The sequence below is a fragment of the Quercus suber genome, unplaced genomic scaffold (assembly GCF_002906115.3).
Source record: "Quercus suber isolate HL8 unplaced genomic scaffold, Cork oak 2.0 scaffold_30, whole genome shotgun sequence".
Taxonomy (NCBI): Eukaryota; Viridiplantae; Streptophyta; class Magnoliopsida; order Fagales; family Fagaceae; genus Quercus; species Quercus suber.
This window is the reverse complement of record NW_027069495.1, coordinates 313,492-384,271: the sequence shown is the minus strand read 5'-3', so window position 1 is coordinate 384,271 and position 70,780 is coordinate 313,492. Positions and strand designations below refer to the sequence as shown.

General features: G+C 35.3%; 2 protein-coding genes, 1 long non-coding RNA gene and 1 pseudogene across 5 annotated transcripts; 1 reads left to right on the top strand and 3 right to left on the bottom strand.

The window, feature by feature from the left end:
• Window positions 1-17,607: 17,607 nt before the first annotated feature.
• Window positions 17,608-22,456, bottom strand: LOC111999331 (protein EDS1). The gene is made up of 3 exons (XM_024031459.2): window positions 22,048-22,456; window positions 18,779-19,570; window positions 17,608-18,554 (listed from the first exon to the last, which is right to left on the bottom strand). Exons 1-3 carry the CDS (start codon window positions 22,378-22,380, stop codon window positions 17,832-17,834), a joined length of 1,848 nt encoding a protein of 615 aa, XP_023887227.1. The 5' UTR covers window positions 22,381-22,456; the 3' UTR covers window positions 17,608-17,831.
• Window positions 22,457-24,895: 2,439 nt separating this feature from the next.
• LOC111999305 (uncharacterized) lies at window positions 24,896-26,970 on the top strand. 3 transcript variants are annotated; one of them, XR_002881583.2, is made up of 4 exons: window positions 24,901-24,994; window positions 25,094-25,138; window positions 26,095-26,243; window positions 26,385-26,970. It is a non-coding gene; the product is annotated as an uncharacterized LOC111999305 (long non-coding RNA). The 3 variants fall into 3 exon arrangements; XR_010627734.1 differs by having other exon boundaries at window positions 24,896-24,994; window positions 26,095-26,970; XR_010627735.1 differs by having other exon boundaries at window positions 24,928-25,003; window positions 26,095-26,970.
• A 6,632-nt stretch (window positions 26,971-33,602) lies between these two features.
• Window positions 33,603-34,342, bottom strand: LOC111999303 (uncharacterized; the record flags this gene model as incomplete). The annotated part of the gene is made up of 1 exon (XM_024031429.2): window positions 33,603-34,342. A coding segment is annotated over one exon (498 nt), but the record flags the coding sequence as incomplete, so codon positions are not given.
• An 18,054-nt stretch (window positions 34,343-52,396) lies between these two features.
• On the bottom strand, window positions 52,397-55,424 carry LOC111999302 (protein EDS1L-like; annotated as a pseudogene).
• Window positions 55,425-70,780: the final 15,356 nt, after the last annotated feature.

Genomic DNA, 70,780 nt, shown 5'->3' with positions numbered 1-70,780 from the left:
AACCTTGATAAATAGCTTATCTATCGAGAAGTTGTCGAGCATTAGACTTCAGCAGCCTTTTAAACCTCGATAGATACTAGCTGTCGAGATTTAAAATCCAGCACTTCTTCACTTGTTTCTTGGACAGACTTGCATGGTTTTAACACTTGAACTTGAAACCTTGTTCCTTAAAGCATTAAACACATCCTAGATCTACCCAATTATAAGTGCGTTTTGTCAAAGGATTAGCCAATTCTATATTTACATATGTTCCTAACATTGATTCACATATGTCCTAACATTTGTCATGTGTGTTATAACATATCATTCAACATCATATAAAAAGGGTATATAATGGTTCTTAGAGTCTAGAAGACTAGACTCTGTCTGGGCGGAATGGGTGCCTAACACCTTCCCATTCTGTAACCTAGCCCCCAAACTTAGGATTTTGGATAGGTGGACTAGTATTTTGTCTTTAATTTTGCTAGAATGTAACTAGGACTAAAGTTTGTATTTTTTTTGCATAGATTGTAACTAGGACCAGAGCTTTGTAAGGTTAATCTACCAAATTGTACTTTTTTTATTCAATCAATGACATTTAAAGTATTTTGAATAAGTATTTGTAAATATTTTTTCTTTTTCTTTTTTTGTATAAAAGAATAAGTGATGACTCTACACCACTTACCCAAAAAGAGAGGTGCCCAAAGCACCCAAATCGCTTTTTTGAGAGCACCCTTAATTTCTCAGTCTCTCACAGATTTTTTTTTTTTTTTTTTGGGGGAAAAGTATTGATTGTTTTTACACCTAATTTTACTTAATTATATACTTTGGACTAGCATAAGAAATAAGAAATATACAAGTGCTAGTTGTGTATTCCTAGCCGCTTAATAATGTATGAATAATGCTGAAGATATAAACTATTTTATGTTAGGACATATATGTTTTAACTTGTTTAAGAACATATGTCACTTAGTTATGTAAATTGGCTAATCTTTTGACAAAACGCACTATGCCTGTAATTAGGTAGTTCTAGGTGTTTTTAATACTTCAAGAAACAATGTTTTAAAGTCAAGTGTTGAAGTCATCAAGTCTGTCCAAGAGAAAGCAAGCTGAAGTGCAAAGCTTTTAAAGCTCAACACCTTCTCGACAGCTACCTCGACACCTGTTATCTGTCGAGATTTAAAAAGTTAAATTTCCAATCTGATTTTCTTGGGATCCGTGAATATGTTTTTGGGCCATCTTTTCTTCTAACCATAAACATATAAAAGGATTATTTTAAGAGCCGTCTTGGGTGACACAAGTTGCATTATCATTGAGCAATCTCTGTTCAAGCAAATTGTGATCAACAGACGAAGTTCTTGACCTAGTTCATCTTTCATCAAGAAGTTGCTGTGTATTTGCACCATAGGGTTTTATAACCAAGCATCTTCCTGCTATTCATCATAAAGGATGATCTGAAGAACTTTGCAGCCAACCATTCTTTCTCAGTTGGTGTTCTGAAGTCGTGTACTTGGATCCGCGCATTGGTTAGTCACGTACTTGGGAGGCGTGCATCAAAGGTGGAGACTGTCACTACAGATCAAGTCCAATTGGGTATTGGGGTAAGGGTTCAACTTTCTTCCTCAGTTGGTGTTCTGAAGTCGCGTACTTGGATCCGCGCATTGGTTAGTCACGTACTTGGGAGCCGTGCATCAAAGGTGGAGACTGTCACTACAGATCAAGTCCAATTGGGTATTGAGGTAAGGGTTCAACTGTAGGTTGGTAAGGTACTTGGGATTCCTTTACTTGTAACCGCTTGATTTGATAATAGTGGAGTTTCGGGAGTGGTGACCTGAAAATCACCCGGTGGGGTTTTTGCCATTAGGGTTTTCCCCATTCGTAAACAAATCACCGTGTTATTTATTTTCTGCTGCATATTTAGTTGATTGGTGATTTGTTTGTGCTTCCATAAAATTGCACGATTAATTGATTGATTAATTACTTGGCTAAATTAATTAATTAGGGTTAATCACAAGGGGTCATTCAGATTGTGACTTATCAAAAGTGAATAAATAATCCCCAATTAAAATGATAATCACAATGATAAGAAACACCTTGTAAAGAAAAAGGAGGAAATAAATAGATAAGTCATGAGTTATCTAAAGAAAGAAAAAGATCAGCTTGTTATGCCCAATTATGTCACAGGACTAAGACCAAGGAGGGAACCATTTTCGTCCATGTGAATAATCTCCTAGGGAAAATCCTGCCGTTGAAATTAATCACTTTGAGGGAAAATGGACCTGAATGGCTTGCGCCTAAAAGGATCCTTTGCTTTCGATAGAGAGCAGGACTTTTAAAGGGAGAGAGGGGATCAACCTATTGGTGCATGCCTGCCGTTCTAACTCTCTGTTTTCTTCCCTTATTTTTCTAATTTTTCCTTTTCTCTTTCTTTTTTCTCTTCTTTTCTCAATACTTGTTTCTGTTTCGTTATTCTTTTCTAGAGGTTCCTATTACCATGTTCCTCTCCCTTTGCTGTGCACGGCAAGGGCCTTTTATATAATGCCTGCTGTGACCTGATTTTACTATTTTAGCCTTTAACTACCTTTGTCTGGTCTTGGTGTCCTTGCCGACCACCCACCAGTCTGTTAATCACCCATCTACCACCATTTACTTGTGCTAGCTGTGCCACCAGACAATGAAGGCTATTTTTTTTGTTTGTTTGCCGTGGCACTCTTACATGCTATAGCATGGGTGCTCTCTCTCTCTTCCTATCCCTCATGGCATGCACCTAGTGGTTCCAACTCATCCTTACTTCTTTTGGACGGTATGTCATTCTAGCAGGACATTTCTCCTCAAAGAGCCTGAGCAGGAACCCCAGAATAGATTTTCCCCTTTCTCCATTGCCAGACCATATCCTCTTACCTCTGACCCAAGACCCACCACCTTTTGTATTGGTTGGGTGCAGGTTGGTGAAGTCTGGGCCTTGTGCGTGCTCAACTTCTGCATGTGTCCAAAACTTGCCCGTTGCGTTTGCCATAGCCTGGAGGCTCCTCTGCAAATTTTGCCGTTCTATCCTTGACTTCTTATGGTTTGAGCTACTTTCTGATTCCTCATTCTCTATGGCCCATTCCCTTTAGGGGTTGGGTTTTGCTTGATTGTGCTCCTTCAGTCTGTTCTTTTGCTCTTTTTTGCAGTTCTTTGCATTTCCTGCCGCACCGCTCTTGCTATTCCTGTTGTGATGTTATTTGACCTAAGCCTGCAGGGCCTCTTTGGACTTGCTCCTTATTCTTCTCTCAACGATTTAGTATGGTTATTGGGTTTTTTGATTATATTGCTTGCAGGCTCTTGTGTCCCATTTATTTCCTTTTAGGCATCGTTGGCCCATTTACTTTCCTTAGGCATCCTCAGCCCTTTCTAATTCTGTGTTCCCATAAGTTTTTACTAACTCCTCTGGGCTTTCCTGGCCTAATTACTATATCCTTCATCCTTGGGGCTCATGGACTTTCCATCAACCTCTTACTTTCTTGCATTACTTCAGGTCTGCTGTGGCCTATTCTCACTTTTCTACATCACATATTGCCCATGGGTTTGCTACTTCTCTCTTTCTGGGCTCCTTTAGGCCCGTTTGTTTCCTCAAGGCCCATTTGTTTATTTTATGGCCATATGATCCATTATTCCTGCCGCTTGGGCTTAATGACTTTTCTATCCAATTACTAACTCATTTCTGCCCATGTTGTTGGGTTTCATCCTCCTACTGGGCTTCTCAAAATGAGCATCAACAATGTGTTGTATGAATGAATAGAAGATGTGATGTAAGGTGTAATGTTAAAATAGAAAAACTGGGTTTTATTGTGTTAAATTGGCATTTGGCATAACAGTTGATGCTAGTGCTCAAGAGTGTTAGGGATAGCATAGCAATTACATTAACTATCAATTGACTTGCAAGTCAAAGCATGGTTTTGAAACCTAGACTGGACCGTATGGTCTGACTGAGAAAACCTTGAATCGGCCATTTTTACGATCTGTTTAACATAAAGAACCATTCCATGCAAAAAAAGTAGTGAACCATATGGACCGCAGTTTAACCGCCTGGTTCTGTGAACTGTGACCGGTTCAGGCGGTTCACACGGGTCCTTTGTTTCAAGCCTTAAACGTCACCGTTTTGGACTCTCTTTCTTGTTTTTTTTTCCTATACGGCTTCGTTTGGACTTTGGAATTGGATCACTCTCTCAAACAAGAAACCCTCGCCTCACTCTCTCACTCTCTAAGCACTCTACCTTTCTCTCACTCTCATTACATCTCTCATCTTTGCCTCTCTCCTTTGTCGCCGTCGGCCACCACATCCTTATCCCAAACCGCAGCTCGCCTCACTCTCTGAGCTCTCTACCTCTCTCCCTTGTCGCTGTCGGCCACCACAGACCTTAACCCAGATCGTAGCTCGCCTTACTCTCATCTCTGCCTCTCTCCCTTGTTGCTGTCGACCACCACACTCTCATCTATGAAAGTTTATAAGGTAAAATAATCTGTGAACATCAATCTTTTACTTGTGAAAGTTGTGATTTATTATTATTATTTTTTTTTTCTCGTTGAATCTGTGAACATCAAAAGTACATAAGTTTGGTAATATAAAAATGTTATAGATTCACAAAATTTGCCTTTGCATTGAGTCTAAGATATTTGGGATACTTGCTACTAATGGTCATCAATTCATTTCCGTAGGCTTGCATTGAGTGTAATTTACAAGATCAATTATATTATGTGATAATTGCATGGTGAGAGTATATATATGTTTGTGTTTGTGAATATATATAGCTATATGTGGACTGTCAACTGTGTATTTGGATATTTGGGGTGATGGGTCTGTTGTAAAAAATTGGTGAATTTCAGAAATTGTATGAAGTTGTGAATTTGTGATTCTTTGACTCTATGACTCTATGACTTTGTGTATATTAGTTTATTAATTTGACTCTGTGTATGAAGTTGTGATTCTTTGACTATTTGTATTTCAAAAATTGATGGGTCTATGAGTGTTTGACTGGTTGTTTATGTTGATTAATATTATTTTATATTGTGTTATGAAAATCAGATGAATGGTGGAAGTTGTGGGCGGCTGATGCTCCAAACTTGCAAAAATTGGCAATTAGAATCCTTAGTCAAACTTCCACCTCTTCTGGATGTGAGCGTAATTGGAGTTTATTTGAACAAATACATTCTAAGAGGAGAAATAGGTTGGAGCATTAAAGGCTCAATGATCTTGTGTTTGTTCATCATAACTTGTGATTGAGACAGAGGTAATTGATGATGCCATAAAATACCACCTTAAAAATTGTCCTTATGGCTCGTCTACGAAAAAAAGAAAGAAGAAAGATGGGCACAGCCAAGTTGCCTTGTCCGTCCTTTGGGACGGACGAACATGGCCTCGTCCGTCCTAAAGGACGGACGAGGAAAGCATGGCCATGCTAAGGCACGTCCACCCCTAGTTAGGGATGGACGAGCCAAGCATTCATGACTTAACCAATAAATCAAAACCTCCTTTGCTCACAAATGAGACACCGGTTCAGATGAAGCAACTTCTACGGAAGTTATGGAAGTTACCTCCGATTTTGTTGAACTCCTCGACAATAGGAATGGTTATCAGAGCAAATAACCGTTCCATACACTATATAAACACGATTTTGCGTAGAGGTATGGGGGATTCTGACTTTTTTGACAGGAATTTAGACCCCTTAAACACACAGATTGCGTAGCCTAGATTAATTAGCAAGTTGTTACTTAGTCAAATTAAGCAATTCTAGGTTAAAACAATCCAAACAATCATATCAAGAATATAAAGCAGCGGAAAATAAATAACACAAGATATGATCACCCAGGAAACCACACGGTAAAAACCTGGGGAGGATTTGACCCACCGATCCTCAAGGCTAACCTGAATTCACTATGAAAGAATTGAAGTTCGTACAAAAGGACTACAAGCTCCCTGCTCGACTTCCTAATGCTACCCACCAGTAGAACTTCCTGACACGACCACGCGCAGGCTCCGAATCCACGGACTACTTCTTTCTTGAATTCCTCAATCAGCTACAAGCTCCCCGCTTGCTTTTCTTTTAAGTTCCAATGGTTGCAACAGTAATGATCTTCAAGATGTTGAAATCATCTCCACCATGAAAACCCTAAGTTTTGTGTAAAGGAAAGCTCCTCAAAGATCTCACACGAGATTCACACAAAACAGCAATGTATGAGCAACAATACAATATGGACAACCTTCAAAAACGTGGCTAGGGTTTTATTTATATACCTAGGGTAAAAACATAAAACCCTAAACGTTTAATGAAGTAGGGCTGAGTTGGAAATTCTGCAGAAAATTCAACCTGTGCGATTTTCGATCGATCGAGTCTATTCTTCGATCGATCGAGCCAGGCCGAGAGTCCCAAGTACTTCTGCAGCCACTCGATTCCAACTTTACAATATTAAACCAACTTTGAGCAAGTCTAAATAAGACTAAATACAATGTTTTGATCATGGTTTGCCAACATTACAAATTAGAGTTCTAAATACATAAAATCCTAAGACCTTAGAACCTAACAAACTCCCCCTTTGGCAATCCGTGACAAAACCCTAATTAACAGCTCAAAGTTTTACAAATAAAAAGCCCTTTACAAAGATAATGCTCATAAAATTCAATTCAGCCTAACTACTATCCATAGTTGCAAGTGTAGACAGCAGCTTAGTTGAATCAACCTGTATAATCCTGAAATACTCAACAAACGCATAAACGCATGTGTGACAGTAAAGAGTAAAACAACAGGTATAACATTCTTGTAAGATCCACACAACACAAAATAAAGACATATAAAAATGAACAAGTCATAAATATAAATCAATACGCAGTGAATCATAAAGCAACAAGAATCAATAAAAAATATCATGTATATCAATCAATGTTACTCCCCCTAACATGAATATCCCCAAAAATGATATACAAAGTGAAGCACATAGATACAATCTAAAAATTCCACAAGCTCCTCTAAAACAAAAAAAATCTCCCCCTAACAACAAAAACTCTACTACAAGTCAAAACTCCACTCCCCCTTTTTGTGACGGAATGCCAAAGGGCAATCACAAGTCGCCATCAAAAGGAGGTGGTGAGGGTGAATGAAGACGCGCAAGATCAGCTCGGAGAGCACGCATCTCATCCAGCAAGTCCACCAAAATCTGACCATGAGCCTGCTGAACAGTCATGACAGTCTCCAAAGTACGACGAACATCAAAGTCGGCCGAAGGAGGTGGAGGAACATCAGCAGCAGCATCATCATCACCAACAGGAATAGGAATATCCTCACCAGCCATACCTGCAGAAGAAGAAGGAGGAGGTGCACTACTAGAGGGCTCAGATCTAGGGTGTTTAGAACCAGCTCGAAGATGAGCGGCCCTCTGTCTAAGAAAAGACGCACCTAAAGGTCCTATCACATGGACGGGCTCAGAGGAAGGAAAGTCATCAAGACCAAGAAAGAGAAGAATCCTATGAATGAAAATAGGATGAACAAGAGCATGAGCAGTAGATGAACTCCTATAAACTTCGTTCAAAGAACGAAGAAAAAGATGGGGAAAACTAATAGGAGCATCAGTAACAAGAGCGTACAGAAAAACACACCTCTCAAGAGGAATGGTGTGAACATGGGAAATAGGCCAGATCGAATGACAAGCTATCCGAAAGAACAGATAGTGCAACCCAGAGAGCTCAGCAGAAGTGATCCGAGGATCAGAACCCCACTGGACAGTAGTACCAGTGACGTATGACAAAACATCGCTAATCTCGGGAGACTCATCATAAGGATAGACAGGATGCTGGACCAAAGGTACCCCTAGAGCATCAGCCACTACCCGAGGAGTAATGGTGTACTCTACGCCTCGTATCCAACTCTTAACTAGAGTGTTGGAATCATAGACGCGGATAGAGATGTTCGAATAGAACTCTCTAATCAAGGCAGAAGGTGGAGGAGGATCAGAAACATCCACCAAGGGTAACCAACCCCGACGCTCAAAATTTGCCCTAATGGCAGGATCAAGCTCATCTAATAGCACAGAACGCTCAGCCCAAATCTTTCTCTTAACGGTCAGTTTCTCAAAAGTCTCTTGGTTTTCCTCACTCGGAAACCTCTCACTATCAAAGGATGGAGGGGGTGAAGGAGAAGGTGAGGGAACACTCCTACGGGCTCTAGTTTTCCTAGGCATAGTGCTAAGGAAAGGACAGAGACACAAAGAGAAAAACACAAAGAAACAAGAGAAAACAAAACCAAGGGCAGACTGCAAATTAGCACAATAAATAATATAGAACAAAAATCTATATGATGCATGAACAATAAAATGTTGTGATGCATGATCTAAATGCAGTGACAAATTAAGTTTAATTGAGAGTAATTGGACAAAATTGGCTTGAACAAGGAATTTCTATCAAAAATCCCAAAAATTTGAAAAACCACTTGAAAATTTTGCAACAAATTGATGAATTGAGCATTACAAAACACAGCACATAGATTATAATGCTTAATTACACCAACACAACAAGCCAATTTCATCAAATTCTACCCAATTTAACAAAAGCCCCAATTCGGATCAAGAACAAACCCTAGAATTTTCAATTTTTCACAAAACACAAAATTGATCAAATTAACCACCAAGGATCATTAATATAATGTGTCCCCACAAAAACCCAATGATCAATTTCATAAAATAAGGTTTGAATCAACAGAAAATCCAAAAAGAATCAAGTCCGAAAATTACCCTTAAATGCATGGATTTATGCATGAAATAATGAAAATAACATCAAAAGGAAGGGCAAAAGAGTCTTACCGGCTTGAGGAAAGAGAGATTTTGCAAAAACAACGGAGGAAAACGACAAAAATCCTGAGGTGTGGAGCCTTGCCAACGCGGAGAGAGAGAAAAGTTTGAAAAAAATTTTGAATAGAACCTTTGAAAAAGTCAGAACTGAACTTTTAAAAAGCTTTTCCACGATATTCGATCGATCGAAAATTACATTCGATCGATCGAAAAGCACAGTCATTTTAAGACAAATGAGAGCACTTTTTCGATTGATCGAAAAATAGGTTGGATCGATCGAAATGGGCAGAGGCTCACTAAATTTTGGAAAAATCACAGTTTTTGAAAGACACAAGCCGAATTTTGAAAATAACTCCTCAAAGCATTAAATTGAAGAAACAAAATGCATGAGTATGAGATGGAATGCTTTTTCAAAAACCCAAAATTTTGAACCCAATATTCTTAAACAAATTGCAATCAAACTCCCATTGAATTTTCTCAAGCAACAAATATGTTGTGCATAAATCTCAAGATATTTTCAAACTTGGTTGGTCAGACCAAAAACACACACTAGCATGTACAGTGTTTAACAAAGAGTAACTTGTGTCGTGTGTGATACTAGCAAAAACTTGAGATACATGTGAGGTGATATGTGAATAGCAATCAATCACAAAGTCTACAAAATTCATCACATAGAATTCAAAAGAGACTATCACCTAAAGAGTTACATCCTATAACTCCCACATCTCCTAGAACAAAAGCTTGCAATCATGTAAGTTTCTTGTATTTTTGCCTCTTATTTGCATGAGATGGCATTCAGCCTAATAGTACACACCGGTTTGAATTAAGTGAATTGGCATCAAGCCTAATAGTACACACCAGTTTTAATTTATTTTGAGGCTACACCTTATGTTCTTTTTGTGCATGTGCTACACTTTCTCGAGCACAGAATCTTATGATATGCACTAAGGTGTTCATGATTGGCTAGTGAACAGTGGTGAGATGGTTATTTATGCCTTTCTCAAAAGGATCAAGTCCGACAGTCAAATAACATGTGACTTCAAGATTAAGACAAAGTGATAAACACCATAAACATCTTTCCCACACAACATGCACTACAAAGCTCAAACTAGTAAAGTGCAATAAAGTAAGCTCATCCAAGCTAAACAAGGTACATAAGACATGTTATGTGTAAATAAATTGACCAACCTTGTTTTTCAAAAATCAAGAACATTATGTTCAACATAAATTTTGCTTCCTTCTTTTCCTTTTTTTTTTTTTTTTTTTTTTTTTTTTTATTTAAAGGAAAACAAATAAATCCTAGAATGAAATGCATGAATGTAATGCAATGCAAGTCCTAGAACAAAGAAAACACAAAAAAAAAAAAAAAACAATGGTCACAAAAGAATAGAGCAATGAAGCACAAGGACCATGTCAGAAAGACTCAAGTATTTCGAGTCTTTTGCATCCAAAACTTTTTAGATGCACCATGAGCATTGGAGTTCTTATTCACATTTGAGTGATTCCCAACTCCATGATTGGAATAAAGGTTTAACACCTTTACCAATTCACCAATTAATGCCATAGGATCTTGTGCTTGAGGCACAGGCACTTTTGGTTTATTTGCTCTCTTATCAGCTTGAAGCTTGTAACAGTTAGGACGAATATGTCCAGACTTACCACAATAATGACAAACCCACGCAGGTTTACCATGCATCTTGTCCTTAGATTTGGTAGGCTCCTTAGGTTTAGATTCTCTTAAGTCTACCCTAGTCTTCTTAGGTGGTGAAACTTCTACAGGTTTAACTACCTCACTCACAGGTGGTTTGACAGTATCACTCACAACCTCACTCACAGAAGGTCCAGAAGAAGAAGAAGGAACAAAAGTAGTGGAATGTGGTCCAGTATCAAAGATGCTTTCAACATATCCTAACCCAGTTTTATCAGAAGGATACTTTTGAACATTCAGCATGTGATCAAGTTTAGAACTAGCAGATCTAGCAACAGATAAATCATGTTCCAAAGTTCTAACTTTATCAAGCAAAAGCATATTCTCAGATTTAACATTATTCAAAAGTTCATTTGCATCAAACAGTTTAACAAGCAAATTTCTCTTTTCAAGCTCAAGAGAATCAATTTTCTTTAGGCCAAGATCAACTTTCATAGCATCCTTTGCAGCAATTTTGCAAAGTTTGTTATAGGCCTCTTGAAGATCTGCATCTTCAGAGAGTTCCCCATCAGAAGGGTTCTCTTCAGCAGATATGCCTTCATTGACTATAGCAGTAGCCGTGAAAGCAATGAAGTTTCCATCCTCGTCACCACCGGACTCATCATCAGAAACCTCATTATCACTAAGGGTTACAGCCATAGCTTTACCCTTAGTCCTTAAGAATGTAGGACATTCAGATTTCACATGACCATACCCTTGACAGCCAAAACACTGAGGACCCAAAGAGTTATTAGAAGATTGACCAGAATTTTCTCTAGGTTTTTCAAAATTGTTAACCTTAGTGGGATCATTCTTCCTAAAATTTCTAGGTTCAGCAGTGTAAGTACCTCTTGCCTTTCTATTTGTATTCCTAAGAAAGTTCTTAAAGTTTTTGGCAAGATAGGCAATCTCTGTAGCAGAGAGCTCATCATCAAATCCACCACCATCAACATCATCAACTGACTTAAGAGCCATTGATTTGGATTTGTTCACTTTAGGTAGGTCAGACTCATAGGATTGAAGAGATCCTACAAGCTCATCAACAGGGATGGAGTCCACATCCTTGCTTTCAGTTATGGCAGTCACTTTGGGTCTAAAGTCTTCAGTTAAAGATCTAAGAATCTTCCTAACAATCTTAGGTTGATCATAGATTTCACCCAAATTAAAAGCAGAATTAACAATATCATTCAGTTTGGCATAAAATTCATCAAAGGATTCATCATCAGACATCCTAATGTTTTCAAACCTAGAAGTTAATTGCTGCAGTTTGTTTATCTTAACTGCCTTTGTGCCTTCATGCACAGTTTGGAGGATTTTCCAAGCAGTATGAGCAACCTCAACATTAGAGATTCTCTTAAATTCCTCCATAGAAACAGCATTAAAGATAGCATTCATAGCTTTGCTATTGAAGCTTGCTGCTTCTTTTTCAGAAGTTTGCCACTCACTCACAGGAGTAGCGGGCTTCTCCCATCCGTATTCAACGGAATTCCAAACCCTTTCATCAATGGATTTCAGGAATGCTTTCATCCTTACTTTCCAATAGGCATAGTTGTTCCCATCAAAATGAGGAGGAACAAACAGAGAGTGTCCATGCTCCATGACAACAGGGGTCAAGGATCAGCTCAGAGATTAAAAATCTCAAACAAAAAGAGCTACCAGCTCTGATACCACTTGAACGGTTTTAGACCCCTTAAACACACAGATTGCGTAGCCTAGATTAATTAGCCAAGTTGTTACTTAGTCAAATTAAGCAATTCTAGGTTAAAACAATCCAAACAATCATATCAAGATATAATGCAGCGGAAAATAAATAACACAAGATATGATCACCCAGGAAACCACACGGTAAAAACCTGGGGAGGATTTGACCCACCGATCCTCAAGGCTAACCTGAATTCACTATGAAAGAATTGAAGTTCGTACAAAAGGACTACAAGCTCCCCGCTCGACTTCCTAATGCTACCCACCAGTAGAACTTCCTGACACGACCACGCGCAGGCTCCGAATCCACGGACTACTTCTTTCTTGAATTCTTCAATCAGCTACAAGCTCCCCGCTTGCTTTTCTTTTAATCTTCAATGGCAGCAACCTTGTTGATCATCAAGATGTAGAAAATATCTCTACCTTGAAAACCCTAAGTTTATGTGAAGGAAAGCTCCTCTAAGATCTCACAAGAGATTCACATAAACAGCAAATATGAGCAACAAAGACTTAGAGAGGTTTGGGTACAAACCCTAAAAATAAAAGGAGGCACAAGAGGCACTCTAATCTCTCTCTCAGAAGCCCAAAAACGTTCTAGGGTTTTCCTTATATATAGAGTGTTTTACTTGAACCCCAAGACGTTTAAATAGAGTTTGGGCTGAACTGGAACTCTGCAGAAAAATAAATCTGTACGTGGTTCGATCGATCGAGTCTAATTTTCGATCGATCGAGCCTTACAGATTTAGTCCAATAAATCTGCACTCACTCGATTCCAGTTTTACAAATAAACATACTTTGAGCAAGCCTAAACAAGACTAAACAACCTGTTTTGATCATGGTTTGCCAACAATACAAATTAGAGTTCTAAATACATAAATTCCTAAATCTTTAGAACCTAACAATCTCCCCTTTGGCAATCCGTGACAAAACACAAACTAAAAGCTCAAAGTTTACAAAGTAAAAGCCCATTACAAAAATAATGCTCATAAACAATAAAAACAAGTTTAAAAAAAAAAAAAAAAGAGACGAGGAAGGAAAATGAATCAGTGCTCAAGACGAGGTAAGAGTATTACCTTAAAGAGATCATGAACACCAGAATGTTCAAAATCTTTAAGGGACATATCATAGCAAGCGTTTATGTCTTCGTCCGTCACAGCCTTCTTAAAGTGTTCCCAGGCCAAGTCCTCATTCTCAATGATATTGGAGGGGGCCGTTCTGGGAGGCTGAGACGGGGTTGACACAGTCCTGGACGGAGTGGCCTGGGATGGAGTGGTCTCTACTGGAGTGGACGAGTCCACATCAACTACCTGCACTGGCTGTTGAGACGAGGGAGGTTTGATCACTTGAGTCGAGCTGGGCTTGTCTTTTTTGCCTCGACGACTGGGGAGATTTCCCAAGTCCAAGTTCCTTGACAAAGTTTTCCTTTTCTCCCCAGTCGTAGGACGAGTTTGAACATCGCCCTCAGGACGATCCCCCTCAGTAGCCACATCTTTTCCCTTGTTTCCCTTCATTGTCGCCATTCCTTTAAAAAAAAAAAAAGGGAAAAAAGAGAGATAAAAACACCTTTAGAAATAAAACAAAACAAACAAAGTGCAAGGACGATAAGGACTAGAAACTTACTTCTCCTTACTGTAACCTCGTGAGCAATAGCTTCGTCGGATGGATTAGGACCCAAACCCCACTTGGCAAGGCGTCTAAGTGAGACCAAGGAGTGAAAGTCCCTATCCACGTGAAGACGAGCTCTATGAACGCGGTCACGGAAAAACTTACTTAAGGACAGACGTTCAACAGCTAAAATAAAACATACTCCTGTTAGTTGGCCGTTGATACTAAAAATAAATAAACAAATAAATATAAAGACAAAAATGAAAAGAAAAAGGGGAACAACTTACCTTCAGGATGAAGGTTTCCTAGGTCCCCAGTATAACGGCCAAACGAGTCCTGGCCAACGTCTACAGGGTTTCCAGCCCAAAAGCCGGAGACGAAGAAAAATTCCGTCTTCCATTTTCTGTCAGACAAGGCCAAGGACTTGATCAACCTACAATCTTTACCCCTGGCTGTAAATTGGTGGAAGCCAGGGGATTGGTGTATTTCTGAAGGTTTGTAGCAATAAAGGAACTCGTCCACAGTAAGAGGACGGTCCCTTCCAAATACTTCACTCCACAAAACTTGCATTGAGACGATTAGTCTTCATGCATTTGGGTTAAATTGACATATTCCTAAACCTAACCTAATTAACAACTCCCTAGTAAAGGCGTTCAAAGGGAATCTTAAACCCCCCAAGAGGTAAGCTTTATAGATGCCAATCCCGAAGTGAGGGTTGCAACACCATTCTCCTCGGACGGGTAACCTAGGGTTAAACTCGTCTGGGATTTGGTACCACTCCCTAAGGTTTTTCAGTCTCTGCTCATCTGTCTTGGAGGGGATATCTATTGCACAACTATATACAGTTACTTCCTCTTCATCTAAGGGACTAGGACGAGGGGCAGTGGACGAAGTACCAGCTTGAGACCTAGAGGCCTTCCTAAGCTGTTCCTGTAAAACTTCCATAGGAAGCCCAGGGACGCCAGAGACGTACTCCTCGTCCGTGGTGTTCCCCCTAGTACTGTCACTATTGCTACTGGAACTATCATAACTACTTTCGTCATTATATTCGTCTATAGCCTTGTCTATACTATAACTAGACGAGGAAAGTACAATGTCTACCATCTTAACAGGAAAAACTAAGGACGAGAAAAAGAGAAATACCTGGATCTAGGATGGAGGAAGGCTATAGACGCGAGAAGCTGCTAGACGAATATCTAAGACGAGGAAGGACAGGGAAAGGAATTTCAGAAATGAAGAGGGTACCGGAGGTATTCCACTATTTATAGGGAGCAAGCTCAGGCATCTGAAGCGACGTAACCCAATCATTAAAAGACACGTGGCACGCTCCTCGGGTAGATCAATCGACGAGATTTTTCCACCAACAAATTCTTGACACGTAGCACACCAAACTGCTACTAACACACATCTTATTTGTCTTGGGACGACCCAATGAACAAGGGGGCAACTGATGATGCCATAAAATACCACCTTAAAAATTGTCCATATGGCTCGTCTACGAAAAAAAGAAAGAAGAAAGATGGGCACAGCCAAGTTGCCTCGTCCGTCTTTTGGGACGGACTAACATGGTCTCGTCGTCCTAAAGGACGGACGAGGAAAGCATGGCCATGCTAAGGCACGTCCACCCCTAGTTAGGGATGGACGAGCCAAGCATTCATGACTTAACCAATAAATCAAAACCTCCTTTGCTCACAAATGAGACACCGGTTCAGATGAAGCAACTTTTACGGAAGTTATGGAAGTTACCTCCGATTTTGGTGAACTCCTCGACAATAGGAACGGTTATCAGAGCAAATAACCGTTCCATACACTATATAAACACGATTTTGCGTAGAGGTATGGGGGATTCTGACTTTTTCATTTTGAGAAGGGAATAAACACTTAGATATTTTTCCTCTCTATTCCAGCCTTCTAACTTCATCATCGGAGGGTCATAGGCCGGCCTCCACCGGTCTTTACTCTGATTGAGTTTGGTTTTACAGGATTCAATTCTCAAGATTGTTGAAGTCTGAAGATTTTCAACCCACTGATTTTCCAGAGTTATCAGTAACTAAATGCTATATCTTGTCATTGTATTAATTTATAGGAAGTCATTTATATAATGTAATTGTTAGTTACTAATTATGTTCAAATTCCAATAATGAGCATGACATTTTATGATGCAGGCTTTACAACAAAAAGGTTAATTTTGACCCCATTGATTATGCAAGTATTGACAAAACTGATTTTTGGGTATTTGTGAAAAGGAAGACCATATCTAGGATATGAAGAGTTAATTGGAGAATGCAATTTATGAAGAGGGTACGTATACAACAAGTGCAGAGCATTCTTCTAATATTGAAAGTTAGTTTATATGTAAACAATTTGATAAGCTATAGTGATTTTTCTTTTATTCTTTTCAAACTTGTGTAAACATGAAGTTGATTTTTATTTTTCTTTTGTTAAAACTTGTGTGTAGATGATATCAGTGAGGTTGAAGGAGTTGATTTGGGAACATTTGGACAAACAATAAGCCCTCCTCCTAGATTTCCAGGGAATGATGATGAGCATAATGACTTTCATGACATTGATGATTTATGATCATAATAATTCTGTTTGAACTTTGAAATTCGGTTTTGTATTTTAGAAATAATTTCTATGTCTTTTTGAAAGACATAGTGAGTAACTTGGAGTTTGAAGTTCTATTTTGTTTTTTAGAATTAGTTTTATGTTTTTTTGTAAGAAACAATGTGTAATGGATTACACATTATTACTGTGAAGTGGTCAGTTCTGTGAAAGCCATTGTTACTATGGAACCTACTATTGGTGGATTACTTTCAAACCTTGAGATAGACCGAGGTTAGATGATATAAAAGATTTGCTTGGTGAAACACTCGTCTTGGAGCTTGTTAGTTAAATCCTTGGTGAATTAGATTATTTTAGTTAATTTTTCTATTTTTTATTAATTTAATATTTTTATATATATTTAAAATAATTATTAAATTAATTATGATGTCATCACAGTTCGACCTTGGTTCAACCTCGGTTTGACTTCAAAAATCTTGAATTTCTCTTTTTTATGGTTTAATGAACGGTTTAGGTTTTAAAACCATGAGTCAAAGCTTGTGACGTTGGAATTAATTTAATGCAAGTAAGTTTCCATCTCATTGAATACGAGTTTTCATGCAATCATTTCCTTTCCATCTCATTGAATATTAATTAGCCTAAGCTAAAAGTATTGTTGCTTAATTGATACTTTTCCATGCACAAAATGTTCAAGGAGTTTAAGGGTGGAAAGGAAAATATGGTAGTATGAATGGTGAATTATCAGAGGATAGCTGTCCTCCTTTTGCTAAGGGTGGAGGTGCGATAATCAAAATTGGGATTAAGTAGGGTGGATTTTGGTTTTCATGCATGTTATATACGACCAAATAACAATTTTTATCTTCTGAAAATAATGACATCAAGTTCGTATATTTTTATGTTGTAATCTTATTATGTATTTATCGGACTGAATTAATTTACGCTCAAATACGAGTTTTATTCACATTTTAATATGGCATATAACTTTGTTGGCCGAACCCATTAGAGAGGGGTGCCTGAAGTTTGTTACCATTCTCAATTTCTTGTTTTATTTTTTGGATAAAATATAGTAGCATGGCCCACAAAATTTTCAGTGAATAAAAGAAACACATGGCACTTTTCAATATGTAGGAGGAATCACAAGAGCACTAAAGTATTACCAATCAATCAAATAGTGATGCCACCTTGAGGTTGGAATTAGATGGTGGTTCTGTTGAATAAGTTTTTTCCCAATTTAGTGTGCATGAAGTGATACTCATTACAAGAAACAGAATTTCTCTTTAGGGAATGATCAAACTTTATTGAAACAAGAATATGTCTCAAACAACCACAAACTCTTAGATTTAAAAAAAGAAAAAAAAAAAGAAAGAAAAAACAAAAAGAAAAAGAAAAAACACTCACACATACACCCATCTGAGCAATTGCAAACTTGAACACATAAAACTAAAGAAGATAACAGAAAGCTGTTGATAGTAGCCAATTAAGAAATCAACATGCTAGCTAGGCACTCGTGATCGTTAATGCAAGATGCGTGCGGTTCAGGTTGTTTTTTCCACCACACCACAAATGTGGATTTCTCCAGCAACACATCTTTACCCAACACTTTGTCATCGATCCATTTCTTTGCTTGTTTTTCTAGAGCCAAAACCTTATCCTTGAATGGTGCAAACCCTTCTTTGCCGCTAGTTTTAATGCGCAGCTCCTCTACGTCGGCCCAAAAGCATGATTCTCCATAAGATCCAGGAAGCTTCCCTTGAGCATGCTCAAACCATCTCTGTGTGAACTTGTAACGTTTTGGCCTGCCCTTTGCTGTATATGCTCCAGTGTCATCATTCTTCCCGTGTCTATAGAAGTTGGCAATATCTAAGGGCTCAACAAGGCGGCGGTACTCTGTTCCAAGATCTATCCACTCTGTCTCACCCTCAAATGCATCCGGGAGGTCATACCTTTTTAACATTTCAATAATTTCATCCCATATACCTGCTAACTCAAGTCTCTTCACATTAGCCTCGAAATCCTTGGTGGAATTTTGAATCTTGAAGGCATCATAATAACCTAGGCCTTGATTCTCACAACTCAATTGGTATTCTTGTAGGTATTTCATTGCTATATCTGCTTTCTTGAGATCGATGCTGTTCTTATTCCCAATCTTCCGCTTCTCTAGCTCTCCAGCGGCACGAAGACACAATCTAGCTCTTGTGCTCTAGAACCCGTCACACAAGAAATAAGCACAAAGATATAACTAAGAAAATTCTTTGGTGAGCAGTGCTCTAAATTCAACACATTTTCTAGCATTGAAATACATTTTTTTTTATTCTCTTTATATGGTCTATTGCAAGTAATGTTTAAAAAACAATTATTTTTTAAAAAGCTATTGAATTCAAGATTTTTAAATTTGTTGAAACAAGAAAAGGAAATAGAACTTACCAATTCAAGGTCATTCAAGGCTGAATTAATTGCAATATCACTACTTGTAGAGTCTGAAGATAATGGAAGCTGTTCCAGCTGTGGGTCCAAGTTAACCTCATTTAGCATTTGGAAGCTATCTTGCAACTCATTGTCATAGCTGAAATGTTGTAGAAGACTTCTCTGGGCAATAGCTGTGCGTTCTTCTTCACAATCACGGCACAACTGAGAGGAGTAAAACAATAGTTGCAAAACAGCATCTGGGTTACTCAAGATAACTAGTTTTCCATTGCCAGTGCAGAAGACATATGTTCCAAAGGGCTTGTAAGGGCTTAATGGAATGAAGTTTGACAGAGTTTCCAATAGCAAGTTTGTGTTTCCCATGAGATTGCAGGCAGCATGGCTTACCACAGATGATGCATTCTTCATTACATTCGTATAGAAATGCGAAGCCTCCGGGGGTGTGTTAGTGGATGCACGCGCACGGGTGGATTTTGGATTAAGAAACTGGAGAATTGGCTGAAATTCTTGTTTAATTGATGAGATAGGAGCAAGCAAGATCCGTGGGACAATGTCATATCTCATGACAAAATGAATGAAGTATGGAGCCCATTGCTCACGTCTAAGAGCATGGGAAAATATATGGTTACCGGTTAGAGGACATCCAAAAGTCAGACAAAGAGGTGAGGCTACTGAGGCATCTAATCTCCAGTATTTTTCCAAGAACCAAATTGTTGCAAGGATGGCAATTGAACCACCCGTGGAGTGTCCTGTGAACACTATTTGCTTCTTCTTATTCTTAGCCTTTTCCACCTGAATGATATAATCATATTCAGTCACATGGGTTTTTTTTTTTTTTTTTTAATTTTTTTATTTTTTAATTTTATTTTTTAATCTATATGATCTCTAAAGAGGATTCCTATTTTTAGACTGTACTTTTTTTGTGGTTCAAAAGTACCCCTAAACTTTAGGTTTAATAGGAAAAAAACTTGAGGATAACTTGGTAAAAATATATCTCTAACTCCTTTTAAAATGCCTACAAAATAGTACACTCTTTAACTAATTCATGTTTTCAAAACCAAAAAAAAAAAAAAAAAAAAACTTATCCATTTTTAAAAAAGAAAAGAAAATTATAACACTAGACTTTAATAATAATTAAAAAATAAAAAGCCTTTTGAAACTATCCATGTTCCTAGCCAAATAAGCTGAATCCTAACATATTTAGGGTCTGTTTGAGATCTGTTTATTTTGTTAAACTGAAAACCTTTTGCTGAAAATACTGTAATAAAGGTTTAAGTTAGTTGAAATAGTACATTGAGACCTATGAATAGTACCAAAAGTACGTAGCAAAATAAGCTAAATAGTAAAATAAATTGGCAAAAATAATTTTTACCAAACAAACACTTAGAGCTATTAAAAAGACAATCAAAGAAGGGTTTTACTAAAATGGCAAGACGCAATTGGCAAATCAATAAAAATAGTAGGCTACATATGCATGACCAAATATGGAACACAAGTATCTTTTTACTTAAAAAAATTGAGTACATTGGTATTCTCGAATGAGTTTGGTATTGTCTCGAATGGGTTTGGTAGCGATGTTTTATTTTGGGTGTTTGAGTTACAAGTCTCAAATTAAGATGTTTAAACATGTATTTTGAAAACTCATTTATATTAGTTTTTTAATTTTTTAAATAACGTTGTTAAATGGACTTTTTGTAAATAAGTTGAAAATTACAAGGCCCGACGAAACCAAACTATCTCTACCTTTTCTTTTTCTTTTTCTTTTTTTTTTTCTCCTGCGGGTTTGCCTCTTTGTCCTTCTCTTTTTTTTTTTCCTCTTCTTTTACTGTACAATCATTACTTTTAAAAAAACACACACATACTCCTTGAAAGAGAGAAAAAATCCTTTATGAAGCCTTCCAATATTACAAAATGGTATCTTATCACAACATTCCTTAACCAATGTGCCAGTACTAATTTTATTTTATTTTTTTGCAATAAACCCACCTTCTGTTAGTTTGAAATATTAAGTAATATAGAAAGAATAAACATTTAGTACTTTTGAGTTAATTTAAAATAAATTTATATAATGTATTTAATAAAAATCAAGGCTTGTATAAAACAATTTAAAAAATTTGAGTATATTCTTATAATTTTAATACTTCTTATTAATTTATTTTTTATTTTACTTTTTATGTACTTGTGGGGTTAGAGGCAAGAGTCAGGGTTCAAGTCTTCAGGAGAGAGCTTCACACACTATACACTTAGATTAGGCTAGAGTAGAATTTTATCTTGTATATATATATATATATAAACTTCATCTATTAACGACTATATATTAATTATTTTATTTATATCTTTTACTATTTATTTAAAATATACTTTACTTTTAGTCATGTATACTTCTATACTATTAATAACAAGATTTTATGTTTGGGTTTCAACTTTCAACATTTTGCGTATTAAAATTTCCTCACACAAAATTTTAAAATCCTATAAAATACCTTTATCTTTTAGCTAAATAATTTTAAATTAAAAAAATACAAATTGGTTAAAAGAGTAATCTATTGTTCCTAAGTTTTAGATTTTTTTCCTTTATTTTCTCCACTTAGCCTAAATCTTAAAACAGTTTCTATCTTATTTTTAAACATTATTCCACGTTACTTTACATCTTTCTTAAAGAAAAAAATACAAACAGTTATTATATATTACTTTTAAAAATTATAACACTAAACCAAAAATAACAAATAAATAAAAAAGAGTATTATTACACATGCTTTGCACATGTGATGAGTCTACTCTTAAATAACGAAGTACCTTAAACATAATAATGATTATATTATACTTCAACTCTAACATTAGACACAAAAATAAATTGACACCAAGCACGAAAAAATAAATTCTCACTTACATTCAAATTATGTGTGGTGTTTTTTTTTTTTTTTTTTTTTTTTTTTTTTTTTTTTTTACATATACTAATTAATATTTTTTAAATTAATCTGGCTTCAACCTTTTATCTTAATCTTTGCCCGAGACTAAAATCCTAGTTCTGTTACTGCTAACATGCAACCATTTTTCCAGACAAAGTAGATAATAACTATTATTTTTTTAATTTCTAAACATTTCATATATTCTATTTCCACCAAATTTTATACATTACAAATACATATATGGATTGGTGTAAACAACGTAAGCAAATTATAGAAGAATCAAAAGTAGGAACAAGCAAGTGGTCAGGAAATTAAAAAAAAAAAAAAAATTTATAAAGAGAGAGAAAGAGCAAAATGTACCTCATTTATGAAATCTTGGTTCCTCCAGATTTTGTCAACAAATCTTTGCAGAAAGGCTTTGTTGACCTTGGCATGTTCATCAATGCCTATACTTCTAAGAGAAGGAAACAATTCAAGATTGATCTTGGTTTCTCCAAAAAGTTCTCCATCATACCAGTCATTTTCAGACCAATATCCAGGAAAGCTAAAGATCACATATGATGAACCAGCAGTCTTCTCAAGAATATATGACTTTTGTGGAGACTTGTTGTGAGCTTTCACTGCAAGAGAGCAAGCCTTTTGGATTAGGTCTGTATCGATTTCTTTGTTTTCTCCAACCTTTAAACTAGCCATTCGTCTTGCTCTTTCTTAAGTTAGAGCTTGAAGCAAGGAAGTAGCTTGTTTATACTGCAAAATACAAATACCCTTTAGCTTTTATGCAGATTATAACGTGAATATTGTTAAAAGAATTATTGACCAAGACTTGCTTTATTTATTTATTTTTTTGGCTGATTAAACAATGTTATAGACCAAGACTGCCGAAGACTTTGCCGAAAGGGGGTTGGAGACTTGGTATGCTTAAAGCCTCAAATGAAAAGCCTCCAAAAATAAAAAATAAAAAATAAAAACCTCCAATGAAAAGCATCATGAGTGAAAACTGGGGCCAGGCAACTTCAAGGAAGTTTCTTCGGGCCAACACTTTGCCAAAAGGTAGTTGGAGACTTGGGGATATATAGTGAGCGTTTGGGCTGGGCGTCCGCGTCTGGCGTTGGCGTTTTGGTTCTCTTTTTCTTTTTTTTTTTTCTTTTTTTTTCTTTTTTCAGCCGCTTATGTTGACTTTCAGAGACAAAAGGTGCAGTTTATGAACGGTGTATGCACTGTTCACACACTGTTCATGTACTAAAAAAATATTAAAAGTGAGTCTCACCAGTACTATTTACAATTTAAAAATTATTTTGCTGTTTTCAGTTTTCAGTTTTCAATTTTTAGTTTCAGCAACAATAAGTTCAACTCAAACGAACCCATAATAAATACACGTTGCGTTGGTTTCCTGCGTTTTCCCCCTTTTTTTTTCTTTTTTTTTCTTTCTTTTTTTGTTTTTTGTATTACGCGTTTCAAGGAGGGACAATGACTACTGTTTATGAACAGTAACCACATTTTGCTGGCTTTTTAGTTATTTTTATTAGTTAATGGATTCATGCACTGTTTATGAAACTCACAAAATTTACTTTTTAGTAATTTTTTTTATTAAAAATGAATCTCACAATACTATTTATATATTTAAAAATTATTTTGTTACAGTATTTTAAATTTTAAATTTTAACAAAATAAGTTCTATGCAAAGTAACCCAGAAATATGCCTGAAGACTCCAATGAAAAGCCTCCAAAAATAAAAACCTCCAATGAAAAGCACCATGAGTGAAAACTGGGGCCAGGCACATTTCTTCAAGGAAGTTTCTTCTGTTTGCTCAAGGCTGATACCACGAGCTTTCTACTGGTCTAGGTAAGCATTTTTGTCCATTCATTTTCTTCTCTTGTTAAGTGAAGTGACTGTTGGGTAATTACGCGTTTGAAATACTCTAATTATATTTTTATTTTTTAGATTCCATCTACCTTGGAAAGATGTGACAATACTATTTTTAGATTCCATCTCCAGGTACTAATAGTACTCGGAGAGAGTAGGATTGGCCTACGTGACAACGACACATTGAGAAATGTCAATATTGTTTATTGTATTTGTAAGAAATGGCTTGTGTTTAGTGTATTAGAACATTCTTATCGGCTCTTTTATAAAAAAATGTCATTCTGATATATTAAAAGTTTACTTTATTATTTTACCACATCATTTTATAATATTTCATTCATAAGATGTTTTATTTTTCAATTCTATACATTAAAATAATATTTCTAACATATTAAAATAATATATTAACCCCTCCTATCATCATCATCATCAACAACAACAACAACAACAACCAACAACGGCACAACCAACACTGCCAACCACTGCCGCAACAACACCGACAGCTACCACTAGCACAAGCCCACATCCACCAACACTACCTTATAAAAAAAAAAACAAAAAAAAACAAAACCACCAAAATCAGCCCAACCAGCAAAATCAACCCACAACTACCGCCACCCACCAACAATAGCCCATCACAACCCATGAAAATCAACTCACAACCACTCGAATCACAACCTCCAAAACAGAAAAACAAAAACAAAAAAGCATAACCCACCACCAACCCAACGCATCCCACACACCCACCCATTGCCGCCGCTAACCCACCCACCCACCCACTGCCGACCCATCCTTTGGAACCCATCCATAGGCTGGCCCTCCCACCTTCAAATTCGCACATCAGAACCCACTACCACCGATTCGCCCATCACTAGCCAACCCACCCACCACTGAATCTGCCCATCGCAACCTACCACCATTGATTTGCCCCTCACCATCTCAACCCACCCACTGCTGAATTGGGTATCAAATCATTGGGAAAAAAAAAAAAAAAAAGATCGGCATAAAGTCGAGGAGGTGGTGCGGCAAGGCTGAGAGGAAGAGAGAAAAGCAACGAGAGTGAGAAAAAAGAGAGTGATTGAAGTGGGTTGGAGAGGTTTGATGTCTGAGACTTTGAGGTAGGGGAAATTCTTATCTAGTCCCGGACTACAAGGTCACCAAGCTGACCTTGTAGTCTAAGAACAAAACATGTAAGATGAAAATGCTGACATCATTTAAATAGTACAGCTCATCAACAATGGAAAATGCTAGTCTTCCCGTTCACTTTCTCATTAGCCAGCTGTTTTCAACAGTTCTTTCACCAGTTTCAAAAGTTTTAGGGCCCACCTTAATTTCAAATTTCAAATTTCAATCCACCTGCTTGTTTCTTATATTTCATTTCTCCTTTTCAACATAAATTGAAAATCACTTTCTTGTAACTCTCTCCCAGCTGACACAACCATGGTCTCACTGGTTTTTTCACCTTTTTGTAGCTTTTTTCATTTTTTGTTTATCACTGAAACTTAGAAATTCGTCTCTCATGTTTTGTGTTTAATTTTGTAGATCATTAGCATGCACGGGTTGAAGAAAATCCACAAGGTTCAAAAGGTGACAATGAAATCGCACTCTCTAATATCTCTTTCTCTCTCTCTCTCTCTCTCTCTCTCTTTTTCTAAGTTACTGAACTTATATATTAGTGTTAGCCTCTGTTTGATTGTTGAGAAATTAGATGTGAAATCAATTGTAAATGTCTTAATTAACCACTGTTTCCATTGCTATACAAATTTTTTTCTCCTTTCAAAAGCTCAAAAAGTGTTTTACATTCTTACTCAATTAAGTGTTATTTTACGTTTCTGTCTATAGTGCTTTGAATCATCAATGAAGTTCTTAGCCTCTGTTCAGTTCTAGAGAAAATAGAAGGAAAAACTTGATGCCAAATTTAAGTTGTAGCCAACATTTTCATGGAATCATAGGTGCTTAAAGGTGATTTTGGAAGGAGCGTTAGCCATGTGACCTTGAACACAACTTTTGGCTTGAACACATGACCCTCTGTTTGTAGTAGGTGGGAACAAGGGAAAAGCTTGGGGGTCGTTTCTTTCTATTCATGATGTATCCTTAGGAACAAGCTCAGCTAACTTTGCATTTTTAATTTTAGAGTGGTCATTTTCTGTTTTCAAATATTTCCTAAAAAAAAGGGAATATAGAGTAAAGGGGAATTAAAAATAGTAGAAAAGCCTCGTCACATTCCCAGTGAATAGGCTGTTCGGGAAACATTTTCTTGCAAATATGTTCTTGCAATATGTTTATTTTATATGTCAAGAGAGTAGGCTATAGTATATGAGAAGGACTAGGCATGTCCTTATCTTCCTGGAATTGTGTGCTTTAAATTGTTTGCAAATATCACGAACTTAGGTGAAGGATCTTTCCTTGAAATGGCTTTTAAGATTTTATATTACCTTTTACAATTCCTTGGTGTCACTATTGGTGTTATTACTTGTTAGTTTACTTAAATTGTTGGCCTGGATATCTTAATTTTTTCTTTAACTTTTTTTTTTTCCATGTAGATACTGTTCATTGGATCACATTCCATACTTGGGAGGGCAGTTGTTGGGAATGCTAATCTTGATATGATTTGGAAGCATGAAAGGCCATTGGTTTAAAGCTACGTGTATCTCTATTGGATCTAGCCGACTTTTGTTTTTTGCTTGGAGAGGTGTGTGTGCAAAAGAAGACTAAAAAAAAATTTGGAAACCAACTTTGGCATATTAACTACTGTTTTTTTTTTTTATTTTATTTATTTATATACAAGATAGAATTTTACTCTAGCTTAATCTAAGTGTATATGTGTGTGAAGCTCCCTCCTGGAGACTTGAACCCCGGCCCTTCCCCCCCACTCTACAAGCATATTAACTACTGTTGAAATGAAGAAACAAGTCCAGAGTACAAAACGCAAAAGAAGACTGAGTGAGACTGAAGAAGAAACGAGGTTGTTTTGTGTAAATGAGGACCTGATGACACTTATAGTGACATAACTGTGTTTTGCAATCTCTCTAGTAATTGTTTTAGTGAAACGCTTAGACATATTAGTTCTAATGTCTATTATGAATTAAGTCCACGTGTTAGCTTCTAATTAGTGGTTAGATTAAAATAGTTTTCCTGCTTAATCAAGGAAGTTAGTTAGTTTTGCTTATTTCTTTTCCAAATTTTGTATATAAGGGATTAGATTTTTTCTATCTATTCTTAGTTGCTTGTAATCACTTTTACTCATCAATAAGAAAACTAAGTTCTGTTTAGTTTTCTTCATCTTTAAAAGCTTTGAGTTTTTACAACTCCTGAATAACCAGAGTGTTATAGCAAATTCAATTTGTAAAAGAGGCTCTACCTCTCTCTTTGGGTTGTGGTTAATAAAATTAGAGAGGTGCTGTGGTTTGATTCTTTGATATATGTGAGTTGCAGCCTTCATATTTGTGAGATTTCTTCAATAGTGCTGTAGCTTTTGCATTTGGTTAGAATTTGTGAGATTTCTTTGGTAGTGCTGTAGCTTTTGTAGCTTTTGCATTTGGTTAGAATTTGCTTTGTAGATCTCTTTGATATATGTGGCTGAAACCTGGCATCAGAATTGCAAATCTTTGATATATGTAGATCTCTTTTGTAGTTTAAGATTTATATCAACTTGATGAATCTCCCTGAAAACTACAAATCTTGTATATAAAATGGCTTAGCATTAAGCTTCAAATTTTCTAACAGTTATTTACCTATTTTCACAAACAATTTTTGTGCATTTCCAAAAAAAAAAAAAAAAAATTAAACCAAATAAAGAACTACTACCAATCCCAAACCACAATACAAAAGGATTATATTAAACCCAAACCAGGTAACAGGTGAATCTTAGAAAACCAAAAAAATTTGTTAAATTCATGTGTTTCTAAGCTTCCCAACATTGTTTTCTATAATCTTAAAATCAAACCAAATTGTTGAACTTGTGAAATGAAAACAAAAACATAACACAAGGAACCAATAAACCTAGCAACCAAACATCGGCATCAGAGGACACAACCTAACAAAATCTCCACTAGCCAGTCCTTGGCCATTGACACACACACACACTCTACTGGTACTGGGCTTCATACCCATTATAAAAATCTAAAAAACATTCAAAAATAAATGAATCAGATTAAAAAAAAAAAAGCAATGAAAGAAATAGATAAAGGTATGTTAGAAGAAACAGAGATTTTCAAATTTGGTGGAGGTAAAGCAGAACATAAGAGAAAATGGAGAGAGAGAGAGAGAGAGAGAGAGAGAGAGAGAGCTGAAGAGAAGAGAAAAGGGAGAAAATGAAGAGAGAGGATTCTGAAATTTACATTTAAACCCAAATCTGACCCATCAATTACGTCCCCAAAATTTTGAATTTTTTTTTAAAAAATTTGTTTTCACCATTTTATAGGTTAACAAACGTTAGGATTATCAATGGTTATTGTGTTGATGTGGCAATTAGGATGATGTAATCTATTTTTTCTACCATGGCATTAGCTTATTGGCTAGGACTACAAGGTCAAAAAGCTGACCTTGTAGTACCGGACTAGCTAAAAATTTCCCCTGAGGTAGAATGAGAAAGAAGAGAAAAGAAGAAAGTGATGAGAGAAGAGAGAGAAAAGAGAATAAAAAAATATTAAACACTTATAGCATTTCTGTTCGTATTTGAGAGCGTACAGTTCGCTCATGCCAAATATTTTGGCATTTGCAACATCTAATGAGAGTGGCTTTTTGATGTTTGGTGTGTCAAATGCCAAATATTTGGCATTTGACACACCTGATGAGAATGCTTTTAGAGAATTAGCATTCCGTATTTAAAAAATATTTTATTTTATCATTTTAAAAGATACTTTATTTATTATACAATATCATTTTACAATACACTCAACATCCCAATTTTTATTTTATCATACAACACATTAAAATAATATATATACACAATAAAATAATATAAATCAATACCCAAATAAAATCCAAAACCCAATAAAATATTATTTTTTAAAAATATCATCTTGCTATAGTACCATTTTATTTATAAGATGGTACTAGAGCACAATTGTAAACTTTTTTACAATTACAATTCTGGGTAATGCACACTTTTATGGTTTTGACGCAATAAATTTACAATTGAGGGGTTTTACCATGCCCAATGTCAATGCTCTTAGTGCATTCAACATGTTGAGAAACAAAAATACATTTAAAATTGGACACATGTCCGCATTTTAATGTGTCCGGTACATGATACAATCCTAACCCTTATTTTTATACCTGTTTTCCCCCTAAAATTAGAAATTTCACTTGAAATAAATAATCCAACCTTAACAGCTAGAAATGGAAAGGTACCATCACTATTAGACCGTAGAAGATCGATTTTGGTGTAATAATTGCAACATCTACCCCCCGTAATGTCCTTTTAGGAGCTAGTGTTTAGAGCATTCACATTGGTCGTGTTAAAATATGTAAGATTGAAATTTATCAACCATCTTGTTAGCTTTATTCCGTGTTAATTTTCTTGTAATCTAACACTTAGTAACCCCGTATTTAGGTGGGATTCATGTAAGGGTAGTGTGTGAAGAGAGTGTGAAGAAAAGCTCAAGAATGTGCAAAGAAGCAAAATTTCGCGGCTAGGACTTGCGGCTGACTCGCGACTGGCAAGCCGCTAACTGCAGGCATGTGAGAAGCACACAGGGGAGCTTAAGGGTCGCGCCAGCTGTCGCACTACAGGACAAAAGTCCCAGGTTGGCCAGGCAGTTACCTCGCGACTTGAACTCGCGACTTGGACAAGCTGCGAGACCAAGTCACCAACCAGCCCTGTTTGGCAAAAATTGACTCTTCGTATTCCAAACACACACTACTATATATAGACCCTTATACCTACAAAATGAGAGAGTTTCCAGAGAGAATTTTGTGAGAAAAACCCTAGAGCAAAACAAGATTGCCTCATCCCCAATCTTCATCTAAGAGACTCTACAAATTCCTCTATTCTCTTCCTCTCCATTGATACATCCTTGAGAGGTCATTAATCAAATCCTTTTCTCACCACACCCATGTCTGTGAGAAGGTTCATTTGATGCTAAGGGAAGCAGTTTGGAAGGAACCAATATTCATTGGTTGATGCTATGGTCTAGTAGCGGAATCCGGTAAGCTAGAAAAGAAAAATGTTCGGCGCAACCTCGTTGGAGTAGGAAGCTTGGAGGGCTTAGGTACCCGGGTAGATTAGGCTTGGATGGTCTATTGCTGTTCATGTATCCCAACTACATTTTCTAGTGGATTATTGACCGCTTGGAGGGCAGCGAAGAGGTTTTATGCTGAGGACTTCGGTTTCCTCTTCGATAACATATCGTGTGTTGTCCGTGTGTTTGCATCTTCCTTCCCTTTATCTTTGCCTTATATTTACTACTGTGGATGTGTTTATATTTGGTTTAGATTAGTTATCAATTCTGTGTTTGGCTTATGTTCATGTTCCACACCTAAATTGTTTGATTATAAGCTTAAATTGATATTTTGTAATTTGGGGTCTAAACGTTCAAGGGTGTTTTATATGCATTTTGAACTTTCAAAATAGTCGAAAAGCTAGTTTTGGCACAAGAAATACCAAAAAGTATTTCAAATCGACAAATTCATTTTGTTTAGAGCATGAGCATTCACATTGTGTTTTTAGCATTCACATTGTGTTTAGAGCATTCACGTTGTAGCAAGTTGCTACTTGCTTTTATTTATTCAGCCTTTCACTCTCTCTTTTGTTACTAATGGGTGGATGTTTTATATTATTTTAGTGAGTGTTTATATTATTTCCATTAGTTGTCAAATCGTGAATCAATTTTTTATTTTTCTATATCATGTATCATATCGAATTGCGTATCGTAAAATACACAAACATCTAATAAAATTATAAAATAATTATAGATGTACATATATAAAGGGTATATTCATTATAAATTTGAAATACATTCAACTAATGACCAATTTAATCATTACTTATGTAATAAAATTTAACAAAACTAACTAAATAAATCAAATTAAGTTATATTAATAACATGCATGTTCAAATTAATTAAATTCAGAAGTGATAATACATGATATATGAACCAAAATAATAATATCTTTTCATCAGCTTGGCTAATTAGCTCTATCTAAATCAATGTTATCATCATGTTCAGCATCTTGCAAAATTTTTTCTTCATAGACATTTTATTCATTATTATCAACATTTACTATTTTTTCGTTTTTTTATTCTAATAATTTTTTCTTTATATTTTTTCTTGGCATTCTAGCTCTTTAGACTCATAATAATAATGATAAAAAAATAATTATATTTCCATTTAATACATTATTAATAGCATAGAAAATAAATTTGCACATATGAAAGTGAGTGTTATGAGTATACTCTAAATTTTGTAGGAGAAAGAGAAGAGAGAAAAAAAAAAAACTCAATTAAGTTTCCCAATAATTTTGTGTTAAAAAAGTCTAACAATTTTTTTGAATCAAATAAACCACAAATTCTAACCAAAAAAAAAAAAGAAAAACCAATTTTAAACACACATGTCTATGTATCATACGATACGTATGATTCACTAATATAATATGATTCATACGATACGCACCTATGTATCAAATGATTTATGAGCACCCTGCCCCAATTATGTAGATATTGTTTACTTTGGGACCCATACCCCTCATGGTTTTGTTCTCCCTCAAAGCACATAGCAGTGGGGAAAAGGCCTCTACACATTGAAGGGAGGTCATTCCTTATAAACACATTCTCATGTGCTTCCCTAGACGATGTGGAATTCCATGGAATGCAAGACTCCCATTTTTGGGTCACTACAATCCACCCCCCTTATGGGCATATGCATCCTTGCGTGTGGGGCCCTAGCCGGCTCTGATACCATTTGTAATGATTCCGCCCTAACTGTGTAGATATTGTCCGCTTTGGGACCTATACCCCTCACGGTTTTGTTTTCCTCCAAAGCACACAGCAGTGGTGAAAAAGGCCTCTACACATTGAAGGGATGTCATTCCTTATAAACACATTATTATGTGCTTCCCTAGGCGATGTGGGATTCCATGGAATGCAAGACCCCCCTTTTTGGGTCACTACAATAGAGCCAGGTTTCGATCTTGTGATACCCCAATTTGATTGATTGTGTGATGTATGTCAATGTGTGATGAGTCCTATATCGGGTATTTATTGGGTTAAACTGGACTTTATTAACAACTGTAGGGAGCCTCAATTTTGATTGGTCCTTTTGAGGTATAGCGCAGATATGACTAACGTTTTTCCTTGAGTCATTTCATATGGTATCAGAGCTGGCCCGGTAACTCCACATGGGCTTGGAGACACTACCCCACAAAGTGGGCCCTAACGAGGACGTTAGGGATTTAAGTGGGGGAGAGTGTGATGCCCTAATTTGATTGATTGTGTGATGTGTGTGGGTGTGTGATAAGTCCCACATCGGATATTTACTAGGTTAAACTGGACTTTATTAACAACTGTAAGGAGCCTCAATTGTGGTTGGTCTTTTTGAGATATAGCTCAGATGTGGCTAGCGCTTTTCCTTGAGTCGTTTCACTTACGATATGCTACTTTTTGTACATAATACGATACGTATCGTATGATACTAACAACTATGTTAATGGATAATATGTTAAAGTAAGAGATGGAATATAGAGTGTATTTTTAAATGGAGTGTTAAAATAAATAAAGTAGATTTTTGAGCACCACCAATGTGAATGCTAAAGAGCCTAAATGGAGGATAAAGGGATAAAAATTATGGGAAATGTTAACGAGTGCCGTTGGGGTATTGGTTAAGAATCTATTTTAAGAAAGTTTTGATATCACTTTTATGGGAAATGAAAAAAGCTATCAAAACATTAATTGCTTTTTTTTCTTTCCCCATAAAAACTTTCTTTAATTAGATTGTTACCAATTCCCTACGACACTTGTTAACATGATCCAAAAATTATAGGCACTCTTTCATGTAAATTCAATCAATAACTTAACTTCAACCAATCATAACACTAATAATATCCGCTAACAGAAATCATGAGAACTAAGGGTACGTTTGGTACGCTTTAATAGCCCCTGTAATGGAATAGTTATTCATGTGTAATATCAATTCGGTCATTTGGTTGCATGTTTATTACATGGATTAGTTATTACATTGGAATAACTATTCTTTAAATTGAAGAATAGCTATTCCTCTTTAAAATGAATGTAATAGCTATTCCTTAGTATATATAATAGGTTTTAAAATTAATAAATTTTCAAAAATAAAAAGTTTCCTTATACATCATCTTTTACAAGTTTTCCATATGTAACAACCAAACTTATGAATAGTAATAGTTATTCCATTACAATGTCTTCTATTCCCAGTAATAAAGATTATTATTCCTAATGTAATATACATTCAGTGTACTAAACGTACCATAAATTTGTGTCCCAAGAATTACATTGACCTAATCAACTTGCATTCAAAAGATATGTCATTCACTCATCATTTTTTTTTCCAACCTTCACAAAATTGGAATTGGGCAAAGTTAACCATAACCAATAATCTCCTACCAATAAAAACAAAAATGAAACCGCAGGCATTGTTTTTGTTTGTTTGTTTTTTTTTTTTTTTCCCTTAAAAAAAAAAAAACACACGTGGGGCTTTATTATTAATGGAAGAAGATAAAATTAATTAGTTCTTTTGAGAATCAAATTGCTTAAAATTTATATATTGTGTTATCTTCAGCATAATTAGTCCAAGAGTATCAAGAATAGTAAAGCAATTTGATTAATCATCAGGTCGAAGTTTGTAAAGTTAGAATTAAATTACTGCAAGTTTCCGTCTCATAACTCATTGACTATGAGTTTTCATGCATGATGCAACCACTTTCCTTTTTCTCTTTAATATATATATATATTTTTAGGATAAATTTCACTACTTACCCCTGAGGTTTGGGGTATTACCAAGTACATCCAAAGGTTTTAAAAAGTGACCAATTTGGTCCTTGGCCACTAACACCATCTGTGCATTGTTTTATTAAACAATTTTTTTTTCTTTTCTTCATCTTACCCGTCACGCCGAGCTCTCCCTTCTTTCTATCTTTCCGATCCGGAGCCTTCTCCAGAAACCAAACACCAACCATGTCAAAAACACACGCTTATAAAGGAGGCAACCTAATAATAAAAATAATCAAAATCCCACATAAAACACAACCTAATATTACCCAAAATTAGAAAAAATATCCCTAAACAACACAGACCCATTTGCCAAAACCTCCTAAAAAACCTCAAAGCTCATCCTCCATCCTCAAATACTCCCCAATATCAGCCTGGTGAAGCACCACAATCCCATTGGGATCCAACTTCCTACAATCCTGAGTACTCTTAGTCGAAATACCAAACCCAAGGGGCACATCCGAGATTGAAAAAACCACAACCCCATCACCAGGAGCACTATTCTCAGTAATCCTCCCCAACCCACTTTTCAAAACATGGTTCCCATACAAAAACGCCATCTTCGAGGTGGGTTTGAGCCAAACCTTGTGTTTTGCATTGGCAGCCAGCAAACTCAGCGACTGGACCGTAAGGTGGAAGCTGCAGCCATGGGTGTACTTGCCGATACACGTGCCCAGAGAGATGAGGTTGTTTCGAGTGCCGTTGGCAGCGCGTTTGACCAAGGACTCGCTCACGTAATAGACCTTGTTCTTGTTGATGCGGAAATAGTAGTGACTTGGGTTGGAGTCAGGGCCTTCGCAGGAAGGGTTTTCAACCAAGGACCAAATTCGTCATTTTTTAAAACCTTTGGATGTTCTTGGTAATACACCAAACCTCGTTAATGAAATTTATCCTATATTTTATTACAATATATATTATTTTTATTCATTAAAAAGAGTTTTCATGCAACCCACAAAAAAAAGTATGATATTATTTTAGTAAACGCGCATCGTTGGATTCACACTGCTACTTATGGATTCGGGCTGGGAAAATGGTCCCATGACCCGAATCCGGAAAATCCCATCATCTACATGGGTCAGACAGGCCCAAATGTATTTACAAATTGAAATACAATTAGGTAAAACTAAAACCTCTCTCAACTCTCAAACTCTACTCTCTTTGCTTAGAAAATGTGAAAACTGTGTACATTTTTCATTCCCTATAAAGCCTATTACCCGATCCAAAAGAAAAAGTAATAATAATTAAAATTAAAAAAAAGCTAAATTACAAATTACATCTAACTTTCAAGTTTATTCAATTTAATTAGATTTTATCAAAAAAGTGTTGTTAATAACCCCCAAAATAACGTACTTTCATTTGTTTAACCATCTTCATTTTGGAGGTCACTAGCAATGCATTTTTTATGGAGACTTACAAAATGACTAAATTGAATAAACTTGAAAGTTAAATGACTTAATTAAACAAAAGTGAAGTCAGAGGACTAAATTAAAATTTGGACAAAGTTAGAAGTTGTAATTTATTATTTAGCCTAAAAAATCATGGGCTTAGATTGTTTGCATTTTTTTTTTTTTTGGCTGAATAAAAAAAGTAGGATCATGTAGGTAAATCACGTCCTACCGAGTAGAATATACCATGAGATTCCCATATTGGATACCATGAGATTCCCATATTGGCCTATGGCCCTAGTACTAATGAGTCCCACACTACTCCAATTCAAGCGCTATAACAAGGTGGACGAGGTGCTTCACCACTAGACCCTATAGTAGGGTTAGATTGTTTTGCATTTTTTCTTGTTGTAATGGTTTTGGTAATAACTTGTTTGAAACTAGGATTTTAGGCTATACATTAACATGTCAACTTTAGATTGAGATAAATGTCTAGATACAGAAAATGTCAAAATATTGGAGATTTTATTATTGAATGTCGATAATTAAATTGCCTTTAGGCTATTTAGATTGCTCATTAAAGGTGGGAAAAATAAAAGTTAGGTACAATATAGACTGCACCTAGTTAAATTTAAACATGTGGTTGCATCGACCAATTAAATAGTTAAAATTAGTTATTCTTGAAAAATCTATCAAAATATTAATTGTTTTTGAAAAAAAAAAAACATTATTTTGTTACATGTCAATACAATTATATGATTAAAATTCAATTTGAGACCTAGAGATAGAATTGCACATAAGTTTTGTCGGAAAAAAAATATCCTTTGCTATGTTTTTTGAGCCTAGATGTTTATTATGATAAGTAAGCTGCATCATGGTCAGCCATAGGGCTGTTCAACGGTTCACTGACCCTCCCAAACTGACCGGGTCTGACCGACTCAAAGCCTAGTAGGTTGACCCATAACCCATGGTTAGTCGGATTCGGGCCTGTCTCTTAAAAAAAGCCGACTATTCGGGTCGAGTAGTAGGTTAAGGAATTAAAAACCCATATTACCTGACCAAGCAGATGGTTTCAGATTAAAAATAAATAAATAAAAACATTGGTTATTTCTAGGAGAATTGAAGACTGAAGAGAGAAGAGTGATTGGATTGCAATGAGTTGTTTAGTGCTACATGCTAACTCACTAAAATTCAAATAAAAATCCCTGAGTTGTTAAGAGTGATGGGACTAAAAGGCTAAAAGCACTAAACTTACACTTTTACATGCAAAAGAAAATCTTCATTAGAAGATTTAGAACGCCTACACTTCAAATCCAAATCAGAGTTCCACTTTCCCATGCCCATGGCCATGATGAGTCCTCCTTACTCCTTACTCCTTACTCCTCACTCGGCTCAGCCTCATGGTCTCAGGACTCTCAAGTCTTAACCGTTATCTCTCTCTCTTATAAATCAATTTTCTCAAAGTTCTCTCCGTTCTCTTTACTCTTTAAGTCTCTCTAGTCTCAAGTGTTGATTTCAAAATCTCTCTTTTTTATTTTGAAACAAACGAAGTCCTTTACATCAAAATCTTTCTTCACTCCAGTGGATCAACCCCTAGTTGCTAGTTGTTGTTGTTGTCGCCTCACACCACACCTGACACCGCCGCTTCACTTTGTTTCCACCATGGGCCTTCTCAGCCTCTCAGTCTCGGCTTCCTAGTTTCAGATCAGGTAAATTTTCTTCCTTTTCCATCCCTTTTTTTCTGTATTTTGTGTTTGTGATATGGGTTTATCATCTTGTTCAAATGATTTTTTTTTTAAGTAATAAGTGATAGGCCAAGAATGTATTAACTCCTTAGGTAAATTAACCAATTAATTAGCCAAGTGAATTAATTAAGTTAATTAACATGCAATACACATGGTAGCACAAACAAATCACCAAATAACTAAATGCGGTGAAAATTAAATTTGACAATGATGATTTGTTTACGAATGGGGAAAACCATCGAGGCAAAATCCCACCGGGTGAATTTAAGGTCACCACTCCTAAGAATCCACTATTATCAAAACAAGCGATTACAAGTAAAGAAACCCCAATACCTTATACTAACCTACAGTTGAACCTTTTCCCAATACACAATTGGACTTGCAATATAGTGACAATCTCTCCCTTCAATGCAAGGCTCCAAGTACATGACTAATCAATCGATGCACGGATCCTAGTACGTGACTAACACACCAAGTTGAGAAGGATGTTGGCTACAAATTTCTTCAGTTCATCTACACGATAAAGATCAAGAAGCTCATTGGTTACAAAACCCTACAGCGTACAAATGCAACAGCTTTTTCAAGAGAAAGATGAACTAGGGCAATTTTTGTCTCCAGTCACAATGTGAGTGCAACAACAATTGCAACAACCTTTGCATCAACCAAGACAACCCTTAAAATAATTCTTATATATGTCTAGGGTTGTGAGAAAAGAAACCCTATACAAATAGCTTGGATATGCATGAAAAACAGATCTGAAAATCTGAATTTTGTAATTCTCGATAGATACAACTGTCGAGCTATCTGTCGAGTTTCAAATATTAAATCTCGATAGATACATCTGTCGAGATTTAATGAACAACACTTCTTCACTTGATTCTTGGACAGATTTGCATGGCTTCAATACTTGGACTTGAACTCTTGTTCTTTGAAGTATTAAACACATCCTAGATCTACCCAATTATAAGTAAAATGCGTTTTGTCAAAGGATTAGCTAATTCTAAATGACATATGTTCATAACATGTTCCACATATTTCCTAACAATTAGAATCATATTAATCATGACAAAAAATCAAAAACAGAAAAAACAAGGTGTTCATGATGGTGAACACAAGAAAAAACAACAAAAAACAACAAGGATATAAAAAGCAACTTAAGGGATCTAGCTCAAATGATTTAAAACTTAAAGATTAGGTACCAAAACTGACCAAGAGATTGGATTCAAAGATGAAACTCTAATTTATTTATTTATTTGATTTGTTGGGTCAAAGACTTGATTTATCACTTTTCAAAGATGGAACCCCTAATTTGAGTATGTTCGTTTATGTTCTCATTTTTCAAAGACTTGAGTTATCACTTTTCTGAGTGTGCTTTGTGTTTATTTTCATGTTTACTCTTTACAGACAAACATTGTAGTTAGTTTGATTCATTATTTTAGTATGCTCTGAGTGTGTTTTGTATCTGCCTTGTTTTATTCCTTGTTTTGTTTTTTTTTTTTTTCTATGACCAATATACTTGTATCTTCAATCTTCACTGTAAAATAAAAAAATAAAAAAATAAAAGAAGAAGAAGAAGAAGAAGAAGAAGATGAACCCCTATTTTAAAAAGATGAAATCCAAACACATTTTTATTTTCTTATCTGATTGTATTTTATAGCTTATTTGTTTGATTCATTTTGCTTTCCTAACTTAAAAATTTGAAATCCTAATTTTATACAGAAGTTGAAAGTTCTTCAAGTAGACTACTCTTTTTGCTTCCTTTTCAAGGTCAAATCCCTAATAGCTAAGAGTTCTCTGAGGTATCATTTCTCTTCTGTTGTTTCTCTTTTAACTTCTTGTTATTATTTGTTTGTTACTTTTGTTGTTGTTTTTATTGTCGCTTTGACCTGTTGTAGTTGTGTCACTTGTGTGTGTTCTTGTTCCTGGGTTAGTAGTATCATTGTTATGGTAGTTTGCTAATGCTTAAATTTGATGTCTTTAGGTTATGGAACCCTCTAGTGATGCACCCCCTTCCCAAACAACACCCACTTCCCAAGCTGAACCTGTTGCCACTCCAACTAAATGCTGAGGCACTTCTACCTAAACCTAATGGTAAAGCCAAGGTGAGTGAGATAGCTGCTGATTGTGGTAATAATAGGAAAAGGTTTACTGCTTGGGATCATTTTGAAGAAAATAAATATTAGTGAGGGTCAATTTAAGGTTGTTTGCCAATATTGCCAAAAAACTTATCATGCTAATAGTAAGGGGCATGGTACTACTAATTTATTGAATCATGTGCCAAACTGTGTTAAGAACCCTAATAAAAATGCACTTAAAGGGCAACAAGCCTTAGCATTTGAACCAAAATGAATAGGGAGGAAGGGTTTCAGCTTGTATCAACAGCCTTTACTGTTGAGGCTTCTAGGAAGGCACTTCCTAAAATGATTATAATAGATAAGTTGCCTTTTAGGTTTGTTAAAGGATATGGGTTTCAAAGATATTCAACTACCTTACAACCTAAGTTGCAAATTAGGAATATCCCATCTCGTCAAATTGTAGCTAGGGATGTGATTGGCATTTATGGTTTTCAGAGAGAGAAACCAAGGGAAGCCTAGAAAGGTTATAGCGTGTGCCTTACTACAGACACATGGACTAGTATTCAAAATCTCAGTTATATGTCCCTCACATGTCATTTTATTGATGATGGTTGGAACTTGCATAAGAGAATTTTGAATTTTTGTCAAGTTGAAGACCATAGGGGGGAGACTAAAGGTAGAAAGATTAAGATGTGTTTGCGTGAGGGGGGTGATGGCATACCTTGATAGTGGATAATGCTTCCTCTAATGGTGCTACCATTAAATTTTTACAAACAATAACTAAAGATTGGAAGGGGACTGTTTTAGAACATGAGTTCTTGCACATGAGGTGTTGTGCACATATTCTAAATCTGATTGTGGGGGATGGTTTGAAAGAAATTGATGCGTCCATTGCTAGGGTGCGTGAAGTGGTGAGGTATGTGAAGTCCTCACCAAATAGAAATCAAACTTTTAGGAGTTTTATGGAGAGATTAGGTATTGAATCCAAGTGTTTACTAAGTCTAGATGTACTTACTAGGTGGAACTCTACCTACCTCATGTTAGATATTGTTAAAAAATTTGAGAAAGTGTTCTTAAGTGTAAGGTTGAATTTAATCAACCATCTTTTTAGCTTTATTCCGTGTCAAATTTGCTTGTATTTTAATAATTAGTAACACTGTATTTAGGTGGGAATCATGTAAGGGTAGTGAGTGAGAGAGTGTGAATAATTGCTCAAGATTGTGTAAGGATGCAGAGACTCACGGCTGGACTCGCGAGTGACTCGTGACTAGCAAGCCGTCAAAGTTAGCACACGTGTGGAGCATGCAAGAGAGTTGAAGAGTCATGCCAGCTATTGCACTACAGGATAAAATTCCCAGGTTGGCCAGGCCGTTAGCTCGTGGCTTAAACTCGTGACTCAGCACAATCGCAAGGCCAAGTCGCCAAACCACCATGTTTGGGAAAAACTGACTCTTCGTATTCCATTCTCACCCTAGTATAAGTACCCCTTAAACCCACAAAATGTAGAGAGTTTCGAGAGATAATTTTTAGAGAGAAACCCTATAGAAAAAACAAGATTGCCTCATCCACAATCTTCACAAAGAGATTCTTCAAATTCTTCTACTCTTTTCCTCTCCATTGATACATCCTTGAGAGGTTCTTGATCAAATCCTTTTCTCACCATACCCATGTCTGTGAGAAGGTTCTTTTGGTGCTAAGGAAAGCAGTTTGGAATGCACTAATAATTATTTGTTGATGCTATGGGCTATAGTGGAATCCGGTAAGCTAGAGAAGAAAAAGGTTCGGTGCAACCTCGTTGGAGCAAGAAGCTTGGAGGGCTTAGGTACCTGGATAGATTAGACTTGGAGGGTCTATTGCTGTTTATGTATCCCAACTACATTTTCTAGTGGATTATTGACCGTTTAGAGGGTGGCGGAGAGGTTTTACGCCGAGGGCTTCGGTTTCCTCTTCGATAACACATCGTGTGTTGTCCTTGTGTTTGCATCTCTCTTCCTTTTATCTTTACCATTTAATTACTACTGTAATTGTGATTATTTATAGTTTAGATTGTTTATCAATTCTGTTATAAGCTTGTTATCATTTTTCCGCACATACATTATTTGATATAAAGCTTGAATTGGTAATTTGTTGTTTGGGGGTCTAAATGTTCATAGTGTTTTCAACGCTATTTGAACTCTTATTAAGAATGGACTTTGAGGATGATAGTTATTCTTCATACTTTATGAACAAGGAAAATAGTGGTGGTTTGGGATCTCCTTGTGGGGTTGATTTTCAAAATTGTAGGATGTTTGTGGGTTTCTTGAAACTTTTTTACAATGCAACAAAGAAGTTCTCTGGTTCTTTGTATGTTACTTCAAATACCTTCTCTGATGAGATGTTTGAGATTCAAGAGAATATTGATCATTTAATTAAATCTCAAAATCATCTCTTGAAAAACATGGCAACTAAAATGGAAGCTAAATTTGAAAGTATTGGGGGAAATGGGATAAAATTAATCAACTTCTGTATGTGGCTATGGTTCTTGATCCAAGAAAAAAAAATGAGGTTTTTGAAGTTTTCTTTTTCTGAAATTTATGGGGATGAAGTGGCTGATGAGATGGTTGATTTAGTATGGAAGACCATGGATAGGTTGTATGATTATTACTCGTGTTGATTTACCAAATGTGGGAGTACCAAGTGAGAGTGAAAGGACACACATAGAAGGTGATACAATTGGTTGTACTATTCCATATGCGATGGTTAATTCTCGATATGAGTGTTTCTTGGAGGCTGAGAAGTCTATAGGGTGTAGCAATGAGATTGAAAAATATTTGGTTGAAAGTTGTGAAAGTAGAAGGGATGTGAAATTTGAGATTTTGGGGTGGTGGAAAGCCAATTCAAATAGGTACCAAGTGTTGTCCAAAATGGCTAGGGATGTGCTGGCTGTACCTATTTCTACAGTTGCTTCTAAATCGGCATTTAGTACTAGAGAGCTCATACTTGATCTATTTCGAAGTTCACTTTCTCCTCTCATGGTTCAAAATCTTGTTTGTGCTCAAAACTGGCTACAAGCCCCTATCCCAATTTCTTTTCGCAAGTTAAAGGACGAGATCGATGCCTTAGAGCATGAATTTCATGACTTAGGTAATATGTTGTTAGGTTCTAAAGAGTTAGAAATTTATGTATTTATAACTCTAATGTGTAATGTTGGCAAACCATGATCAAAACAATATGGTTAGTCTTGTTTAGGCTTGCTCAAAGTTATATTTTTTTTTTAATGTAAAGTTGGAATCGAGAGGCTGCAGATGCATTGGCGCATTTCGTCCTGGCTCGATCGATCGAAAGTTAGACTCGATCGATCGAATCTCGAGCAGAATGCTTTTTTGCAGAATTTTCCAACTCAGTCCTAACTCATTAAACGTTTTGGGTTTTTTGTTTTTACCCTAGGTATAAAAGGCAAAACCCTAGCCACATTTTTAGAGTCGCTCCTATTGTATTGTTGCTCATATTTTTCTGTTTTGTGTAAATCTCTTGTGAGATCTAGATGAGCTTTTCTTTACACAAAGCTTAGGGTTTTCAAGGTAGAGATAGTATCAATATCTTGATGATCAACTCGGTTGCTGCCATTGGAGTTTAAAGAATAACAAGCATGGGTGCTTGTAGCTGATTGGAGAATCCAAGAAAGAAGGAGTCTGTGGATTCGGAGCTTGCACGTGGTCGTGTTAGTAAGTTCTATTGGTGGGTAGTATTAGGAAGTCAAGCGGAGAGCTTGTAAGTCCTTTTATATGAACTTTGATTCTTTCACATAGTGGATTCAGGTTTACCTTGAGGATAGTTAGGTCAAATCCTCTTCAGGTTTTTACCATGTGGTTTCCTGGGTGATCATATCATTGTGTCTTCTATATTTCCACTGCTTTATATTTTTGATATGATTGTATGTTTGTGATAACCTAGAATTGCATAAATTGACTAAGTTAATCACTTGGCTAATTAACTAGGTTAATCTGATTGGTTTAAGAGGTCTAAAATCGTTCAAGTGGTATTAGAGCAGGTAGCTCTCTTATTTGAGATTTTTTGATCTCTGAGCTGATTCTTAACCCTTGTTGTGATGGATTTTTGGAAAAACTTTTTGCTTATATATCAACTTGTCTACTTGTTGTCTTTGCCTCTTGTTGTTTTGGTTGAATCTTTCCTTGAGTATCTTGGTAAAATCATATGTGATAAGAATTATTTATGTTACACTGCTTTAACCGCCTTAAAGGCACGAGATTCTTGTTTTTGGTATTTGGATAGTGGTTGTTCCAGGCATATGATAGGAAACAAAGGTTTATTCAAGACACTCTTTGAAAGAAAGATTAGTATAGTCACTTTTGGAGATGGAAGCAAATCTGTGATCAGAGGCATTGGAATTGTGGATATTTCAGGATTGCTAGTGTTTGAAGATGTTTGGTATGTTGATGGACTAAAGGCCAATCTACTCAGCATAAGCCAGATTTGTGACAATGGATTAAATGTTCTTTTCACCAAGTATGAATGTGAGATACTTGATGGAGGGGGTGACTGTATGTGTGTTGGAGTAAGGACAGCTGACAACTGTTATGACATAACACCAAGTGTGAACAACAAGTGCTTTAGTGCAAAGATCGATCAAGTTGATTTGTGGCATCAACGGTTGGGACATGCCAGTCATAAGCAGTTAGAGAAGATTTCCAAATGTGAGGCAGTTATTGGTTTACCTAAATTTGAGAAGATAGATAAGTGCATTTGTGGACCATGTCAGATAGGTAAACAAGTGAAATCCAAGCATCCGTTGGTGACGAGTGTTCAAACTTCAAGACCTTTAAAGCTATTACACATTGATCTCATGGGTCTTGCCAGAGTTCAGAGTTTGGGTGGAAAGAAGTATATTCTAGTTATTGTAGATTACTTTACTAGATATACTTGGGTTGTGCTTTTGAAAGATAAAGCTGAGGCTCCTGAGAAGATGATACATCTGTGCAAGAAATTGCAGGTTGAGAAAGATACTGTGATAGCCAGAATAAGAAGTGATCATGGAAGAGAATTTGAGAATACCAAGCTGGCTACTTTCTACAATGATCAAGGCACTCATCAAGAGTTCTCTTCACCCAAGACACCTCAACAGAATGAGATTGTGGAAAGGAAAAATAGGGTTGTTTAGGAGATGGCACGGGTTATGCTACACAACAAAAATTTGCCAAAATCCTTCTGGGGAGAAGCTGTCAACACTGCTTGTCATACCCTCAACCGAGTGTATTTCAGACTTGACTCCAAGAAAACTACCTATGAACTCTGGAGAAGGAAGAAACTTGTTGTCAAATATTTCAGGATATTTGACAGTGATTGTTACATACTACGTGATAAAGAGAACCTAGAAAAGTTTGATGCAAAAAGTGATAAAGGATACTTTCTAGGATACTCTTCCACTAGTAGAGCTTATAGAGTGTACAATCTGAGAACCAAAACAGTCATGGAATCTTTAAATGTTGTGATAAATGATGAAGTGTGTTCAGAAACACTTTCAGAAAGCACTGCTCTTGCTCAAGATAAGTCTCTAGAAGTTGACGATTCATTCCCTGCTGAGTGTGTTGGGAAACATAGTGAGGAAGAGCTGTTGTTATTAAATGATACAGCTTCTGTACCATCAAGTTCAGAACCATCTACTCTGGTTCGTGAAAATCAACAGGTACAAAGTGAGCTCAGTCCTCCATCTAAACAGAAAGGTACCTCCACATCTTTAGTTAAAGGTCCATCTTCTAGAGTGAGACTAAATCATCCCTTCACTAATATATTGGGTAGTCTGAGTGATAACATGAGATTGAGATCAAAAGCCTTGAATGTGATCACTCACTCATGCTATTTGTCCCAATTTGAACCAAAGAAGGTGGATGAAGCACTTCAAGATGTTGATTGGGTAAATTCCATGCATGAAGAGCTTCATCAATTCGTTCGGAATGATGTGTGAGAATTAGTTCCTAGACCAAAGAGTGTAAATGTGATTGGAACTAAGTGGATATTTAAGAACAAGTCGGATGAACATGGCACTATGATCAGAAACAAATCAAGACTTGTTGCACAGGGGTACACACAAATGGAAGGAATTGATTTTGATGAGACTTTTGTACCAGTAGCAAGGTTAGAATCTATCCAAATATTGTTGGTCATAGTAAGTCACCTAAACTTCAAGTTATATCAAATGGATGTCAAGAGTGCTTTCTTGAATGGGATGTTACAAGAAGAAGTATATGTTGAACAACCTGAAGGCTTTGTTGATCCTCACAGATTGAATGGTGTCTACAAATTAAAGAGAGCCCTCTGTGGGTTGAAACAAGCTCTTAGGGCTTGGTATGACAGATTGACTGCATATCTCACTGAGCATGGATTCAAAAGGGGATCTGCAGATACAACTCTCTTCATAAGAAAGGATAAGACTGGTTTTATTGTAGCTCAAATTTATGTTGATGACATTGTTTTTGGTGCTATTAATGATTCTCTTGCTTATTCTTTTGCAGATGAAATGAAGGCGATGTTTGAAATGAACATGGTTGGTGAACTGACTTACTTTTTAGGATTGCAGGTAAAGCAAACGGAGTCAGGAATATACATCAATCAAGCTAAATATGTAAGAAATCTAGTTAAAAGATTTGGACTGGACAAGACTGATCATGCTGGAACACTGATGGTTGCTAATGTAAAATTAACAATTGATCTTTCAGGTGAGTCTGTTGATGTTACTTTGTATAGAAGCATGATTGGATATCTTTTGTATTTGATTGCTAGTCGGCATGATATTTCTTTTAGTGTTGGTGTTTGCTCTAAATTTCAGTCTAATCCTAAAGTTTCTCATTTAAATGCTGTTAAGAGAATTATTAAATACGTGAGTGGAACCTATGGTTATGGATTATTTTATATCAAAGAGTCTAATTTGTCTCTTGCTGGTTTTTCTGATTCTGATTGGACTGGGAATGCTGATGACAGAAAAAGCGCCACTGGGGGTGTTTTTATGTTGGAGCTAATCTTGTGGCTTGGATGAGTAAGAAGCAAAATTCTGTTTCTTTACCCATTGTTGAGGTAGAATATATTGCTGCTGGAAGTTGTTATTCTTAGCTCCTTTGGATGAAAAAGCTTTTGTGTGATTATGGGATTCCTTAAGACACCATTTTTTTCTATTGTGATAATTCTAGTGCTATAGATATATCCAAGAATCCTGTTCAGCACTCTAAGACCAAACACATTGAACTTAGGTATCACTTTATTAGGGATTTGGTTGAAAAGAAAATTGTTGTTCTTGAGTATATCCCTACTGATTGTCAAAATGCTGACATCTTTACCAAACTGCTTGATGGAAGTAAGTTTGAGACACTTCGTCAAGTTATTGGTGTGCTTCGGTGTCCCTAGTCTCTTTTGGCTTTTATGGTCCTTGCGCTTCATTGCTCATTCCTTTGTGACCATTGTTCTTTGGTGTTTGTGTTTTTGTGTTTTTCTTTCTAGGACTTGCATTGCATTACATTCATGCATTTCATTCTAGGATTTATTTGTTTTCTCTTTTAATTAAAAAAAAAAAAAAAAAAGGGAAAAGCAAAAATTTGTTTGGCACTATTTTTCTTGGTTTTTGAAAACAAGGTTGGTCAATTTATTTACACATAACATGTCTTGTGTACCTTGTTTAGCTTTGATAAGCATATTTGTTGCACTTGACTAGTTGAAACTTTGTAGTGCATGTTGTGTGGGAAAGATGTTTATGGTGTTTTTTACTTTGTCTTAATCTTGAAGTCACATGTCATTTGACTGTCGGACTTGATCCTTTTGAGAAAGGCATAAATAACCATATCACCATTATTCACTAGCCAATCATGAACATCTTAGTGCATATCATAAGATTTTGTGCTCGAGAAAGTGTAACACATGCACAAAAAGAACATAAGGTGTAGCCTCGGTTAATTGCTTAATACTTAAAATTGGTGTATACTATTAGGCTTGATGCCATTTCACATAATTAAAATTGGTGTGTACTATTAGGCTTGATGCCAATTCACAAAATAATGAGGCAAAATTCAAGAAACTTACATGATTGCAAGCTTATGTTCTAGGAGATGTGGGAGTTGTATGATGTAACTCTTTTGGTGATAGTCTCTTTTAAATTTTGTGTGATGAATTTTGTAGACTTTGTGATTGATTTCTATTCACATATTACCTCACATGTATCTCAAGTTTTTGCTAGTTTGCACACACTACACAAGTTACTCTTTGCTAAATACTGTACATGGTATTGTGTGTGGTTTTGGTCTGACCAACCAAGTTTGAAAATACCTTGAGTATTATGCAAAACATTTTTTTTGCTTGAGAACTTAAAGGGAGAATGGATGAAATTTTCTTTAGAGAAATTGGGATTAAAACTTGGGTTTTTGAAAAGGCATTCCATCTCATACTCATGCATTTTGTTCATCAATTCTAATGCTTTGAGGAGTTTGTATCAAAAGGTGTTTGTCCTTTCAAAAACTGTGTTTTTTTCTTAAAATTTTTTTTGAACCTCTGCCTATTTCAATCGATCCATTCTGTTTTTTGATCGATCGAAAATGTGCTTCAATTCTTTTAAAAGTCTCGGAGTGATTTGATCGATCGAATGTGATTTTTGATCAATCTAATATCGCGAATCAGGTTTTTTAAAATAATGTTTTTGACTTTTTCAAAACTTTTCAAACCTTTTTCTCTCTTTCCGAATCGGCAAGGCTCCACCTTCAATTTTTTGTCGTTTTCCTCCGAAATTTTTGCAAGGTTTTCCTTTTCTAACACCGGTAAGACCTTTTTTCCATTCCTTTTGAATTTTATTTCATGTTTTCATGCATAAACTCATGCATTTGAGGGATATTTTCAGACTTTGCATATTTTGGGATTTTTGCTAATTCAAGCCTTATTTTGTGAAATTGATCAATGGGTTTTTATGGGGACATGATTTAGACTTGATATGGATAGTTTAATTTGATCAATTTTGGGTTTTGAGAAAAATTAAAATTCTAGGGCTTGCATTGAATCTGAATTGGGGTTTTTGTTCAATTAAGTCGAAATTGATGAAATTGGCTTGTTGTTTTGATGTAATTAGGCATTATAATTTGTGTGTTGTGTCATGTAATGCTCAATTCATCAATTATGTTTCAAAACATTCACGTGGTTTTTCAAATTTTTAGGGTTTTTGTTAGAAACTCTATGCTCAAGCCAATTTTGTGCAATTGAACTTAATTTGAACTTTGCTTACTGCATTAGTACATGCATCATGACATTGTGGTTGTTCATGCATCATATAGATTGTTGTTCTATATCTTTTTGTCCTAACTTGCAGTCTGCCCTTGGTTTTTGTGTTTTTTTGGTTTTCTTTTTGTAGCTTTGTCCTTTCCTTAGCACTATGCCTAGGAAGACTAGGGCTCGTAGGTTTGTTCCCTCACCTAGTCCTTCCCCTCCCTCCTTTGACCGAGAGAGATTTCCGAGTGAGAAAAACCAAGAGATTTATGAGAAGCTGAACCTTAAGAGAAAGATTTGGGCTGATCGTTCTATTCTTTTAGATGAGATTGATCTTGCCATTAGGGAAAATTTTGAGCGTCGGGGCTGGTTAGCTCTATTGGATGTTTCTAATCCTCCTCCTCTAGCTACCTTGATTAGAGAGTTCTTCTTGAACATCTCTATCTGCATCTATGATTCCAACACTTTAGTAAAGAGTTGGATACGAGGCGTAGAGTACTCCATTACTCCTACGGTAGTGGCTGATGCTCTAAGGGTACCCTTGGTCCAACACCCAGTCTACCCTTATGTTGAGTCTACTCTGTTGAGTGATGTCATGTCTTACATCATTGGGTCTTCTATCTAGTGGGGTTTTGATCCTAGTATCACCTCTGCTGAGCTATCTGAGTTGCACTATCTCTTCTTTAGGATAGCTTGTCATTCTATCTAGCCCATTTCTCATCTTCACACCATTCCTCTCGAGCGGTGTGTCTTTTTGCATGCTCTTGTCATTGATACTCCTATCAGTTTTTCCCATTTATTTCTTCGTTCTTTGAACGAAGTTTATAGGAGTTCATCTTCTTCTCATGCTCTTGTTCATCCTATTTTTATTCATAGGATTTTGCTTTATCTTAATCTTAGTGGTTTCCCTTCCTTTGAGCCCGTTCATGTGATTGCTCCCATAGGTGCATCTTTTCTTAAACAGAGGGCTGCTCATCTTCGAGCTGGCTCGAAACACCCTAAGTCCGAGCCTTTTGGTAGTGCACCTCCTCCTTCTTCTTCTATAGGTCCTGCTGATGAGGATGTTCCTGATCCTGCTGGTGATGTTGCTGCAGCTGATGTTCCTCCACCTCCTTCGGATGACTTTGATATTCGTCGTACCTTGGAGATTGTCATGACTATTTAGGCGGCTCATAGTCAGATTTTGGTGGACTTTCTTAACGAGATTCATGCTCTGCGTGCCGACGAAGAACATCTTCGTTCACCCTCACCACCTCCTTTTGATGATGGCGTGTGATTGTCCTTTGGCATTCCGTCACAAAAAGGGGGAGTAGAGTTTTGACACTGAAGAGGAGTTTTTGTAGTTAGGGGGAAAGGTTTTTTTTTTTTTTTTTTTTTTTTTGTTTTGAGGAGCTAGTGGAGATGTTAGATTGTATCTAGGTGCTTCACTTTGTATATCATTGTTTTGGGGCTATTCATGTAAGGGGGAGTAACTGTTTTTGGGTGTTACATTGTTTTTGATATACATGATTCTTGTTTCTTGTGATTCACTGCTTATTGATTTATATTTTTGAGTTATTCATTGATATATGTTTTTATTATGTGTTGTGTGAATCATACAAGAATGTTATACCTGTTTATTTACTGTTTTTTGTCACATATGTGTTTATGTGTTTGTTGAGTATTTCAGGAACATACAGGTTGATTCAATTGAGCTGCTGTCTACACTTGCAACTGATGGATAGTAGTTAGGATTGATTTTTAGTGTTTATGAGCATTATTTTTGTAAAGTGTTTTCTACTTGTAAACTTTGAGCTTTGTGTTTGTGTTTTGTCACGGATTGCTAAAAGGGGAGTTTGTTAGGTTAAAGAGTTAGGAATTTATGTATTTAGAACTCTAATGTGTAATGTTGGTAAACCATGATCAAAACAATATGGTTGGTCTTGTTTAGGCTTGCTTAAAGTTATATTTTTTTATGTAAAGTTGGAATTGAGAGGCTGTAGATACATTGGTGCATTTCGGCCTGGCTCGATCGATCGAAAGTTAGACTCGATTGATTGAATCTCGGGCAGAATGCTTTTCTGCAGAATTTTCTAACTCAGCCCTAACTTATTAAACGTTTTGGGTTTTCTGTTTTTACCTTAGGTATAAAAGGCAAAACCCTAGCCACGTTTTCAGAGTCGCTCCTGTTGTATTGTTGCTCATATTTTTTTTGTTTTGTGTAAATCTCTTGTGAGATCTAGAGGAGCTTTCCTTTACACAAAGCTTATGGTTTTCAAGGTAGAGATAGTATCAACATCTTGATGATCAACTCGGTTGCTACCATTGGAGCTTAAAGAATAACAAGCGTGAGTGCTTGTAGCTGATTGGAAAATCCAAGAAAGAAGGAGTCCGTGGATTCGGAGCTTGCACGTGGTCGTGTCAGTAAGTTCTACTGGTGGGTAGCATTAGGAAGTCAAGCGGAGAGCTTGTAAGTCCTTTTGTATGAACTTCGATTCTTTCGCATAGTGGATTCAGGTTTACCTTGAGGATAGCTAGGTTAAATCCTCCCTAGGTTTTTACTGTGTGGTTTCCTGGGTGATCATATCATTGTGTCTTTTATATTTCCGCTGCTTTATATTTTTGATATGATTGTATGTTTGTGATAACCTAGAATTGCATAAATTGACTAAGTTAATCACTTGGCTAATTAACTAGGTTAATCTGGTTGGTTTAAGGGGTCTAAAACCGTTCATATGTTTAAATTCCAAACTTCTTGTCTATTAAGTGTTATTAAATGTGTTATATACTTGAGCAAAATTTAATATATTGCCTCAATTTTTTCTTTTCTAGTTTTGAATCAAGCAACAACAGCAGCAAGTTCTAGTGCCTACACAAGCAATGGTGGTATCCGTACCACATTTAGTATTGATGAATGATATGATTCTGCCTTTGTAATTTTTGTTGATATTGTTGCTTCTCTTTTGGTCAATCTGTAGTTTTTGTTCTTTGTCTTTATATATTATTGATGAATTTTTTTCCCTTTGTATTGTAGGAGGAAGGAAGGTCACATTTTGTATAGGAGGCAGTTTTTTGGATATATTTTGGAAGCTTTTTTGGATAGATGTATAGCTTTTCTAACTATACATGAACTCTTGCTTAGAGGAAGGAAAACTTATCATCTATGTAGGCTTTCCTTTCTATAAGTTATGGACTTGTTAACTAGAGATAATAGAGTAGTTCTTTACTACTTTAGGAAAGCTATTTTTTTGGAAATACTTATAGTATTTCATAATTGTAACTAATTATATATACTGCTGGGAATTTGCCTACTGCCTTGGTGGTTTATTGCCTTACAGACTTGTGTGTAGTAACTACTTTCTCTACTGCCTCTATGGCTTACTATATATATATATATATATATGAAATTATGAAGATGTTCTAGTATTTGTAGCAATGCTTGCTATTGTGTGGTTCTAGAATATTACTTGATGTATGGAATGGTTAGTAGGTTTAATGTGTTCAGATTAACTTTTATATGCCTGAGTTTTCTTGAGGCAATTTTGAGGTACTACCCAGTGCCCAGGCCTTTAGGCTTAGGCAATTTGGAAAATATTTGTTGTAATGTGTGAATGATTTGTAGTGGTAAAAAAAATGGTATTTTGTGTGTTTTTATTTGTTTGCTATTGGGCTCAGGTTTTACTTTGTATTTTTTTTTTTGTTCCCAAATGTCAATATGTGGGTTTTGGGAAGTATAAATTTGGATTGATATTGCTTCAAACAAAGCTTGAAGGACCATTTTAAAGGGTACTGGCCAATTAGGAAATATTAATTTGGACAAATTCAAGCTCTTGAACGCCCATTTTAAAAGAAGTGAAGTAAAAAAGAGGCCCAATCTAATATGACAAGATTTAAAATTTTTTTAAATCCTTGTCATTTAGAAAGCCCAATAATATTGGCCAAAAAGGCCCAAAAAAATTAAATCCATGAAAATCTACAAATTTGGCCCAATATGTGGTCCAAACCAGTCGAACTGTTGAATTTGACTCACCCCAATTGATGACCCAACTCGGCAGGTCCGACCCGTATTTCGGGTGAGTGTGGGCCAATTTTGCAACAATCCGACCCAATTAGGTTAAGTGCAAGTTAGGCCCAAACTTGGGCTGACCTAACCTGTGGACAGCCCTATTCATCCATGAGATCTTCCATGTAAAATTAGGGTTTTTACGGGATGTTTAGTAGATCACAAAATGATAGAAAATTTAATGAATGAGACTATTTCAAAAAAAAAAAAAAAAAAAAAAATCTTTTTTAGTTTAAGTCGACTGGTAGTTCATACTTCATATGACATAAAAATAATATATTTTTTGGTTGCTGGCATAAAACTCTTGATAAATAAAGAAAGAAAAAAGTAAAAAACACAACAAACAGCCTACTGAGCAATTGCAAACCTAAACATAAAACTACAGAAGATAACAGAAAGTTGTTGACAGTAGCCAACTATAAGGAGCCAACATGCTTGACAACCATGAAACGTATAAATCTTTGATGCAGGTTGTCAACTTATGCTCTCTAGGGAGATCTTACCACCACTTCTTGAATGTGGATTTCTCTAGCAACACATCTCCACTCAACTCTCCAAGATTGATCCAATTCTGTACCTGTGCTTCAAGTAGCGAAACCTCTTCCTTGATTGGTTCAAACCCTTGGCTGCTAATTTTAATGTGCAACTCCTCTACCTGGCCCAAAAGCATGATTCTCCACTGGATTCAATAGGCATCCTCTCAGCATGCTCGTGCCATCTTTGCGTGAACCTGTAATGTTTCGGCCTGCCCTTTATCATATAAGCTCCTATGTCTTCATTCTTCAAGTGTCTATAGTAGTTGGCAATATCTAGGGGCTCAACAAGGCGGTGGTATCTTGTTCCAAGCAATACCCAGTCTATTAGGCCCTCAAATGCGTTTGGGAGTTCATACATTTTTAACATTTCAATGATTTCATCCCATATGCCTGCTAGTTCAAGTCTCTTTACATTACTATCGAAATCCTTGGAGGTTTCTTGAAGCTTGAAGGCATCATAACAACCTAGATCATGATGGCTACAATTCAATTGGTAGTCTTCTTCAAGGTATTTCATTGCTTTCTCAATATCTGGCTTCTTGAGATCGATGCTTTCTTTGTTTCCAATCTTCCGCTTCTCCAGCTCTCCAGCAGCACAAAGACACATTCTAGTTCTTGTGCTCTAGAACCCATCACACAGGAAATTAGCACAATGATATAACTAAGAAAATTCTTTGGTAAGCAGTGCTCTAAATTCAACACATTTTCTAGCATTGAAATACCTTTTTTTTAATTCTCTTTGTATAGTCTATTGCAAGTCATGTTTAAAAAAAATTATTTTTTAAAAAGAGATTGAATTCAAGATTTTCAAATTTGTTGAAACAAGCAAAGGGAATAGAACTTACCAAACCAAGGTCATTCAAGGCTGCATTAATTGTTGCAGTATCACTACCTGTAGAGTCTGAAGATAATGGAAGCTGTTCTAGTGGCTCCAAGTAAATCTCATTTAGCATTTGGAAGCTGTCTTGCAATTCACTCTCATAGCCGATATGTTGTTGAAGAGTTCTTTGGGCAACATCTGTACATTCTTCTTCATGGCACAACTAAGAGGAGTAAAACAATAGTTGCAAAACAGCATTTGGATTCCTCAAGATAACTAGTTTTCCATTGCTAGTGTAGAAGACATATGTTCCAAAAGGCTTGTAAGGGCTTAATGGAATGAAGTTTGACACAGTTTCCAATAGCAGGTTTGTGTTTCCCATGAGGTTGCAAGCAGCATGGCTTGCCACAGATGATGCATTCTTCATTACTTTCATGTAAAAATTTGAAGCATCAAAGTTGTTGATGGATGCATGTGCAAGATTTATGGATTTTTCATTGAGGAATTGGAGAACTCTCTGAAATTCCAATAGAATGGATGAGACTGAAGCAAATAAGATCCGTGTAACAATGTCATATCTCATGACAAAATGTATGAAGTAGCGAGCCCATTTCTCACGCCTAAGAGCATGGGAAAATATGTGGTTACTAGTTAGAGGACAACCAAAAGTCACACAGAGGTGAGGAAGGTGAAATTTTGTAGTTATCTGGTGAATCTGATCTCAAGTATTTTTCCAAGAACCAAATTGTTTTAAGGTTGGCAATTGAACCACCTGTGGAGTTTCCTGTAAACAGTATTTGCTTCTTCTCTGTCACTACCCTTTGCACCTGAATAACATGTTCATATTTCACTACAAGAAAAATTGTTTATTGCAACGAAAAAAACCATTGCAATAACATTAGAGTCATTGCAATAGTTGATACAAGATGTTGCAATAAAATTTCAGGTAATAGGTTTATGAAACAAAATTTTTTGTTGCAATAAACTCCAAATATTTTAATAATAACTTTGATGCAATGATATATATATATATATATATATTGTTGCAATAAACAATTTACTATTTTGAATATCTTGTAAGAATAGGCTGTTACTTCATGAAACTTGTTGTAATAGATTGCAAATAATTGAACAAAACAAATCGAATTAAATTATTGCAATGTTATTTTCATTGTAATAGATAATTAATTCATTTTGTCATTGACTATGAAATAATTGATACCAAGTTATTACAACGATATAATAATAAGTTGCAATAACAAATATTTTTAGCTGTAATAGAAGCTTTAATATATTAGGAAAAATTGTTGCAATAACTTAAAATGAAAGAATCATTATAATAAATTGATACCAACTATTTTTACAATAAATTGCAATGAAAATTTCGAATTAAGAGTTTATTGCATCGAAGTTACCATTGCAATTATTTGATATTAATTCTTTTACAATCTATTGCAATGACAAACATGTAATTGCAATGAATATATCATTGTAATAACTTGGTATCAATTATTTCATAGTCAATGACAAAATGAATTAATTATTTATTACAATGAAGATAACATTGAAGTAATTTAATTCGATTTATTTTGTTAAATTATTTGTAATCTATTACAACAAGTTTCGTGAAGTAATAGCCCATTCTTACAAAATATTCAAAATAGTAAATTATTTATTGCAACAATATATATATATATATATCATTGCATCAAAGTTATTATTAAAATATTTGGAGTTTATTACAACAAAAAATTTTGTTGCATAAACCTATTACCTCAAATTTTATTGCAACATCTTGTATCTACTATTGCAATGACTCTAATGTTATTGCAATGGTTTTTTCATTGCAATAAACATTTTTTCTTGTAGTAATTGTTGACCTTGGCATGTTCATCGATGCCTATACTTTTAAGAGAAGGAAACAACTCAAGATTGATCTTGGTTTCTCCAAAAGATTCTCCAACATACCAATCATTTAAAGACCAATTCCCAAGAAAGCCAAAGATGACAAGAGAACAAGCTTTGTTGACTATCTTTGGGTTTATTTTTATGTTCTCTCCAAGGTTTAAAATGGCCATCCTTTTTGGCTCAAAAGTTTTTTTTTTGTTGATCTTGTTTAAACTTGCGCTTGAAGAAGTGAATTAGTTTGATTTTATAGCACATACAGTTTGGTTTTATTGGGTTTTTTTCTTGGAGATCATAACGTGCATAGTGGGTTGATGGTGACCACTTTTGGTATTAAACACTAAACAATCATCCACCAAGACTTCAACTTTTGTTTTTTTTTTTTTTTTTGTTTTGAAAAAGCTGTGTAATTGACCAAAGACTTTGTTGTAAAGATGAAAAGTTATTGGAGGCATATGGAAATATGAGTGGTCATTGGGGTAAAACATATTTCTCCTAGGAAATTTCTTGGTTTTTGATCAAGGATGAAAATTCCACAGTTCCCACTTGTCTGGATAAGCTTTTTAATTTATTCCTTTTTCTTTTGTGTTTGTAAAGGGGACCATTAGGAAACTACATGTTTGGGAATACTTTTGTGTTTGTAAAGGGACCATTAGGTTATTGAGATTGCACCTATTCCTGCAATAGGACCAAGCGAAACCATTAGGAATGGACGATGGCACCTACCAGGTAACCAAGCACTACAAAAAAAGGGGGCTATCCCAATGTTTTCAAAACCGTTGGGATAGCCCCAAAAAGCGCTGGGATAGGGTCAAAATTCCTATCCTGGCGTTTTTTTTCCCGGTGCTTCAAACCGCTAGTTTTTGAATGTCGGGATAGGAAACCAGGCCGTAGTAGATCTATTTAGAGCTTTAGCATTTTTAGTAATTTAACAATTAGTATTAGATTAACTATTGTTTATATATATATTTTTTAAAAAGTATTAGATTAACTATCTAATGGAAGTTTAGTTTGTATTGTTAGCATTCGTATCCACTTATGCAAAAATTCATATCTATTTAATGTAACCAAAAAAAAAAAAAAAAGCTTACTATTTCTATTTTACTTGTTCACTTTTCAAAACACATCATAATATATTATTTATTTTATAATATATTTCAATTAAATATCAATTTTTCTTTTTTTAATTATTTCTCTTTTTTAACATGCAGCCATCACTCTCTACTCTCTTCTTTTATGTTTAAAATATATAAAGAAATAATAAAAAATTAAATATAAAATAAATAGTGTGCATAAATTTACATATTACTATAACAATTATGTATTTTTAAGCAACTTCATATAACTTGAAGTGGGTGAGTTTTGCACATAAATGTAGCTAAAATTTGATACTTTTTAAACAAGTGTTCTCATTGAATTAATGCGAATATAAAGTTTCTAGACATTGAGTATGCGTTTGGATTGGCGTCCACAGTGCTACGTTTGCATTTTCCTCTTTTTTATTTGATTTGATTTGATTTTATTTTTTTATTGACGTGTGCATTTCACGTGGGAGTGTTTGTCAGTGGGTCCCGTGCACTATGCACAGGACCCACCACCTCTTTGACAATCCAAATTTTCACTGGAATAGCACTGTTTAATGGGTCTCGTGTATTGTTCACTAGACCCACAAACCTCTTTATTTAGCAACTTTTTCATTAAAAATGGGTTCCATGATATTATTCACACATTTAAAAGTTATTTTGCTACAATATTTTCAGTTTTCAGTTTTTGGTTTCAATTTTCAGTTTTTAGCAAAATAAGCGGTATCCAAATGGACCTTGAGTACAATTTTCTTGGAACCCACAAAACTAAAGTGATAGGGAAATTGGACAATTTGGTAAATGCACAAAAGATTCTGTTGCAAGTTGGCATATAAAATTGATTTTTTTTTGGGGGATGGAATGGGAGCATGTTAAAAATGTTCACTTCTTCTTCAAAAATATAAAATAATAAAATAAAATAAAATAAATAATGTTCACACTACTACTATGGTTTCGGGCTGGACAAATGCCCCATAACCCAAATCCGAAAAGGCCCAAAAGTACCTATGCTTCCTTTACAAATGATCTATATATATATATATATATATATAATAGCAGAAGCTGAGAGAGAATGGATTCCTACAATTAAGGAGGCACTGACAAATAGGATAACTGCCTATCTAAAATTCAGACACGTATAACTTTAAAAAATGATAAATTACATTGTTTGGTAATACAACACTGTTTAAAAGCGATAAAATATAATGTTTCACCACGTTAAAACACTATTTGGAGCCCTCTTGTCTATATCTATATATATATATATATAAAATAGCAGAAGCTGAGAGAAAGTGGATTATATATATAAAATAGCAGAAGCTGAGAGAAAGTGGATTTCTACAATTAAAGAGGTATTGACAAATAGGACAACTGCTTATCTAAAATTCAGACATGTATAACTTTAAAAAATGATAAATTACATTGTTTGGTAATACAACACCGTTTAAAAGCGATAAACTGTAATGTTTCACCACATTAAAACACTGTTTGGAGCCCTTTTGTCTATATCTATATCTATATATATATATATATATAATAGCAGAAGCTGAGAGAAAGTGGATTCTTATTCTTTTTCTGTCACTCAAACACGCATGACCTGTGTTAGGTGTTAAAAAAATTATTTTAATATGGTGTATTGTAAAATAAAGAATGTGATGTAAGGACTCTTGTAAGAGTAGTTATGTAAAATAAATCAAATGGCCTTTTGGTAAGTCAATGCATTTTTTTTCATAAGTAGTTGGGTATGCTCTTAACAGAATATGAACTAAGGCAATATATAACAATTATCAATATCATTAAGACTTGACATGTGCACAAAATCCAAATATTTATCAGATAATTAGGTTTTGAATTGTGAAAGATTGAAAAAGAATACAATATCGAAAATAGTTTGTCTTAAACAATATTAGGATAACTCTGATAATCTTTTAAAACAACTTTTAAAAAAATCAAAACATAATGCAGCAAAAAAACTACTTGGCAATATGGTATTTCTTTCATGGACTAATTGAGAACACTAACATACCATACACGAATGATACATGTTTTTGATAAAGATGTTCACAAAGAACACAATTGAAGGATGATTCTTTCATATCCAAGTGAGAAGCATTTAAGAAACAGGGCATCGAATGTCCAGGACAATATTTCCTAACAACTACGGAGGAGTAATGAAACTGGTGCAATCAATCATATAATTTGTACCATGTTTCTCCACATATATTCAATGGATTTTAAAAAGGGACCATTCAGAAACAACAGAGACAAATTCAAAATCAAAGTGACCCAAATATGCAAAATCGATTCTAGATACCTAAAACCAATTTATGCCAAGCCATCTAATCTAAACAAAATTTCTAACCAAAATCCCTTAATCAAAACTAAATCTAACCCATCTATTTAAACTAATTAAACAAATCCACAAATATTCACTCTCCAATTTGAAATCATTTCAAAAACATCAAACAAAATCTGTCATAGAACTAATTTAAAATAGATAAAAATTGAATAGAAAATTGTTAACAATTAGTCATATGCAATAGAAAATTTTAAGAATAGCACAATTATTTTTTCCTATAATTGTAGGAGTAAGTATATGAAAAATTGACAATCAAATCAGATTTTTTTTAAAAAATCGAACTTCTTCAATCTCCCTCACGCTCTTGGAGATGTTTGTTTTTCTATCCTCTAAATTGTACTTAAGAGTGTGGTTTAGAGGGAAAAAAAAGTAAAAAAGGAAGATAGATCTTGAATCAAAATCAATTCAATTAAATACCCAAACCTAAGACTAAATTAACTCAAACGTTTAAAGCAATATTAAAAAAAAAAAATTTACCGACAAAGGTTTCTGGCCTTTTGATGTTTGATTTCTCTAGTTACCAATTCTCTTTCTGAATATCAAACTCACATTCTTCTTTATTTCTCTGCCTTTGCCTCTCCAAACCTAAATCATATATAACCCCAAATTTCAAAAATCAAAATTAAAACCTAACGTAACCCAAATACCTAAATTAAAATCAATCCAACCAAATTTCTCAAAAACTAATTCATATTTCATACACATACCTAGATCTAAGAAAGAATGAAAAAAAAGAAAAACTTACCGGTGGTAGTTCTCTCTATGTCCGTATCACAATTCCTGCATGTACCTTTAGGTTACCGGTGTCAGTTCTGGTGGTATAATTTTGGTAGGGGAACGGACGGTGGTAGGTACGAACTTTATCTCCTTCTCGTCTCTATATCACAAGTTTTTTTTCCTCCTTCTCTATCTCTGTATCACAAGCGTTGGTGTTAAGAAAATTCAAAAGGAAGCGAAAAGAGAGAGTATTCATAGGAAGAGAAACTGAAATTAGAGTGAGTTTGAACTTTTGATTGGAAAAACGGTGATGGCAAAAGATCTGGGTGGCGCCCTTCTCTCTATCTCTGTCTCTCTATTTCTCTCTCTTTTCTGTCAATCTCTCTCTCCTTTCTCCATGTAGCAATCTTTTTTTTTTTTTTTTTTTGCTTGTTTGTTTGTTTTGTTTTTTTTTTTTTTTTTTTTTAAGCGGTTAGTTTCCTTTTATACCAAGAGGGCTCCAAACAGTGTTTTAACCTAGTGAAACATTATAGTTTATCCCTTTTAAACGGTGTTGTATTACCAAACAATATAATTTATCATTTTTTAAAGCTATACGTGTCTGAATTTTAGGTAAATAGTTATCCTATTTGTTAGTACCTCCTTAATTGTAGGAATCCACTTTCTCTCAGCTTCTGCTATTATATATATATATATATATAGATATAGATATAGACAAAAGGGCTCCAAACAGTGTTTTAATGTGGTGAAACATTACAGTTTATCGCTTTTAAACGGTGTTGTATTACCAAACAATGTAATTTATCATTTTTTAAAGTTATACATGTCTGAATTTTAGATAAGCAGTTGTCCTATTTGTCAATACCTCTTTAATTGTAGAAATCCACTTTCTCTCAGCTTCTGCTATTTTATATATATAATCCACTTTCTCTCAGCTTCTGCTATTTTATATATATATATATATAGATATAGACAAGAGGGCTCCAAATAGTGTTTTAACGTGGTGAAACATTATATTTTATCGCTTTTAAACAGTGTTGTATTACCAAACAATGTAATTTANTCAAATCCAATAATATGTAAAACCGGCTAAAAACCCTAGTTTTTGCTAGCATGATAGCAAGTACAGACTGGCAGCAAGGAGTCAACTAAATGACCAAAGCATTGGTAAGTCCTTTGTTGTATGAGATCCCTTAGCAAAAAATAACCACTGCACCACAACCATACACACCCCCAAAAAATTAGTTCAAAATTCAGAAAGTTACATGTCAGAGGTTATAGTATAGTTCTGAAAAGTGATAAAACTGAGTCCCCTGTTACCTCAAAGTAGCATTTTTGGCCTTTGAACTTCATTTATATTTACATATATTAATTTATATGTTTTATCCGTATATTTTATTTTTTGGCATCAACCAAGTGGAGCCTAAGTTCCTGAACTGAACCCAAATCAGAAACTACACTACAAATCATATCAAACAAAACAAAAACTCTCCCCTTTTACAATCAAACATCCCTCTTCACCCATCTATCAATAGATCAAGGAAATCTCAATCCTGGCATAGAGGCATCAATGTACTTATTCTACTGATAAAATAAGTTTATGTGCACAAAATTCCAAAAGCTTAAAGACACAATAAAATCAGAATGGCCTATTCATTATTAGATGAATGGTGAGGGAGAGTTAAGAGCTCTTGCATTTATATACACAATATTCTGTAAATAACTTCCTTAAAATACTAATGGATGAAATCATGAAACTTCATTAACTCATTCTACAACCCACTGATAGATACTTTTTAAGAAAAAAATCAATCAGACATATAGATCATGATAACATATTTCAATATCATAATATACATACCAAAATACTTTCAAAATCAAAGATTACCAAAAATTTGAACCAATGACTCTTGCCATATGAAAGTGAACTGCTGAGTCAAGTAAGTCAAGTTGAGTCAAATCAGAGAAAATAGACTCCTATAAGAGAGTTGTGCAACCAGAGCTCCATCCTACCTGTTCTGCTATTTTTGAAGAGTGATTGAAATTGTAGAACTTTGAAATTTGAAAGTGTAATTTTTTTATACAAAGTTGATTATCTCTTAGATTTTAGTTAGTATTCCTCTCTATCTACATAATTACCAGGGTTTGCTACTTTAAACTTTTATTTTAATGGAAGATAATTGCAAAAAATGTATTTTGTTGTTGTAACTTTATAGTTGCTGGTGGGTGAATTTTCATTAATAAAAAAATGAATGTGATTGCTATTAAGTTGACAGAAATTGTATGCAATTCATTTAGTAGATAATGTTTGGTTGGAGGACACCTCTTATTCTTTAAATTTCACATTGTAGAATACATTCAAAGATTGTGTGTGCAGCAGCCAATGTGGCATGAACACAAAGCTAAATCTGCAAAGGGGTATCAAAGATTTGTAGTGTTAATTATTCTTTAATCAACATTTCGCTGCTATAAGATTCACATGCAAATAAATCATTGTAAGATATTGAATTCCAAAAAAAAAAATTTAAATACATGAAGTTATGATTAAGCCTTAAATAAAATTTAATTGATAAGGAACATAAATGTCATGCCAATTGAAACCAAATGAACCCCAAAGCACTATTGACGGTAATTTGACGAAACAAAAAAAAAAAAAAAAAAAACATTAAAGCTGAATATTGCAATAGCTCTATTACTAAAGTCTTACAGTTTTTCTAACTCCTACAATATGTCAAACGGGCAAATAACATTGTCAAAATATAAAAAAAATTCAAGTTTTTATTAAGAATTATATTACTTGGCAAGCCAAATTTTTATCTACCATGATAACCTTTTGGATTAGCTTTTAACTTTCAACTTTAAGTTTTTTAACTTATTTGCTTACGTACATTCTCATAAAATCCCAAGATTTTATAGATACAAATATATTACTGCCTTTTTATATATAAAAAAAATCAAGTTTTGATTAAGAATTATATTACTTGGCAAGCCATTTTTTTTTATCTACCATATGATATGTATTTCTTAAATTCTATAAAAGATAATTGGAGTTGATTTTAAATGGAGTGATATTGTATTTTATAGATAGCATTCCTACAAGTAGGACAAATGAGGGGCTATACAACATGCCCTTGACGAATTTTGAATTTTAATGTATTCTTATATTAGGTTGATTTTTTTCTAATTCATAAAATGATCCCACGCATTGTGCAGGTTAAACGCTAGTAATACTTATCGTAGCATCAGCATTGTGTGCAGTGCCTCCAAGATCAATGGTCATCCTCTATTGGCGCACACCAATCAGGTAAAACCTCTATGAACTTTGATTCCCTCTTTGCTTGTAAAATGTGGAAACTTATGTATGTTTTTACTCTTTTTTTTTTTTTTTTTCATTATTTGTGGCTGTAAAGACTGTAACCCAAGTACCCAACACTCACAATAGATATAAAAAAACAAAAGTTAATGATTTTATTATTGAATGTTGATAATTTAATTGGCTTTTGGCTGTTTTTTGGTTGCTAAGAAAAGGTGGGAAAATAAAATGGAAAGATGAAAGTTGGATACAGTAGGAATTGCATTTTAGGTTCCCTAATTAAATTTGAACATGGGTTACATTGACCAACTAAAGACATGGTTGATTTTAATTGTTCTTGAGAAAGATAACATCGTTTTTGTTACACTGGTCGATACAACCATGCGGTTGAATTCAATTTGGGACCTAAGGAATTTGTACATAAGTTTTACCCAAAAGGGTACCTGTGCTGTTTGAGACTAGACAGCAATTTTCCTTAACAATTTTTTTTTTTAAAAACAAATTTAAGTTAAGCCTCTTGTTTAGCACAACATGTACTTTCTTTTATTAGCTCTACATCACAAATGCAAACGGACATATTAGCACTTAGCAGCTACGTGTATTGTTACGACATATTCTTGTGTCAAATTTAAGCATTTGTAGGTCTCTACATTGAAGTATTCACTATTGTATTTTTTCAAGACACTAGATTCTTTAAAGTCTCATTGTTCCATCTAATGTTGACGTTATTGCATAGATGACAAAGGTAGTAATGATGTTCTGTTATGGGAGGCTGCAAAAAGTCTTGACTAGTGTCTCTAAAGATAGCTTGTATCCCAGGGTGTCTATTAGATATGACACATAGCTTACTCCGGTCGGTAACATACCTTCTTATACAAGCCAAGAACCAACCCCAACTCTCTGTGCTCTCGCTCTCGACAACAGTGAAGGCTAGTGGATAAATCTTATTATTAGCATTTGTCACCATTGCATTCATCAATTTCCCTTTATATTTTCCATAGAAGTGGGTTGCATCAATGCTGATCACAGGCCTACAGTGCTTGAACCTAACAATACATGGACGAAACACCCAAAATACGGACTTGAATGTACAAGTTCCCCATTCATAATTATCGTCCACTAGTAACTCATACGTTGAATAAAACTCTTTAAAATCCCGTCTATGGCTACAATGACCTTTTGTTTGGCATCCCATGCCTTGTATGTGAACCATAATGATTAGGTTAGACATGAATACAAGTTAAATAATTATAGTTGAAGAAAACAAATCGCAAGGCTATAAGATGAAGATAATATTTCTCTATTTATTCATTTTTCTTTCTTTTTTTTCAATTTCATTTTTCATAATATGAGGTATTCATGGGTGTTGGGAAAAAAGATCATGCTTATACTTCCATGAAGACTAATGTCTCTACATTGTATTGAAAAAATAATGCAAGTTAAAGAATACCTTATAGTGAATACTTCGTGTTTTAAGTCTGCCAAAGCAAGATGACGTAAGTTCTTTATCTTATATGCGGGGTCTTCTCGTATATAGCGCTCAAGTACGTATGCTAGGAACGCCGAATCAAGCATCCTACCATCATGAGTATTCTGAATTTAGTCGCACGTGTGGGGGGGCCTTGCATTTTTCTATCTTCTAGACATTGTCTCCTTTGCAATAAATCGCATAGACTGACCATGGATAGGAATCATCCTCACAACTCACCATAAGCCTCTCTGAGTCTGAAAACTCAGTTTTGAAGCTAAAATTCTCTCGCACTACGTACCAGGTTAACACATGTCGCACCACCAATTTAGTCGAGATTACCATGCCCTTCATTGGTTGCTCTTTAGGCGTCCAACTTGATACTTCCACTTGCATAACCTGTGATGGATCAAACATATTATCCTAAGTGTTTTTGGTGAACCATTCTGGCGTAGGAACGAGACCGAGGCATGTGTCTCTATTCTCTTCTACAACCACCTCTTCGATATGATCAACATCCTCATGTTCACCCATGGTATCTAGGAGCTCCTCGAAGTCATCCCTAGTAACATCAATATGGGTTGCATCATCACCAAGTTTGTGATCATCTTCATTTTCGGATGTGCCCCCATCATTAGATAAATGCTCTCCTTCATGCACTAGTTGGGGCCCTTCCTCCTCCTTAATCAAGTTCACATGCAGAAATGTCTACCACGGTTCACTGCCATACCTATCTCCTGTATTCTCTGCACACTCTTGATAAGACTATAACAGTATTGAGTCGATGTGCTCATCTACAATTTCATCCAAATAGTACGTTGTGAACCCTCTCCAACCTTTACTATGGCGGGCTCAATAGTGACATAGAGATCCGAAGCAATGAATCCCTTCACCACCATTTGTTCAATAACTTCCCACATCATCTTCACTTTGGCGCCACCTGATAACTGTAGTGAATTGTAGAAAACTTGGGTGTCTACAACCCGTTGAGGTGCTCGATACACGATGGAAATGTTATGCCTAGAGTGGTCTAACCCCATCGCCATCAATATTCTTCGTTGCAATTTTGTAAGGCCTATCCCACACTTCACCTTAACATATTTATGCTTTTGGTTCAAGCCTTGGTATGACAACCCATGCAACTCATGATAATACGTCTCTCCATCCTAGTACACATAGAAATAGTGAAAATCCATCACCGACTTGTTCAAAGAATATTGTAGTTGTTATAATCTATAACCACTTAAATAAATTTGGCGTATCATAAAAACAATTTATATTCAAACTCAACCTCCTCGACTTTGTATATAGACATATAAATAATTGAATCTCGATCATTCAAATAATTTATACAGACATAATGTGCACTTAACCATATATATTTTATACACATATAAATAATAAAAGGTGAACTATTTCGACTTTATTTTATTAAGCCAATTTCTTTGTTGAGTAATGAATTCATATTATTGTGAACACCCGTATTACTGTAAAAGTCAACAAAATATCATATTACCTCTATCTATCAACCCACGAGTTTTATACAATTAAGCCACATGTGAACTATACTTGTCACTAATTGGGAATTCAACTAACCTTTACTAATAAATGTACACACACACACACACATATGTAGTTCTAGCACTTGCTTATTCTGAAGGTGTTGTTAGAATGAATATTTTCAAAGAATTTGCTAAATTTTCTTGTGTTTACACCCCCACTACGTTTATGTGTGTAACTTACAAATTAAAAGGAATTACGTATTTTTCAGCTAACAAGCAATTACTTTTTCATGTGCCCTTGACATGGTGGTTCTGAATAAAATAATCTTACTATGCATGCTCTCTATTTGCTATCATATGGTCAAGCTTGATTCTTTTATATTTGTGCTCCATTTGTTTTGACAAAAAATTTATATATATATATATATATATATATCAGCAATTGTACGTTGTTAATATTGCAAAACTCATCACATGAAATACACCCCATGCATAAAAATCTCATACGAACCACATGCAATCACAATCTAAAACTAAGCATTTAACTATTACCTCTATGTACTGATCATAGTAGGGTTGACCCAAAGGTGGAAATGGACAACACATTAGTCTTGGATGGAGACACTGACATTGAGAATCCAAGACTTGCAGATGAGGACCCAATTACTAGTCAGCATTCTGCTTCTCCAGAGGAAATAAAATGGGAAGTGGGAATGGTGGACTGAAAATGGTTCAGAGATATTGAGTGTGTAGAAACTTAAGATGAACTCAAGTTAAAGAAACTCGAGTTCTTAAAATTTGAAATACTCAAGTTTACAGCTATCGAGTACCATTGATTATGCATTAATTAAGGTGGTTGAAGCTAGTATGTTGGTGTGCGTAATAAGTATAGAACTCGAGTTCCATAAACTCGAGTTCTTTAGTACTGAGTACTCAAGTTTCATATTCTCAAGTTCCTCTTTTTTACCCAACATTAACTTCAAACAACTACTATGGAGAAGTATTAGTCACAACTTATGTGAATTTCTTATTTATATATTTTCTTAATTTAACTTAAAATTTTAAAATTTATGATTAAATTTAATACCACATCAAATTATATTACTTACCCAGGTCAAACATGTTAAGCAATAACCAAAGACTAGAATCTAGAATATGCAAAGGTAGGAAAATGTTATTTGATTATATAATCTCGACAATGAAACTTTAGATGTCACTCTAATCACTTGGAATGTGACCTTCGAAGAAAAGAGATGACTACCAAATGTGCCTCACATAATTGTGTGGCCTTAACAACTTCTACTACATACGTGATAGTCTTTTTTTTTAATCATGGTGATACAATCTAAATGACGCAGAACATACAGCACATGCCTTCCTAGAGCAGGAGGGGCACAGGAAGTCACAACGCAAGATCAAAGGGGGGTGCTAGTAGGGGCCATCAGGGGTAACAGTGTCGAAATTGCATGAAATTTGCCAGATTAAAGGGAAACGGTGTTCTGATCCAAATTCATGATAGATGCCATGAACGTCGCCAAAATTTAGGCAAATTCCTTCGTTAAGGCTCTAAAAACAGTTCTTTTGCTATTTACAGTAATATTTGTTTTTCTTTAATAACTTTTAGTTTAAAAGTTAGAATAAGGTTTCGTCTGTTTTGGGATGACCCTTAAGGTTAGTAGTTTATGATTCTACATTTAACTCAATTTTGCCATTTTTGGTAAAATTCGGTAATTTTGTCACCTAATCGCTTAATTAGTGCAAATTAGGGTTTTAAACTTTTTTTTTTCCAGTATTTATATGTTTTGTAGTCATCAGAGGCAAATGAGACTATTATCAATAAACACAGACGTTTTGTCAAATTTTCTTCTAGTAGATTCCAGTTTTATCTCCTCGTGGATTCGAGGTTTACTACTAGAAACTAATAGTTTAGTTTCTGTTCCATCAAGAGAGCATCGTGTGTGCTTTTCTTCAAGCTTCCGTGATATCACTAAACATATTCACTTTTAAATTCCAGCTTCTTGTTTTGGGATAACCCTATGTAAGGACTGGATCTGAGCACTTCTTTTGTTAGATGAGTGGACTCAGATCCAACTAGCCCAATACAATAAATTTGTAGAGGATGTGTTTAAGAACTAGGCCTTAATGCATGGACAACGGTCAATATGATGTTCACCACCACCAAACATAGACGAACTGAGATTATCTAAGAAAGTCCATCCTCGGCCCAATCTGAGGAACTTTGCAATAACTATTGAATAAGCCTAGTCCCCCCCTTATGATCTGTTTTTCCCTATTATATAGTCATCCTTCCACGATCTCTTTCTTCCACTTGTTGACCATCCATGCCTCCCTCTAACTACCCGTCCCATCAGCCACCTTACCAAACCTCCTGTGTGTTGCAGCAATCAAAGCAGCACTGTTCAGGGGTCATGTCTCCATTAATGCGATAAGAACGTTAGTTGTGCGCATTTAATGTGGAGGTAACAGTTCCGCCCTGAATTGCTCCTCCACCATGCTTCATGGGTGGCCCATCATACTTGTCTTTTTCCTGGGGTGCTTAGGGAGGCTACCTTTGATGGCCTGTTGCTTCCTCTTCCCTTCTATGGTCTCGGCTGGCTGAGGACAGGATCGTCCTCGGCTAAGTTTCTTGGGAACCTGGGCTTCCTACTTTCGTCCTTAGACGTTTCTTACTCCTCGGCATGGGCCTTGGGCTTAATGTGAAGTGGGCTGGAATCGTTAGATTCTTAGGCCCCACAGCTTGCAATTCACATTACTTTTAACCATATATTAGAAAAAAATAATGTTAAAGTATACATCCTGTCTGCATTTCTCCATAAAAATGAATCTTACATTAGTATCCATACAGCTCTCTAAAAACAGAAAACAAAAAACAAAAAACAAAAAAACAAGTACAATATCCATAAAAATGAATCTTACAGCAGTACACATACACATCTCTAAAAAATATTAAATAAAAAGAGAGGAAAAGAAATAAATCTTACAACGGTGTCCATACAACTCGAGTGGATGATAGAATTTACAATGACCACAAAATTTCCAAAGCTGGACTTTTAAAATGTCCACTTTAGAGAGTTGTATGGACACTGTTGGAGTTAACAATCCTTCAACTCCAATTGGACCCCGAGCATGAATCCGGCTTGTACTTATCCCAACCTAAACAACCATTAAAGAGAATCAAATATAAGATCAATACCATTTAAGTAAAATTTTGAGCTAACTGCTAAATGATGTCATACCTTGGACAATTGCCTAAATAAAAATATTCCCAGATGTAACATTTGTCCTTGCATTGTGTTTAACCAAGCCTTGAAGGACAGGCTTCTAGGACAAAAGCATACCTGGTGGTAACAACAGGGATGCTAGCATAAGCTGCATTGATAGCAGCTTTTACTTTTGCAGTCATGCCCCCTCTTCCCACCCTAGACTTGTCTCCAAGGGTAATTCTACCTTGATGTTTTTCCTTAAGAGTACTTGTAGCAGCGGAGCTAAATAACTATTTAGCTCCACCAAAACACAAAATTCAACCATATAGTAGTGGAGTTAAATGTTTTTTTTTTTTACCTTCATTGCTACAATGCACAGCTATCTATGGCTGTACACTGTAGCTAAGAGCAAAAATAAAAATAAAAATAAAAATAAAAGTAAAAAAAAAAAATTCCCAGCTCGGATTAAAAAACATAAAACGCAACAAATGAAACACACGCAAAGCACAACCACTCAATTTGATTTCCACGGCTCCACCACTCTCCACATCGATTCAAACAAGCTCCAGCCACCAAATCAAACCGCAACAACAAAATCCACACCGATTCAAAATGCAAAACTCAACAACTGAAACCCAAGCAAAACGCAACCTCCAATTTCATCTCCATGGCTCCACCACTCTCACTGATTCAAACAAGCTTCGGCCACCGAAACTAATTCAAAAACCCACCACTGATTCAACAACCCACAACGATTTAGCAACCCACGCTAATTCAACCCACCTATAAAACCCAGCCACTGATTCAACTTCAATACTGGAATTGAAACCCAGCCACACACCTTTGAAACCCAACTGATTCAAACCACCTTTGAAACCCACCCCGATTCAAGCCACCAATTCAACCCACCTCTGAAACCCAGCCGATTCAAACCACCACTTTAAATCAAGTAGACACCGATTCAACCCAACCAAAAACAACCGAGTGAATAGAAAAAAAAAATAGAGAAAAAAGGAGAGACAAAGAAATAGAAAGATAACCAGAGAAGAAAGGGAGAGATAGAATAAAATATTAGACGATTGAGACGAAAATAGGCATGACGATTGAGAAATTTTTTTAGTCAAAAGATAAATTTGTATATATATAATTTGGGGTTAAAACAAAATATTATTGTTACTCTAGTTTCTTATTTGCTATAATGAGAAATTGTTTTAGTAAAAAAAAAAAAAAAATGTATAAGTATAATTTGGGGTTAAAAAAATCACTTGTTAACACTAGATGATTATTTGTTATCATGTGGCGGCGGTGGTGGAAGAGTCAGTGGCGGCGGCTGTGTCAGTAGTGGCAGTGGTAGCAATTGCGGTGGCGGTGGAAGAGTCAGTGGCAGTGGCAGTAGTGGCAGCGGTAGCGGTTGCGGGTGGTTGTGATTGTTGTTTTATTGTAGTGAATATATTATTTTATTGTAGTAGATATATTATTTTATTGTGATGTTTATATTATTTTATTATGTTGCAAGCTAAAATAGATCTATTGCTGTAGCATGTGAATAGGTAAAATAGATAAAGTAACTTTTTGTTGTGCCAAATAGCTAAATTTTTAGCTCCACTACTGTAAATGCTCTAGTTGACACTAGATGATTATTTGTTATCATGTGGCAGCGGTGGTGGAAGAGTTGGTGGCGGCGGCTGCGGCAGTAGTGGCAGTGGTAGCAATTGCGGTGGCGGTGGAAGAGTCAGTGGCAGTGGCAGTAGTGGCAGCGGTAGCGGTTGCGGGTGGTTGTGATTGTTGTTTTATTGTAGTGAATATATTATTTTATTGTAGTAGATATATTATTTTATTGTGATGTTTATATTATTTTATTATG

What these genes read in the sequence shown, in the direction of transcription:
- LOC111999331 (XM_024031459.2), bottom strand. Translation starts at nt 22,380, where the DNA reads ATGGCTAGTTTAAAGGTTGGAGAAAACAAAGAAATCGATACAGACCTA. An exon ending in ACCAAGATTTCATAAATGAG is followed by an intron (nt 19,571 to 22,047) that starts GTACATTTTGCT and finishes TATATCATTCAG; the next exon opens with GTGGAAAAGGCTAAGAATAA. An exon ending in CCTTGAATGACCTTGAATTG is followed by an intron (nt 18,555 to 18,778) that starts GTAAGTTCTATT and finishes GACGGGTTCTAG; the next exon opens with AGCACAAGAGCTAGATTGTG.